This window comes from Melanerpes formicivorus, unplaced genomic scaffold (genome assembly GCF_026170545.1).
Source record: "Melanerpes formicivorus ecotype bairdi unplaced genomic scaffold, bMelFor1.0.p_v2 SCAF_4, whole genome shotgun sequence".
Taxonomy (NCBI): domain Eukaryota; kingdom Metazoa; phylum Chordata; class Aves; order Piciformes; family Picidae; genus Melanerpes; species Melanerpes formicivorus.
Genome location: NW_027142356.1, coordinates 15,866,207 through 15,938,295, shown reverse-complemented (window position 1 = coordinate 15,938,295; position 72,089 = coordinate 15,866,207). Strand labels below are relative to the sequence as shown.

General features: G+C 37.1%; 2 protein-coding genes and 1 long non-coding RNA gene across 12 annotated transcripts; 2 read left to right on the top strand and 1 right to left on the bottom strand.

The window, feature by feature from the left end:
* The first annotated feature begins 17,587 nt into the window (after window positions 1–17,587).
* On the top strand, window positions 17,588–36,156 carry LOC137440672 (uncharacterized). Its single transcript, XR_010987217.1, has 3 exons — window positions 17,588–17,716; window positions 21,551–21,627; window positions 35,757–36,156. It is a non-coding gene; the product is annotated as an uncharacterized lncRNA (long non-coding RNA).
* FBXO8 (F-box protein 8) lies at window positions 26,369–47,861 on the bottom strand. Of its 4 annotated transcripts, none has more exons than XM_068137070.1 (7): window positions 47,654–47,861; window positions 43,759–43,843; window positions 40,866–41,205; window positions 40,336–40,462; window positions 33,135–33,253; window positions 31,339–31,535; window positions 26,369–30,586 (listed from the first exon to the last, which is right to left on the bottom strand). In XM_068137070.1, exons 3-7 carry the CDS (start codon window positions 41,192–41,194, stop codon window positions 30,399–30,401), a joined length of 960 nt encoding a protein of 319 aa, XP_067993171.1. In that variant the 5' UTR covers window positions 41,195–41,205; window positions 43,759–43,843; window positions 47,654–47,861; the 3' UTR covers window positions 26,369–30,398. The 4 variants fall into 4 exon arrangements, with proteins under 4 accessions (XP_067993171.1, XP_067993172.1, XP_067993167.1 ...); XM_068137071.1 differs by having other exon boundaries at window positions 40,866–41,202; XM_068137066.1 differs by lacking the exon at window positions 43,759–43,843.
* Window positions 47,830–65,840, top strand: CEP44 (centrosomal protein 44). Of its 7 annotated transcripts, none has more exons than XM_068137062.1 (12): window positions 47,830–48,163; window positions 52,145–52,312; window positions 52,851–52,998; window positions 53,971–54,117; window positions 55,713–55,820; window positions 57,020–57,151; window positions 57,511–57,723; window positions 60,665–60,731; window positions 61,643–61,770; window positions 62,025–62,062; window positions 62,815–62,880; window positions 65,442–65,840. In XM_068137062.1, the coding sequence occupies exons 2-11, from the start codon at window positions 52,224–52,226 to the stop codon at window positions 62,870–62,872; spliced, it is 1,128 nt and encodes a 375-aa protein (XP_067993163.1). In that variant the 5' UTR covers window positions 47,830–48,163; window positions 52,145–52,223; the 3' UTR covers window positions 62,873–62,880; window positions 65,442–65,840. The 7 variants fall into 7 exon arrangements, with proteins under 7 accessions (XP_067993163.1, XP_067993164.1, XP_067993161.1 ...); XM_068137063.1 differs by lacking the exon at window positions 65,442–65,840 and adding an exon at window positions 63,182–63,808; XM_068137060.1 differs by lacking the exon at window positions 65,442–65,840 and having other exon boundaries at window positions 47,830–48,022; window positions 62,815–62,985.
* The last annotated feature ends 6,249 nt before the right edge of the window (window positions 65,841–72,089 follow it).

Below are 72,089 nucleotides of genomic sequence, written 5' to 3'. Positions count from 1 at the left end.
TCTTTACAGTATTGTGAAGAGTTAGCTTTTCTTTGAAGTGTAGTAGTTTGAATATTTAGATTCAGGAGAGTAAGGGTGCTTTCAAGGTGAAGCTGGATAAGAACCCCATCATTCCTGACATCCTTTCTGGTGATAATGAACACTTTTGCAGTTCTGTCACAGATTCTCTAACACTTAAACGCACAAAATCTTTGTCCATGTTAAAACATATGATACTATTATCAGTACTTGTAAAACAAATCTATAAACCCGTGAAATATTTAACTCTCTCTGTATTGCAGTATGCCAAAAATTCAAAATATGCTGTCCAGATTCCATAGATTCCAGTTTTGCAGAGTAGACGCTGAATCTCAGAGATTTGCTACTAATATTAAGGCATTAACAGCAAAGTTTAAATCAAGAAAATTTCTGATTTTCTCTGAAAGTAGACTCCAAACACATCCTAGCTCCATTTGAATGACAGATCCTCCCAGTCCCTCCTCTTTCCATGTCCTTTTTCCTATAGAGAGAAAACACACACGGAATCTAGATGAGAGCTGCATCCTCTTCCTTTTAGGATGAATAGGGGATGAATACTGCCCTCACTCATGCACTAGTCTAGACATAGCACTAGTCTAGTCTGGCTAATATGGATATATCTGGTGTGGGTCTTGTGAAGGAAATTAGAGAAATTGATTGTTTGGAATTTTTTTCCTCATTTGCCCCAAATGAATGACATATTCAGTGTGGACAGAGGAGATGCATTGTTCTTTATTTGTATTCCTGTAGTGCCTTTAAATTCTAAATATCAGCCATGAGCTAAAGGTGTTTGTTGGACTACAGATACCATGAAAAAAGATACTGTGCAAAGCTAGAGCATTTAAGCAATATATATACTATATCTTGGAAATTATGTGGGTTCTTTGTGGTTTGACATTTGAGGGTGTCACATAAGTTCTTCACTATAGGAATAGTGGTAATTTTTTGTTGTTGTTTTAGAAATACTGTAGATAGAGAGAGAAAAGACTGAAATGTGCATGGCATGCTTTCCTGGCTGTGGTTTTGGCACATGATATGGGAAGTAAGTAAAATGCTACAGTTCTCTTGATCCTGTGTCCTAGTTAAGACAATATAAAGCTTTTATTGATTCCAGTGCCTCAGGATCTAGATCAGGGTTTTTAAGATTTGGCTTCAAAAAATTAAAAACATACTCTTACAAATAAAGCTTAGAAGACTATGGATATCTGTGTAAATCCAGATCATGTTTAGCCTCTTTCAGTTTCATTTCCACGCATAATGTATGCAACATATTCCATCATAACTAAATACAAAATGCATTTTAAGTTTTCTGATATCATTTCAAGGTCTCATAAACATGTTTCTTTGTGAAAGCAACTAACAAAAGTGAGATTACATTGCAGAATCCTAGCTGGTGAAGAGGTAAGGAGAAATCTGTGAAACAGATATGTTACTGTTATTCCCAAAGCAGAATGAAAATCTCAACTTCAACAATGTCAACAAAAAACATGTTTCTTTTCAGATTTAATTTCCATGAGAAACTATGTTAAATTAAAACCTTTCAGTGCAATGTCCTTCCATTTTTTGCATTTTTACTACCTAGAGATCAAACAGTTTGACACAGCAAAAATTCTAGTGAGTTAGGAAGAAATGCTGATTGGTGTGTTGGCTGGTGGCCGGGGGAATGTTATGACCGAGTAATTATGTGTTCTGGACAGATGTATTAACCAGGCTTCGAGCTGGAGCCACTGGATATTATTTTAGTCATAAGACTAGAGGAACTGAATAGTTTTCAAAGAGCTGGCTGGCTGACACTGCTTTAGTGATGCCTGTTCCAGTGATTCTTTGGCAACAACTTCCAACACTGCACTTATGACACAGTAAACAAAAACTACATTAAAGGTTTGGGTTTTAATCATAAAGAAGTTGAACATTTCCACTGAGCTTTTTTGCTATTTATCAAGAAGCACTGAAGGGTATTGTAAAGCTTCCATCCTTGTTCCCCTTACGAAAGAATGGGAACTGTTTAACAAACCCATTTTAGATCTTGTGATAGTAATACTTCAGAATTCAAGTTTTTTATCATTTTGTTGGCTTCTTATCACTAAAACTGCTATGTCGTATTTGTTTATTCACTCACTTTTTGAGGTGAGTGAGCATGAGGGTTTTTTGGGTTTGGTTTTGGGGTTTTTTTGACTAACAAGTATAATGAGGGAGGTTTTCACTCTCACCTTGAAGTTAAGAAAGGATAAGTTTTCTCCTGTTCTGGTAAGTAATAACATTATTTTGCAAGGTCCTGGAATGTTGTAATGATAGATTGAGAAAGAATTTGGAAGGGAATAGTAATCTCTACTAACTTCAGTCTCCAATGAAAAAGAATTTAACTTTTATATGTAAAAGAGCATAATATGTGCCTTAGATTAATATGTAATTGGTTCTAAATTGATCATGCTTGAGAGAGTTCACCAGGCTTCTGATACCCAGACATTAAAAAGGTCTTTGAGATTTGAAGAAATTTTGGGTTAATTTCTTTCTTAAGCCACTTGATTCTTGCAACTAATTTGCAAATGTACATTGCCAAGGTTGTGGGTTTTTTGAGGAGGTATTTTGTCTTTTTTGTAGTTCTAATCTGACTTCATCATTGGTTCTTTCCAGAGGACAGAATATTAGAACAAGAGCAGCCCTTCAGAATGAAGCAGGAAAAAGTTTGTTGTTTTGATTTCCCCCTACAGTGATGGATTATGAATGTTAACTGTTATGTAAGGTCATTTTGAACATTGCCCTGAAAGCATTGTGTTAAGTGAAGCACAGCAAACAAGTCGAAGTTTCTCTTTCTTGGAATCAAAATGGATTAAATGAAGAGGGATTTTTTCTGCCCTCAGATTCTTAGGACACAGTATGTGACTGGAAATATATAGCTATGTACCTTGTGCCCCATAGGAGAAGTGTTATTTTTAGGTCTCCTACTTGTTCATTTGACCGTGGTAAATGACAGGCTCTCTGTGCTCCAGGTTCACTTTTTGTGAGACATAGACAATAGAGTGCTGGGGCTGACAACAGCTACAATAGCACTAAATGTCTGAGGCTTGTGCTTTGGTTTGGGGGGTGGTATGAATAAATGAATAGTAAAAAACAGTGAAAGAGCATGTTATGGCAAAATGAAAAAGGAGATTAAAAGTTTGCTTTCAGGATGGTTCAGAGGTAAATTATCCAGTCCCCTGGAGATCCATGGTGTCTTTTGGTAGTTCCATGAATATTGGAGTGCATTGTAATTTGTAGATCCCAAACAATTAGAAAGGAGCAGTTTGACTTGCATGTTTATCTTCTACCCAGATCCTATAGACAAAAGAAGGGTTTGTCTGCAAGATTCCTCCACGCATACCTCAGCTGCCAAAACTCCAGTCATCTTGCTAAAACAGTGAACAAAGGAAAAGTAAGACCCTGATTATGTATTATTTCTCCATCGGGTCGTCCAATGTTTCAGGAAAGTATAATGTTTCTCTCTGAAAGAGGAAAAGACAGAGAAAGATATAATAATTTGGCTTCTGTCCAAATACATATTTTATAATCACTCTCTTGTCTTAATATTTTTATTAAACTGGAACTTGTTGCCAGTACACCACTAAATATTGCAAACTTCTATGTATTTCCTGACTTGATGAAAACCTGGCAAACAGCAAACAGATGCTTCTATATAGCAGGGAACCACTGAAGGAAGAATCAAGGGATACCTATGCACTTTGTTTGAATAATGAACTCGATCACTGCTCTGGTTTAATTCTTTCAAGAATTTTTCTTGCCCCAAGAAGACTTGAAAATAAGTAAATTTTTTTTCTTTTGCAGAATCATGGAAGGGAAATAACAAAATGCATAGACTTTGTTTCCTAAATCAGACTTCGTGTTCTTCATCTTTGCGTGCATTCATGTATTTAAGTCTGCCTGGGTGCATAAATTCAGACTATAATCTAAGAGCCATTCAGTGGAAAACTAATAGACAAAAATTAAAACTCTAAGTGGCACTTTAAAATTTGTTCTGAATTCTTGATGTGTCTGGGAGTGTGGCCAAGTCAAGGTCTGAAAATGTCTTCAAGAACTGCTCTCCCCAGTGGGCCTAATCCAAAGAACTCCAAGTCAATAGGAGCTTCTCCTTTTGCATTTGTTTGATTTGGAATAAACTCAATGGATCCAACAGGCTGATGTGATGAGAAGCTAAGTAATTGCGTATATATAAATTAAATCCTGCTGTTGTACATGTCTAAATTATGCTCATTTAAAGTCCCAGAACACATACGAGTGCTCAACAGCCATTAATTTCTTATCCACCATAATGAGCTTAAATTGTGAGCTGGGGTCTCTAGAAGATTTATGTAAGTTTCTTTTCCTTAGTTGGAAAAATATTTTTGTTGTTGTTGCTTGTTTGGTTGGAGTTTTTTGTTGGTTTTGTTGCATTAGTTTTTTGGTGTTTTTAGGTTTCTTTGGTTGTATTTTTAGTTGGGTTTTGTGTGGTTTTTGGTTGTTGGTTTAGTTTGGTTTGGTTCTCTGTTATTTTGTTTGTTTGGTGTGGGGTTTTTTGGATGGTTTGTTGGTTTTTTTTCTTTTGAAAGAGTAATAACAAAAATTAATCCTTCTTGTTTAGTCATGATTTATTTTCTTGTACTTAGATCTGAGATGTTAATGCTAAAATATATAACCCACACACTGAAGTCTCATGAGGCAGATATGTTAATGGTTTATAGATTACAATACCTATTATCCCATTTATTCTGGGAACAAGCTACAAGATATAAAAAATGAATGGTATAAAGAATAAATTCACTGCAACCTAGACCTAAAGTTGTTTTCTAAGATTGAAAAGTGGAAGATCATGGGACTGCAGGCTGACATTATTTTAATAAAGTGTGCTGACAATTGTGTCAGGCAACTATAACCATTAGACTACAATTATACATTATCCTACAAATTGCTGTAAATGGAAATAAACAACAGCACTCAGGGGGACTGACTAACGCAGAGCAAAATAACCCACTGAGAGTACAAATGAAGACTGTAACTTTTCTCCTCCCACTAATTTCTTAGAAGTGTATATATACCTCTAAATCTATGAAATCAAAATTAGAAATATATTTTCTTGGATATAAGTGTAAAGAAATGGGATAGATAAATGCACTCAAGCACTGGAACCAGCAATCAACAATTTGTGATTCTGAATGGTAAATGATTCATTTGTATAATCCTAGATGCTGGCAACCAACAGCACGTTTAGAGAGCAATCACTGAGAAGTGACAGTCTGTTGCTCCTTTGGTATTTGAAAATTAATGGGAGGCAACAACTGCTACCTTGAAAAAAATTAAATCCTGCCTATTTGTAGGTTGATGTCATCTTTCTTCCGTCAGTCACAGCAGCTCTTGGATCCTGACTGTCATATAATTTGTCTGAAAAACCTAAATAAATACAACACTCAGTTCCATCCTTACAAGCCAGAGCATTTTCATTTTGCACACAGTATGTGGCTGAAACAAAGTGCCACCTCTGCTTGCCATGCTGCATGTGCCAGTTGTAGCACACAGGTTAGTCTGGCCCTGGGTTGCTTTTGAGTGATTAGATAGACATGTGACTGAGAGACTGATTTACTTTGCCCAGTTGTTTTGATATTTAGTGGGTTTTATTTATGCTCTGCATATTTAATGTTTTTTAATTACTGTGGTTTTTTTTTTTTAATCACAGGACCAACTAGGAAGATGATGCCACTTTTAAATATGTACACAACAGAAGTAAAGTCTGATTTACAATTTTGGGGAGTATATACTAAGGATAAATAGATAGATTATCAATATGGACCCTATATTTATATTTTGAAGGCAATCATGCATTCATTTCTGTTTTCTTACAAACTAGCTGACTATGAGTTTTGGTCTGTTTTCAAAATGAAGGGGAAAATGCAAATCCTGGTGCTATTGGGCTAGAGATGAAGATGTTTACAGGATATTTTGAGTGGGGACTAAAACAAAAGGAACATTTTCATCCGTCATGATTAATAGATGTTTGTAAAGCACCATGAGAATGAGAGGTATCTTAAGTGTTATTAATTACTCTTCTTTAAAGATACATATAATATTTATGTATTTATGACAACAAAAATGTTTCAATATAAAAGCAAATTATTACAGAAAAATGCTACACTTTTGATCTGCTTATACATCACATGATTGCAAACTTTTTCCTTTCAACCTAGAGTTACATTCAAAAGCAGAAAGATATACAGCTGACGTTTCAAACTGAACGACACTACGATAAACTAGGGTTTCTCTAGAAGATAAAATACATCATAAATCGGTGTAACACTTACCTCATTTTAAATATTACTGTCTCCTTTTATCAGCTAACACTATATAACCTCCCTTTACCTCCTTTCTTCCCATATTTTATTTGGTATATTAATTCTGAGCAATGATCACAACCAGAATTTTTTTTTTTTAATTAAAATCAAATATCTGGACTTAGAGGCTTAGGTTATCTGATAAAAATATTTTCATTAAAAAGATACCAAGTCTTTTGATTCCTTGATGAGTTGATAATAATTGAAATGTACAGTGATAATTTTAATCTGCAGCCAGTTGTTTAAAGAAATTATTCTTCCTTTTCTTCAAAATCACAAATAAGCAAAAAGAAATCCCTTTAGGAGAAGAGGAATCTCTTGACCCAATGGGCTTTTTTATTGCAGATTGTTGAAAACCAAAACAACATAACATAAACAAAACCAAGGCCAACAAACAAACAAACCCAACAAAAAGCAACCCAGCTTATTACATTTACTTATAAAATTGTTTTATTTTATTTTATTATTTTTATTTTATTTTTCCAAGGATAAGGAAATACCTCTCTGACTAGAGCAGATGAGTTTTTTCTACTTCCATAGCACTCTACCTCTACAGGAACATTGTATCTCTTACAAGTGTACTTTACAAAATACTGGCTCCAACATGATCAACTGGGAAACACATTTTACTGAAGTAAGAATTCCCCCTGGGCCTTGCCCCGAAGAATATGTATATAACAAGGACAAATTTCAAACTGAGACAACTTTATGTTGGGAACAATGCTGTTATGTAGCAGCTCTGGAATGGAGAGAATAGGAAATAACAAGTCTAACACTTCAAGAACAAATCAAACAAAGGAAAGAGAAAGTAAACATTGTGGGGTTTAAAATTATTCACAAAAATCATTAATACTATAAAAAGCACTGTCAAGACAACTTCTTAAGGTATTTTGGAAAAGTTCTGAGTCAAACCTCTATTTGAAAATTGATTTTAGTACAAACTTTTTAAGGTGAATCAGAAGTTTTGATGTCATTAATTATTATTTTAAATGGATATCCAATGCAACATCAATTGGAAAACCGGGGCTGAAACAAAAGTATGAATCTTGGGAGGCAGCTACTTTACTATATATTTCTTATATAGAAATGTATAACTTTTTAATGTTATAAAAGTTTCTATATAGATTTCTATGATTTCTGTATATATATATATATATATATATAAAAGTTGGAAATGCAAGATATATGTACCTAAGTTACTGAAGAAGCTATTTTTTCCCTTTTGAGACCATTGTACTTAATTGGATATTAATTCCAGGTGGGATGTCACCTGGAATTCTTTCATTTAAAATGATTGATTTTTAAGATCTAATCTGTTCTTATAAATCTCTGTATGAGTTATGACTGTTCAGAACAGTGATTTAATTCTACAGTGACTATTCTGACCTTAAATATTAAGCAAGCATGGGATACTCAGCAAAAATTACTATGGAATACTCTTCTGGTTAAAAAAAAAAAAACAAAATCTTTTAAACTGAAATTTGAGATACCTTGATTTTCTAAACCTTTAATCTAACACAAATAAACTATTATGTTTTGTTTTAGTTTTTTTATACAACAATTTAGGTTAATCTATACATGCACTGTCTTTAAGACATTGAGAAAATAAAAAGCTTGGAAATGGTGAGTATCTATGTGTGCCATTAAATACGGTATAAAACCAAGAGTTTTAATAGCATAAAAACTGTTAGTGTGCTACATAGCACTAATTATGCATGGTAGCAGATGGTGTGCACTGTGTGTGTACATATCAGAATAGGGAGGGTTATTCTCTGACTTTAATATGCCTTCTGCTTAACCATATGTCTTATTTAGGCAGTTTAATTTTTTGGAAATGCAGGACACTTCCCACTAGTGTCAGTGGGACTTGTTGGCCAGCACTCATTAGGGGATTAGATAAGGTCCTGAGAGTAGACCTGTAGGCATATACCTCAAATGCTTTTGTTCAGCATCCTTAACCTGTAAAATTCCTTAATCTGCACATCGTTGATTACTCTCACTCTCGCAGACCTTGAAAAAAAAATCCCTGAGTTAAGCTTATTCTTGAGAGTTCTGTAATTTGGGCCTAAATACTTTCCTGTGTATTAGTTTCCACTTTGTGCACATTGTTTTACCTTAATCCTGTTGTAGGGGAAAGGGTAGGATTTATCTATGCATACTATTTATTATTTCATATGCTCTTTCTGCAAAAGTTTCATAAATTCCAATGAGATTTGCCATTGGGAATATTTCCTGAACATGTAAGTGTGGTTAGGGTAGGAGACAGGATGAAACTTGAGTTGGTAAATTGATGAAAGCAAAACCCCAAATTTTAGAAATGGGTAGGCAACTGATTGTAAAGATTTGATGTTGCATTTGTAAATATTGGTGTCTTACGTGATGTCACTATTTTCTCATCATTTAATGTTATAACCTGACACTTTTGCCTTCCTTACATCTAATACTGTCAGGTAATGTTAAGAACAGAATTAAGGATGCATTCTGGATAGATGTTTTAAGTCAACACTAATCCTTGCTAAGTAGTATTCTGTCTTTATGGTAAAACACATTTGTTTCCAGCTCCCCAAAAACATATTCAGTAGGTGGGTTTTTTTCAGCTGTATAGTAGGGGGAAAAAAAGTTCATCACACAAAATCTGCCTCCACTAGGTCATCAGCATGGTTTAGAAACAGGTTTGTGACAACCAGGCATCCAACAGCTTTTATTTGTCATTCACCTCATTTCTGCATTATTTATTCCATAAGACAACAGGAAAATGAAGAAATCTGGGAAACTTAAAAGTTATATCAGCCTATGCTTTTCTTGAGTATAGCTTAAATCAGCATATTTCTTCTCTCCTTTTTCCCTTTTTAATTAATCAATCTTTAATTATCTCCCTTCACAGAAGGGCAACATTTGTTTATTTCTTTTGTATATGATGTTATTACAACAGGTAACAGGATATTGCAGTCTACATGATGATTTAGAATCAGGCGATGTTTCTTTTTTGTTGTTGGTTTGGTTTGTGTTTTTGTTTGTGTGTGTATGTTTGTTTGGTTTTTGTTTTGTTTTACATGTTGTTTCTTTACCTCCTTTGCTTTTGGTTTTGCTCACGTTGGATTGACCTGCACATATGCTGTAGACAGTCTTCTGGCTTGCATACATACTCGCACATGTGGTGCATATACCAACAGGATTCACCATGAGAGTCTGCACGCATTCCTGCAAATAAAACTGCTCTCCCTTTTGAAAATGTGGCTTATTGGCATTTCTCACTAAAAAACAAAACAAAAAAACCAAACCAGTGAACCTCAAATTTAGCATATCCTGAGAGGAATGCTCAAAAGCAATGCTAATATATGGGTCTGTGTTCGTGACTGCTTTTGGCTTCCCATTTCCCTACAGGAGAAATTCTAGTACTGTGTGGGGTAGTCTTTCAGCTTTGAAAAAACACACACACTCATTGCAGAGACAGCACCCTGAATACGTGCTTAGTGCATACTTTTATGATGAACCAATCCATGTTGTTAGGAGCATTTTTAATCTTTTGATGATATAGAAGCAGAAATAATCATATAGATCAAAGAAAATATTTCTAAAAGCTGACATTCATCAGCTAAACATCAAATAGTCTGTTAAATGAGTACATTAAAATGTTTACTCTTCATTTTTGGGAAAAAATCTTCACAAAATTTCAAAGGAAAATCACACAAATTCCTTTGAGATAACATTTATTATTCTGATTTTGTATAGAGCAAAACTATAAACTCATGAAGCTATGTGTTTATGTATTTGGTTCAGAAATTAATTGTTAAATTAATGAAGTAGTCTTCTTATAAGCAGAAATAAAGGAAATCATGTTTAAACATCACAAACATTTCCTCCAACCTTTGCACTTTATAAGTCTCTTTATCATTCTTTAAATAACTTTATCCCCTCATCAGGGAAGAAAGATGCAGCTTTTAACTGTGCTTTGCTGCTAAAGGTATGAAAATTTGTTAAAAAGGAAGTATAGGATCAATTTACTGTTAAATGTATTGCAGAAGTGAAATGTTAAAACACTGCTATGGTATGTTGGAAGCATTTAATTTTGATAGGCATGATGTATAGCTAGGGAAGTAAGTGTACTCAAATAATTATGCTGTCTTTGAAAGACTAGGCAATTTAAAAGTAGATTATCCAATGAGACCGAAGTAGTAGTTGTCAAATATTCAGGAAGTAATTAAACAAGCAGAAGGTCTCTCTTTTTTACTGGCTGTTTCTGGGTTACATAGGGATTATGAAGAGAGACAAGAAAAATGACAGAGCAGGCTAAACAGCACATCAAACTCCCCTTGAAGAAAGCTTTTTTTCATCCTCTTCTTCTTTTTAGAGGCTTCGTGACATATGAATAAACTAGGTAACTTTTTGCAGTACTTTTGGTACAGGTATCTGAGAAAATGTGCCCTTTGGAAAAGCAATAGACATCACAGAAATTTATTGTTGTTTCTTAAATACCTCTTAATGCAATCTGTGTTGCTCCAAAAGACAGTTCCCTGTTTAGGGTTTGGGCTTCTTTTTTTCTCGCTTTCTTTTCTTTCTTTCTTTCTTTCTTTTTCTCTGATTTTTTTTTTTTTTTTTTTTTACAGCTTGTGTTTAGACCTTGGTTCTTCTGGTCAGCTGCCATCTGGCACTCTGCCTTTTCGTTTCAAAAGTAGAGCTCTGATTGTTTCTCCAGCTGCCATTGGCGCTGCCTGAGCCTTCACATAGCTCTGGGCTGCTCACAGGATACCTCCATCCTCCTCTGGTGTATGCAGCCCAGCTTCGTATTGCTCTGATATTTTCAGTTCTCATGCTGCAACTCATAATCTCTGCCTCAGCAAGATTATGTCAGGTAATGAGCAGCTATTGGCTCGAGTCTTGGCTCAGCTAAGAAATTTCAGTGCCTGTAGCACTGAAATGTAGCAGAGAGAGAGGATCCAGCAAGGGCATGCAGTTAGGTGATCAACAAATACCTGTTGGCCAGCAGAAACATCGATAGTTGGACTGTGTCTTTAAGCCCACCTATTTCCACTTGCCTCACTTAGGAATAGACAAAATTGCTCCATTTGTAAGGATTTGTAAGCCAAAATACTCCACGGAGAGGCAATGTAACTCCACACATCCTTTGACTTCTCCTTTTTTTAAATTTCCTTTAAATACAGAAAACTGGGTTTAAAAAAAAAATAAAATTAAAATTTCTAGTCCTTTCAGGTTTTAAAAGGCATGGAGTCTCTATCACCCATTTCCCATGTCTGACTAAGTTGAGCAACAATAACACAACTGTGTGCAGATCTTTTTTATTTAAATATAATTGCAGTTGATGAGGAACATGATCTAGCAATTACCAGAAGGTATTATAAGAAGAAGTCTTTCGGGTGAGACAGCTCAGGGAATTTCTGTACAGAAATGTATACTTTCTGTGTCCTAGCTAGGCTCAGTTTAGTTGTGATAATTCAGAGTTGAATTCAAAGTACACAAGAAAGTTTTGAATTATAAAATACACAGTTATGAAATTTAAGTAATATGGACACAAATTGAAAGCAGAATTAAAATGAATGGCTTTTGAATTTTGTCCCCATAGGTAGATTTCAGAGTCATAAAAGAATAATGCATAATTTAGAGATCTTGTAAATTCTTATGTTACCATCCTAGGAATCAACCCTTGAGTATTTACATAGTAAAATCTGTGTAAAATCAAGAGGTCTTCTGACTTCAGAAAGATGAGAAAAGGTAATTTATCTATATTATGTGTTCTGGAGCAACTTTATTAATACATTGCGGGAAAAGAGAAGTTCTGTAGATCACTCTTGTCCTCACCTTCCATGCTAGCTGGTATCCCCTGGTAGTTAGGATAAAATGGCAAGGTCAAGCTATCCCCCCACCCCCCCAAAAAAAATTGCCAGCTTCAGAGTAGCTAAAATATTTGAATACTTTTAACTATGGTTGAGTTTTGGATTCTCTAACAGGATAGAGAGCGCTGAACAGTAGGTCTGGTTTAAGGCAGGGCTTTGATACATAGTGACTTCTTTAAGCAAAATAGAGCTGAAACCTGAGACTCCTTAAAATATAAATTAAATTGAATGATGTTTATGAATTTGTAGCAATGAAGTATCTAGGGTTTGGCCGTAAGGCAGTACTCATTCTGTTGTCTCAAAAAGCCCAACACCATACACACAACTATCCAAATGTCATCTCATCATTAAACATATATTCCTGAATTTGTATATGCTGAGCTGATCTTCAAAAAGGGAAAAAAATATAACTCAGCATACAATTGTACAATTTTGTTTGTGTGTTACTCCTTTACTTTCTGTTCTTGTCAGGCACATATTGACTCTCTAAAAGCAGCTTAGCCACAATTTGCATGATAGCAAAACAAATAAACATTTCCTGAATAATAAGGGATACTGCTTCTACCAAGGGGCTCAAAAACTGTTTGGCAGGGTTGTTGGCTCAGGCAAATGAAGACACACTGCTTCTGGATGCTGACTGCATGAAGATGCTCACATTGCTCTGCACCATCTTCCCAGCTCAGTTCTTCTGGAGCCCTGGCTACTTACACACTCCTTTAAACAACAGCTCACTATCCACCTCATGCCATCACCCACAGAACATATTTCCAAAGTCTATAAAAGCAGGTATTTAAGAATCTGATATAGGAGTGTCCATGAAAATGGATATCATGCTTATTCTAAAATTTCCATCCCTCTTTTTTTTTTTGCAGTAGAGCAGATGCAAGAGGAGAAATCACAATGGTACCCTCCTAGAAAGTGAGGAAGCAGATCAGATCACTGCAACAGGTTTCCCTCAGAAATTCCTTAGTAAAGGGTCATAGGCAGTAAAAACATTTCTGTCCTTGCACAAGCCTTTAAGAAACATCTCTCAGTGTCCTGTGCCCAGAATTGCTATTTGTAATGGTTTGGCACCAGGGCTAAACCAACTGCTCCCCCAACACAAAACTGAGGGGAAGAGTAGCACACAAAACTCAGGGCTGAGAGTTAAATGTAACATAAGGTACCATAGACCTTAGCTAATAATCTAATTAATCTAATAACACAATAAATGATTACCTTAGCTTAGCCCATTTGCAGAAGCAGCACAGTGAAATAGACAGGGAAATAATACCAGTATGAAACACAAAACCAAAACCAGCAGCTACCTGACTCCCACTCTTTGCCATCCTTGCAGAAAAGAGACCACAGCCAGAAGCAGCAACTGGAACAGAATAGATAATTAACCAGGTTAGAAAGAGCTTTGAGATCATCAAGACCAGCCTATCACCCAACACCATCTAATCAACTAAACCATGGCACTAGGTGCCTCATCCAGTCTTTTTTTAAACACTTCCCATAATGGTGACTGCACCAACTCCTGGGCAGCCCACTCAAATGGCCAATCACTCTTTCTGTGAAGAATTTCTTCCTAACATCCAGCCTAAACCTTCCCTCATGCAGCTTGAGACTGATGCCTGGGAGAAGAGACTGACCTCCATCTGGCTATGACCACCCTTCAGGTAATTGTAGATGGCAATAAGGTCTCCCCTGAGCCTCCTCGTCTCCAGGCTAAACAGCCCCAGCTCCCTCAGTCTCTCCTCATAGGATTTGTGCTCCAGACCCCTCACCAGCCTTGTTGCCCTTCTCTGGACAAGTTCCAGCAACTCAACATCTTTCCTAAACTGAGGGGCCCAGAACAGGACATAGTACTCAAGGTGTGGCCTAACCAGTGCTGAGTACAGGGGCACAATGACTTCCCTGCTCCTGCTAGCCACACTGTTGCTGATACTGGCCAGGATGCCATTGGCCCTCTTGGCAACCTGGGCACACTGCTGGCTCATGTTCAACCTACTGTCAACCAGTATCCCCAGCTCCCTTTCTGCCTGTCCCCTCTCCAGGAAGCCTCTCATGTTGCAATCTGAACTTCAAGTCATGTAATACTTCACTCCAGTTAGCTCTTTCAATTTTTGAAGCTTGCATGACTGCACCATGGTGTGAATAACAGCAGCAAGTTCAACTCAACCCATGGCACCACTGTACTGCACAAAGCAGTAAACAACATATGAGACCACTTGGGGGAACTCAAGGTCTGTCTGACTGGACTCTCAGAAAATTAGGAAAGGGACCTAAGTATTTTGAATAACCAGACACACTATAATTGCCTGCAAGTAATTGTTTCTCTCTTGACTTGTTCCTGAGGCATGACATTTCTTCTCTGAGACAACTGTTCACCCTGTCATTTTCAGCTGACTAAAGAACCTAAATAATGAAATCTCCCCAACACCAGCCAGTACTTCAGCCACTCTCTCACCTAGTGCAAGGACTAGTATGGAAATTTCCCATACTGATGGGCAAGCTAGAAATGGCTCTCTTCACCTTCTTTCTTATGCTTTCATGCAATAGACTAATGCAGGATTTCTCTCTAAACCATAAAGATTTATAGCTGTTTATGTTACCTGCTCACTGCTTTAAACTGTGGGATGTAGTCTCCTGATTAATGCTGCTAACTACTGAACAACAGCCTCTGTGCTCCATTAGGAGGGCTGGAAGTCATCGATGTGATCTCTTGGAGGAAAACTTCCTTTTAAAAATCCATAGTTGCCTATGCACCAAATAATCCAATAAGATTTCCGTAACTAAACCTTAGACATGAACTTGAAGTGTAGACTTTCATTTTAAAAGTGAAAATTTCTGTAAGATCGTTTTTATGTTTTTGATGAAATCATGTTTTCACCTTCACATCTCATGACCAGTTACATCTTTTTTTTTCCTTTTTGGCTTTGTATTTCTACATTAAAACTGCACTTTCAAAACACTACTTCTCATAGCTGAAAACTGAGCTAGTAGGAAATTATGACAACAGATGAAGGTGGAAGCCCTTTTTCTTAAGACTTTTGCAGTCACAGTTGCAATAACCTGGAATGAGGTGAGAAGCCATTGCTCTTCTGCAGTTGTGCCATCTGATTAGTAGTGTATGCATTACACTAGATAGTGTCAATGACACTAAACAGGCCCTTTTCAACACCTCCATTACTGTTAAATCCAGATATCCACCTGCATATCAAGAATATGATAGACCAGCGGTAAAGACACTTCTGACTACATCCACAATACAAGGGAGAGGTATCAGAAAAGCACTGGTATTTGTTTGAAATATGTATGTATGCACACTAATTCAGTTTTAGAATTAATACTGTCTTAACACTGCCTGGTTTATTAGCTGAAACAGTCACCAGCCTGATGGTTATAATGTAAATGGTGCTGGAGTCTGTGTCCAGGCAGAGACTGACTTGTAAAGAGGTTGAATTGTTGCAAACTGGTTTGGGGAAAGTCTCCCCTTGATACCTGGAAGAGGGGTACCTGGAAGTTGTATTTGAGAAAAATATTTGAGAGTTTTTCTGCATATGATAGTAACACTGAAGTCTGCAAACTGCAAATCACCGGTATATTTTCATGTGGAGAACACTATGAGACATTACATTTAAGCTGTTACTTGCAGTTGTTATTACTATGGGTGTACAAGTGATTACAGAAAGGAGTAATATTGAGCTGCAGTCCAAAAACATGCGTCCAGAGTGTCCTTTGCCATTATGTACCCTCTCAAGCTGAAGTGTAAGAGACTAGTTCTTCAGACAAGTGTGGTGTGAATAACTTGGCAGTTTCAGAGAAAGGGTTTGGTCATATGCATCATCCTGTATGTTTGGGCACAACTATAAATGCAGGGAGCAAAAAGGCACCAAAAACCATTCTCTTGAGATTAATTTTCAATCCTTTAGTACATTAGGTCAGAATTAGAAGGCTTCAGATTCTGGCCCAGGTAAGTTACATGAAGATATAACTGATTTGAGGGACCTTTTGGCTTCTTTGCAGTGAAACATGAGTACACTTGACAAAATACTTAGTTTCAAAAGAAAACCAAAAGAAAGACTGTCAAATCTGTTTGGTTTTTAGTTTTTGTGGTTTTGTTTAACCCAGCTAAAAGGTTTTGTTCTTTCGTTATTCCTGCTGCACTCTTCTAGCAGCACAGGCTATTTGCAATTGGGGGGGGGGGGGAAAGGTGGTATTTCCTTTCATCGGCTTTGAGTTGCACCTTTCCAATCTTATTATGCATTTCCCTCCGGTGCTTCAGACGCGGTCTTGCTCATGTCTGGGCTCTGCCGCAACCTCCCTCTGCCGCCGCTCGAATAAATAACTCTTCGACTCCCCGCTCCTGGGAAGCCCCATGCCCCTCGTCCTTTCTCCCTTATTACTAGACTCCTCCTAATACTCTTTCATTTTCTTTTTCGGGTGGGGGAGGCGGCTGGGCAGGAGCTAAAGGTGAAGGTAAATCTCCCGCCGACGGCACGGGCAAGGGGAGCCTGTGAGCCCCTCGCCGCTCCCCCCGTGTCTCCCGTGCTCTGGCTTTCCTCTCCCTGAAGCCCTGTGTATACAAAGGGCTGGCTTCTGCCTTTCAATTAGGCCAGGGAGATTTATTTACTTTTGCTCTTTCTGCCTTCCATACACGTATTCGGTGTTTGCAGCTTCTGTCAGTTTTGGGACTGGGTTTGCAAGGGTTTTTTGGTGGCTTTTTGGATTCGGGTTTTTTTCGGTGGTGGGGTTGGGTTTTTTTTGTTTGTTTGTTTTGGTTTTTTGTGTGTGGTTTTTTTCCCTTCCCTCCTCCTGAAAAAGTTATTTATTTGTATTTCTGTGGAGGCAGTTTTAAATCAAATGTCCCTGTCAGGGAGGACTCCGTCTATCCTGACTCCTAACGTGAGCCGACGGCTCTCCAGTACTCCGGCCGCAGCATGTGGGTGGCAGGGCGGGTTTTAATGAGCTCTCGGAGCAGGGGAGGGCTCCGGCCGAGCGCATAACCCCTATTTCGCAGAGCTGTGCTCGCGACGGCTCTGTGGGGTACCCGCGGAGCTCCACTTGGGTGGGCGATTTCTTCCCAGTACGTCGGAGTGGGCACGCTGAGCTCGGATTCAGTGCACTCCATCAGAAAAATTAGAACCAAACTACGGGGGTGCTGTGGAAGAAGGAGGATTTACCCGTGTTTAAGCGTGGTGGAGTGACCCGGAGTGAAGGGGACAATGCTTGGCACCGGCGGGTCCCCTGGGACTTTCCAAGAGCGCCTTATATGGCGGGGGGGGGGTGGTGGTGGTGGTGTGGGGGGGAGTTGGCGCGCCTCGTGCACGGCTGAGAGGAGCCGAGCCCCAGCCGTGAGAGAGCGTGTGGGAGTTGCTGCCGTGTTACACGCGAGTGTGTGTCATTCTAGGTGACAGAGTAAACGGCTACCGGCGGAGACGGGATTCCAGAGGAAAGCCTATCCTTCCAGAAGACAAGTAATGGCATCCCTCCTGGCCGCAGCAGGTAATTCTCATTTGGCCACTACGGGATTTCTGTTCTGGTGGTAGTTTGGAGGTTCTTTTGTTTGATTTTGGGGGAAGCAGGCTGTTTGGAGGTTTGGAATTTGTGTTTCTAAAATCTCTTTCCCCTCCTGTCGGCGTTTTTGAGTGGGGCAGACCTGCCGGGGCGGCTTTGGTGGCCCGGGGAGCGCCGCTGCCCTATCATACTGAGAAGTGCGCTTCTCCTCCGAAGCTCCTTGTCTTGGAGAGGCTGGGGCCGGTAAAGCCGAGGGATTGTCTATTTTGCGTTAAAACAGGGAAAAGAAAAATTGCGCGGAGGAGCCACCTGCTGTCCCGCGCCATGCCCAGAGGAGAGCCCGGTGCGGAACCCCGCGGCCGCCCACCGCCCCCAGCCCCGAGCTTTTGTTGTCCATAAACAGAAAACCAGGAGCGGCCAGTAATAAGATCAGGAAAGGAGGCATTAAGCAAAACAACGCTCAGGCACCACACGCGTAAAAGTGTGCTCTCAAAAGACATTTTCTGCCGAGCTGCAGTAAAGGTTTTATTGGTAACTGAGAAGCGACTCGCACCCGCAGGTTTGGCATTAATGACCGCTTTAGTGGGTAGAAATTACACTGGCTGGCTTGTGGACGAGACCCACCAGGGAAAGGGCACTGTGCGGTAATAACAAGTATTTACTAAAGGAGTTACTACCAAATGAATGTCTGGATTTACGCTTCGGTTTGACGGGTAAAGTTTTTAGTAACTATGAAAGCAGGCCAATAACTTTCATAGAGGAAAGAAAAATATTTAAAGTCCGTAACTTGTCTAGTAGCTGAAAATTAACTTCTGACAACAAATGGGCTTTCCCTCCTCGTTGTATCAAAGCAACTAATGTGCTTCAAATTCACCCTGAACGACCTACTATTTTTAAAATAACAGAACCCATCAGGGCAAGTTTTCAGCTTTAGAAGAACATTTTAAACCAAACCGAAACGAAGTGCTGACTGCGTGCAGCCGTGAGATCAGAGCATCCGCACTGGTTTTGTCAGGATTTTCGCGTATGCAGGGGGCACAGAAATTTTATTCTCATCGGCTGATCCTGAAGTTCTTCCTACAAGAATTTCTTTCTGATCTGCTTGTTGTCAAACGAAATAATCGGTGAAAGGAGCTGCCCGCTCTGGCTCTGTGCCTTCAGGTAGCAGAGGCATCACAACTGTAAACATCTTGTTTTCTGAATGTGTCCAGCTCATCCTCGTCCTCCATCAACACCGGACCTTTCAGGGAGTTTAACGTCTGAATTCAGTTCGGTGTTACTCAGTTGTGGAGGGTAATGTCCCCGTCTCAGACATTTTAAAATTAATAGACTGGTTCCACTGCGCTGCTCTGGGCAGAGGAAGAGTGGAGGTTTCGCTGAGAGGCAGCGCTGCCGGCAGCCCTCTTCCCTGTCTTCCCACCACCTCCCTGCCCGTCCCAGTCGCGGGGCTGGGAGTCCCTGGGAGCTGCTGCGAGGGAAGTCGTATGAGGCCTCAAGAAGTGGCAGCTTCCACTGTCTGTACTAAGCTTTCTTCTTTTGTCATTGAAAATCTACCATGTGTATTTTCCCAGGTGGGCCCCTATATATTAGTATCTTTTGAATGTTGGGATTACTCGAAAACGAACAAAACCCAAGTGAAGGTACCTGTGACCAAGCTTTGAATGTTCACCTTTTCTCAGACATGGCTATATGCTCTCAATGTTCTTTGTGCAAAGGAAAACAGTAAAGATTGTGATACAGGTTACAGATTCTTAAAGATATATAAATGGACACATAGAGATTGTGTGAGTTTGTACATATATATGAACCATTATGTCATTTGTTCAGAGAACTTTCCTTGAAAAACAAGGAAACAATTAGCCCTTCATCAGACTAAAATCCATCTCTTATTTTTGAACACTTAAATCTTTTTGTCAGGATTTTCGCTTTATTACAAATAATGAAATATAAGGATTTTGCTTGTTGCAGACAAAACCCAAACGACCCCCTCCTCCCCCCCCCAAAAAAAAACCAACAAAAAAATCAACAAAGAAAAAACCCAACCCGAACAAAAAACCTCAACAACAAACAAATGCCAAAAACATTTTCTTCACATCCGCACCTCCACAGCCATAACAAAACACCAGAATATCCGAGTACTTTGAGAATTTTAAGTTTTTCTTTTGGTTTTATTATTCAATGCTCAGACTCAACAAACGATAATAGATTGGAATACACATTCGAAAACAGTCGCGTTGCGCCACAGGTCTGCCCAGTTGACAGTTGAAGGTTCACACTGCCCTCCCCTCCCTCTTTTTTAATCCTTTCTCCTTTAAAAATAATCACTTTCAAAAATACAGAACAAAGTCTGTCTAGGTTATTCCAGGTAGAATCCCTTCTCGCTTTCCACTTTAAGCGAACACGCAGGGATAAACTGAAATATCATTTAATTATTTTTATTCTAATCGCTTTAATCCGCTTTATACTAGGAGCAAATGATGGTAATGGGATCCACATGGAAAAGACCCCTCGGGAGGGGGAGGTTAGGGCAGGAGGATCCTCCCGGCCCTGTGCCCTGGCAGGTGGAGTTCAGTTCGGCTCGGTGGGGATGGAGGCTTTAAATAAATACAACATTGGAGGAAGGCTCCTTATCTGTGGGCCGCCCTCTCTCTCTCTTTATTTTATTTTTTTTTTTTTGTCAGTTTATTTATTTTATTTTATTGTATTTTATTTTTGCTGTAAGAGACCTGGCTATAGAAGGACTCGGTTGTCACCCTGTGGTGACAGGGGATTCTCCTGAAATTGGAGAGGAACAAACAAGACCCCGGGTTCCCTTCCAGTCTACTCCTCACTCCTCGGAGCCCGAGCAAGGACAATGTGATTAATTTTGTCGGGTCCCCCTCGCAGGCCTCGAGGGCCTCTTCCCTTTGTCGCGACCTGCAGGCGGCGACCTTGCAAATCCCCGTTGTTGCGGGGGCTCCGCGGAAGATCAGAGCAGAGGAGAAAGGGTCGGTGATCGCGGCGTTAGCTATCACCACCCCCAATTGTGGCTGCAGGAACAGAGCCAATGGGGAGATCACCAGGCGCTTGGTTTTCTTTAGGTGTTTCGGGATCTATACAAATACGGGACCCGCCAGTTTCTATAAACATCTTTCTGGACACAGTCAATCAATCATACTGGCAAGCAAGCAGACCAGGAGCCTAGGATATATACAAGGCATAAATATATACATATAAACCCTGTCAACCTTGTAATATTTACACTCTTTTTGTTTGGCGTGTTCCCCCCCCCCCCCCCCCCCCCCTCCCGGCGCCCCGTTCCCCCCCCCCCCGGTAAGCCTTTCTAAGAGAAACTTCATCTAGAAAGATCCTGACAAAGTCAGGAAATCACAGGGAAAACATAAGAGGTATTGCTAGGAAGTTATATTGCGTGCTTTAATACTAACAAGGGAAACGTTAGGAAAGAGAAAGAAAAAGAAGTACATAGGCAAGCTGAAGACTTAAAAAATAATGCTCTTATACTTTTAGTCAGAAACACAGTTTCAAGAATATGTAGCTGAAGAACATGAAACCTGGTAATTTAAAAATATGATGCAATAGGCATATCTGGAAAAGACATGAGTTTACCAGATTTTCTAGTCAGCAATGTATTCTTTCTGTTGCAGTCATTTCTAGTCTTACATTAATTTGAAACACATTTGTATCCAGTGATAGGTCCTTGCAAATGCACTGTATTTTTTTTTTTTTTTTTTTTTTTTTAATTAAGGATCTTTTGCTAATAAGAGTTCTGCATATAATGGAGTTTGTGTCTTGTCTTTCTGACACCAGGTCTTTTGCTTGCAGGAATGTGGACAAGGAATCCATAGCATAAAGAACGCAACACATCTGAATTAATGTAAAGACAGTAGTTGCATGTCAAGGTAAGAGAAAATCCAGTTTCAGGAATTAAAAGTGGCAGATTCTGAGCTGATAAAAATTAGGAGGTTCACTGAAACAGAGCAGTAGCTGGTGCTGCAGAAATGGTGGGTCGTTCTCATGTTGCCATGATCTGAAACTGCGACCTTTTCTTCTGGATAGTGAGCATCAAGGAAAGAAGGACCTGGGATGCATTGTCTTGGTGGGGGAATAATGCTCAGAGAGCAGAAGCTGTGTTTTGGCAGAGTATCAAGGGGAGCCTTCCCCAAGTGGTTAAACTTGCCAAACAACCTTGTAAAATTTGGAACCAGAGTGTTGGTTTTGCTCAGGAAAGACCTTGTGACTGCATTGCCTCTATGGAGCCATCTAACACCCCCTCTTGTGAAAAATTATGTTTAAAACAGATTGGATCACTCACTGCTTAAGGTTTGGTTTCACTTCTATGTAACAGTTCATACTTATCACCATTTAAGCGAGAGATTCATCAGTCAAAGCTTTATATAAAAAATTGATGTGTTATTTCCATAGCAATGTATTATATAATGCTTTCACAAAAAGTAGTCTTGAACTATGGTAGGTAAGACTGACACAATGAGGGGTAAAAGTATTAATTATCAATTTCCAGTTAAAATAGCACATGAAATAAAAACCAATAAAATGTTAGGTGAAGAGTCTGTAAATGCTTGATAACTTTGATTTAAGTGATATTTTTGTAAGCACAATAATATAAATTCCACATTCCAAACTTCTGAGGTGGCAATTGTAAGGTGACTCTCTTCTGCTCTCAGATATTGGTGGATCAGTTTGGGCTCACATAAAGTTCACAGGCTTTATTCACAAAAATTCTTAGCAACCACAGCAATAGTATTTTAATGTTACAGAAAAGATTTGAAAGCTCACACTTCTTTATTTTTTTTACCCCTCAACGACTCACATTTGTCTTTTTTTTTTTTTTTTTTCTCCTCTCCCTTTTTCCTCCTCAAGAGAAATGATTGTCAAGAATGATATAAACAAGCTTTTTTGGAAATAAACAGTACACATACCTGACAGCATAAAAAACCCCACCCGTTCACTCATCCTGGCTTTCATCAGGCCCTCAGCATATTGAAATCTGACAAATTTCTTTCTGGAAGATCTTACTTCTAAAGACAGTGCTACTGTCTCACCAAAGACTGTTTGTGAGACGTGCCAGCCAGAGCATCCAGATTAGTATTCGTTAACCTATGAACACAAAATGATGTACCCTGAGAATGGGCTACAAAGAGGTGGAAAGCAAAAGGGCATTTTAAATGACACCTTGAAAAATTAGATTATCGTTTACCAAAACTGAGATTCTTTTTCTTTTAGATCAATATTCTGCTCTGCCTGTAAAACTGGGACTCAGCTATTTGTTTTACAGGTTTGCTATGCATCACTGGGCATTGAGTTTTACTATTTTCTCTGAGGTTAAATACTTTTTGACTAAAGTATTACTTGTATTAAGTAAAATATTACTTGCACTACTTACAGTAGGAATAAAGCCTCCAGAGATTCCATCTGCTTTTGCTTCTCTTTATCGATAATAGGTTATCTGAAAAGATTTGAGAATACTGCTGTGTTGCAATTGATAACAGTGGTATTTATTGGCTTAAACAGTATGCTGAGATCACAGTCTTGTCAGAAGGTAAGGCATTAAAGACACTGCTAAGTTTTTGCTTCTTCCAAACCATAGTGATATCTTGACTGTACTCCTATGAGGCACTTTTGACAGTGATGGGGAGCAGAATTTTACTAGGGTGTACCTTGTTAGTTGTGTTGTGAGGATGATGCAGATAGACATCTCCAGGTGTTATGTCGTACTCCATGTAAAATTCTGTTCAGGTATGTATCGTGAATAACTTCTAAACCAGATTAAAGATCATTAATCAGCATTCCTGGAATTAATTTGATGGCATAAAGCCATATTTTAAAAAATAATTACGAGCTTGAAGTTGTTGGCATAAAGCTGTATAATTTGCAACATAGGCTTCCTTTTCTGTTTCTTTTGTACAACAGAACAACTGTCTACTTAAAAAATTACCAACACTCACTGAGATTATGTATTACCTTCTAATTTATTTTATTTCTGTTATTTAAAAAGAACAAGATTACACACAGTCCATTTACTGATTTGAGGGGAAGAAAAGAGTCAGCTGCAAAGGAAGACCCTGTTTAGCCTCAGTGCGGACTGTTGTGGAGGAGAGCAGACTGTGTGGATAGGGAACAAAGGCTGTTATGTTACCTCAGGAAAGAGGGAGGATGAGAAATGAGTATGGCTAGGACCAGGTATCCTCTTACAGAAACCACTAATCTCACCTCTTTAAAACATACGCCTTATCTGCATTTAAACTAACATAATTTTAGTGTTAATGAAGTTATTAGAGAGAAGTCTGATTGAAGAAAATTTCTTCCTTTGGATTTCCTTCACTTATACTAATTTGCATCTTTAGTCCCAGAACATAAATCTTGACTTATGTTTAACAATTTAACTTAGTGTTACTCATTTAAAAGAATTCTCAGAATCTTTATGATTTTAAATACATTTTACATTATCTAGGAAGTGAGAACAATATCTGTTTACCATTTAAATCTTCAAATTAGACCTTTAAGCACATAATATGTAGTACAATGTACATTGTGAACACTTGATAACACAAAAGGAAAATAATAATAAATATTCGTATATTTAATTTTTAAAAGTTGAAAAAAAAAGAAAACATTCACATATTTTTTTAATCACATTTTTACTGTGATGAATGTTCATCTGCTGTAAATTTTGGCACTATGATAAAAAAAAAAAACAACAAAATTAGCTTTTTTTAGTACAAGTCAGATCAGAAATGGTACTGTCAGACTTTATAGGAGAGACAGTTAAAAATACATTTATTGATAAAATCATAAGTGCAATATTAGAAATAAAAAGTTACATTTAATGTTAAAAAGTGCATTAAGTAACAGACTGAGAGATGCCTGTGATTTCCTTGCTTGTTTTGTCAGCAGGAGGCAAGTAAGCTTAAGAAGTTCTACAGTTATAAGAATATATTCTCAGTTCAATTGCCTTGCATGTAATTATGACAGCAGCAGGTTTGGAAAGAAATACCTTGAGCGTCATGCCCCATAAGGAGTATTTTCTGGCTAGTGTAGCAGAGCAGTATGAAGTCTTCACAGTCTACATCTCCTTGAAGGTTCACTGGATTTTTTGTCTACAGAGTTGGTGTAGAGAAGTGATGTATGAAGGGGTCCAAAAGAATGAATGAAAGGTTGATAGGGGGTTATGTGACTGCAGAAAGACTTGTGCAGCACAGTCACACATGCTTTATTGGAAGGGGAAGGCAGTTTGTGTATTTTGAGTGTAAGGAGAACAGGATTCTCAAGCTGTATCCCAACAGCATAAATTTTCACGGGGAAGTGAAAAAGATGTCTACCTTAAATTTCAAAAGTATTGCTCATTTTTCTGTGTTATGGTTACATATGAAAAGTATTGTGAATTTGTTAGGTTTTGGCTGTTAGCATGTGTGTGCACACAGATGCATCTGCCTTGAGTCCAGCAGAGAATTCCTTGCCACTTGGCAGGGTTCAGAGGATGAGATATGTCTAATGGACTACAGACAAAAATAGGTTGCATAGATAGGCTTTCTTCAGAAAAACCTAGCTGAACAAGCTTTGATTTTATTTCCCTCCCCCCTCCCCCCCCAGTAGAATTTCTTGTCTGCATGGATTATAGGATTTTTCATGAGGTTAATAACAAAGGCTGTGCCTGCTCTGAAAACTAAAGTTTGTACTGGTACCCACTGTCAAAATCAGACTACTGAAATAATGAATGAGGTTCACTTCCTCAGAATGTGTAAATGTTCCATCTCAGAGTTAAACTTTCAACAGCTGAAAGACAATACTGCTGACATGTACCTGGCACTAGTTACTCAGGTTTATTTTTTCCTGGAAAGCTGTTTTGGGCGACAGAGTGGCGTCCGGGTTTCCCAGGTTGTTGTGCTGACAAACTGCAGTGGTGGTAAAGGCAGGGAGTCTGACAAAATCTCATTAATCATTTAAAATTAAATCCAACGTTCCTTTCCAACACTGCCAGGAAGAAAGCTAACTTTTACAAATGAATACTCTTTCTGAAAAACACTCTGTTATCCTGACCATGTTGCTTTCACAAAGAATATGCTTGATTTCTGTCATACTCAGTAGCTTAAAAAATAGTGAATTTGTTGGATTGCTAGAAATTTGAAAAGTGTTTTTTGCTCATTTTCTGTACTACATGCTATGAATGAACCACATACCAAAAAACTAGAGACTCTTCATTCTTTTAATGAATTGTAGCATTTTTCTTTTTTAAATTATAAAACAAATACAGACATTTCCTTTTTAATATGAGAAAATGTCACCTAGGGAATGGGAGTATTCTGTGTTACTATCTGCTCATCCACTTCTTCTCTAAGCTTGTTTATAAGAAAAGAGAACTGTAAATTTACTATCATCACTGTCAGCAAAAACACAGAAGCTATAAAGGAGCAATGTGAACTCTGGAGATTTTTACATATATGTTGATTTCTATAACTAATCCTAGCTATCTAGCTATTACTCAATCACACATATCATATGGTAAGTCTTAACTTTAAATATCTGATAAATAATAGTAAAAGATCACATAAAATTTTATCTTACTAAAATTACTACTATATGTGCATTATAAAAATAGGTATATGATTTCTCTTTAAGGCAAAATGAAGCCATAATGTGCCTATGGGAGACACAGGAAATCCTTCAAGTCTGTCCTTTGTCCATTTTAATAGTGCTTTTGAGATCAGAGTGGTAGATTTTACAACAGCAGAGAACAATTCATCAGCCTTAATGTTTATTAGTTTTGATACTTACATGAAATATGTGAAAAGAAAAAAAAATCCCAGCCCCATATAAGGCAAGTGAATCTGACTTTTCTAAATACTCAATATTGCTATTTTGACAGTTTAACATGATCGAGTAGTTACATCTCAATTTTGTTTAAGTACCTAAAATAATTTAATGCGTGTTTTCTAAAAACAGAACTATAAAAAATATCAGATTACACAATGACAACCTTACACAGAGACAAAACTATGACCACTTCAAAAAAGAGCAATTCTTGTTGATAAATTTGCTTGTGTAGAGAACTTTAATAAACTGCAGTACACTGAAGAGCAAACAGTAACATTCATCTGGCCAGTTAAGACAGTTTATTTTGTTAAATATGTATTTTAAAACCAGTGTGGGGGTGTGAGGAAAAGGTGGAAGAGAACAAACTGATTATTTTCTGCTCCTGAATGTGAATTTCTTGCCCACTTCAAAACTGACAGACACGTCTCTAACTTACAGTTGTTTGGACTTTTGTATGTTGAAGCAGCTTCAATTTATTTTAAAAAGCCAAAGCTGTACAAATCTGTTTAGAGTATGAAAGGAAGAAATAAGAGTTTTGAGAAAATGGTGAATATCAGACACTGTCTGTAACTAAACCACATGAATATATAATATATGCCATATTCCTTGAATAAATGCAGTGAGAGCCTCAGAATTTAATACAGACAGGCAGTAAATGAGCTGTATCATGTGACAGCTTTTACTTGGACACATTTACACTCATGAACCCTACATGAACAAAGAAGAGTCATCCTCTGTCACATTTGTGTACACTAAAGTTAGTAAAATCTCAGAATTTGCCATTCAGTATAGAATTTCAGTGTCGTTTAGGAACAAAATAACATTTGCAGGGGGATAGGCTGCAGGCTCTTCTAAATTCTGTGTTGCAGTTGGTGTGAAGGCAATGTTACAAGGCCATAATTCAAAAGACATGCAGTAATGGAATCCCAATAGCCTGGAAAGCACTTTGCAGTTATGAGTATGATCATGCTTATGTAAGCAGGCTTGGAATCCACTAAATCTTCTGAAGTGATGGATCAAGTAGTTATCTCCATATCATCTAGTGACACCTGGATTAGTGAAGTATCTATATATGTGGAGATACCAAGTGTATTGAAGAAGACATTGCCCAAAATTGACATTTTTGAGGGCTTTTGGAAGATAAGAGAATTTGAACTTCATCTTTCACACTAAGTAAAAGTAGAGTTACATCTCCTTAAGATTTTTTTTTTGTTTAAGACAGAAAATTATCTAACTTAATGAAAAGTCTAAATCCTTAAAATGCAAAAAATTACTTTTCTGCCATCCTGGGGAAAGACTCAAGGTTCAAAAGAAAAAAGTACAGTAGAAATGTCTGTTGTCATTTTTAGTTTCTTGGTTACCTCAAAGGGAATTTGCACTGAGCATGTTGTGTTTGCTGTTTTCTGTTCCACTCCGAGTTAGTAGTAACGAACAGCACGAGTTGGGTGCTAACCATATAACACTGTTCAAAATCCTGTTGTGAAGTTCAGATGCTGCTATTTGCATGCGATTAGGGTTTTGGTTTCTTTCTTTCCCCCTGGACCTGTATCTTACAGCAACTTAACCATATCATCCTGTTTCTAATTTCTCTTCTTGGCTGTTACACTGGCCTTGAAGTTTTCTAAACCTTGTTAACAGATGTACTCATCTATTCCAGCATGTTATGTCTCTCCACGTTATGTCTGCCTGGAGGCTTTGTTCTCTCTGTTTGATAATGGAATAGACTCTAGCTGGAAATTAGGGGAAATGAAGATTAAAAATTTGTACTCTTGTACAAAATCAAAATGACATCACTAAACCTAACATAAACACCAGTCAGAAAAGAAACACACCTCACTCTGCATTTGTTGTTTTAGAAGAAAACATTTCCTGATCAGATTAGTGAATTTTGAAATTATAACTAAATTCTCCTTTTTAAAGTGTGTATTTTCTGAGGAGTGCTTTCTAGAAAGCCATATTCTGTAGTCTTCACATAAGATCACAGAGACACATCCTTTACTGTGTAATGAAATGACACAGGGCAAAGTGACGAGAAGTTGTTCTGAGACAGAAGTGGTATTTTAAAAGCTGCCTTGCATGACAGCTGCAGTGTTGCTGGCTCCTGGCTTTGGCTATATACACTATACAAATACAAACTGATTTACACTTGATTAAAGCTAACATAATAAACCAAATACAACATTTTATGGGTGTATTTTTTTCATGTGGACCAGAGCTATAAACAACATATTCTAAACCCTTGGAACAGCAGCAGTAGTTATGTTTTGCCCCCCTGTCATTTATGTAGCCCTTATATGGACTGGCGTTGCCATCACTCTTATCATATCTAAGACAAATGTTACACATCCTAGGTGCCAAATGGAAAGCAGAAGCATGGGCAAAGTGTGTGGCTAGGACTATGACCTGCATTCAATTCCAAGGTCTGCCATAGGCTTCCTACATAAAAAAATTAATCTGTAAAACAGAACCAAGAATATCTTTCTGACTCATCTCAAGGTGTTGTAGGGAAAAAGGATACATCTATTTGTTATTATGATAAATCCAGCTGCTAGTGGTAGCTGAGTATTATATAAACAAATATAAGCAGGAACAACTCTGATTTCAACTGCATGTTATGTCAGTTTAAGAAAAACACTGCTCTGTCATCATCAGAAAAAAAAACAAACAACAGACCAACAGGCAAATCCTCATTCAATTCCTGCACACACAGGGTGGTTGCACTAATATTCTACACACTTCATATGCAAGACATAGCCTAATTGGGACCATTTTGGAGGTATTTTCATAAATGCAAAACTATTTAAAACCTAGTTATATGACAGATGTTGAAAGAGTAATTCAGTATGTCTGAAATGGCTCTCCAGTCCTGCACAGTCACTACTCTAATCTTGCACAGTCAGTTTTTAATAGCTTTAGCAATGAGTCATCTGGTATATATTTGCCTGGGCATTTCCATCATTGACACTTCTAGATTGAGGGAAGCAGTTGAAAGCAGCAACACGTTAGCCACCCCTACCACTTTCCCTCTGGAGATGTTTCTTTGCTTTCCACAATGAACACATGATGGCAATTGTTCTATGTCCCCAATAACTGGTAGGTGCAATATAGGTTAGCTCTTTCTATGCACACTGCGTGATTTCCCTCGGCTATCCCTCCATGACATCAGGGTTCATCTAAAATAGAGGTTCTAATCTTTAAACTTCAGTGAAAAGCAGATTGGCAATATGCTAATTCAAGTTGGACAACACAGTATTAAATATCAGTGAAGACGTTTTACAAGCATTCTGTCTTCTCCTAGAGTAAACTTTATTGTAGCATTCAGACCACTGTTTCCCTAAGTTACGTATCTGAGGTAGTCAGCACTGTAAAAAAATGCAAAAGAAAGAAGTACAACACCGTTTTAGGAGATAAAAGGAGAAATTTTAGTTAAAATATTTTACAATAAAATAATTATGATTATAAATCTCTTTAGTTAAATATATACACATTACATGGTATTCTAAAAAGAATGAACTTGCTAAAATTTCAAGCAGATCTAATGCACAGATTCACCATTTTGTCAGTTTAATATTTGTAAATGGCTGTGTCAGACTAATGGCATTGTTTTGTGCAAAACTAAAAAAATTATGAAAAACAAATCTTCAAATCCTTTTGTTCCCACAGTAAATAGATAGAAAAGGTAGTTTTACACATACACACACTTACACACACAAACTTTAATTGCATACAGAGGTTAGAATGACCAGCACTAAAATAACCCCCATCTCTACAAAATAATTAATTTCTTGAGTTGATGTAGGCTTTGAAAATTACAAACTTTAAGTGCTAGCAAATTGTGCTTTTAGGCAGCCACATGGCCAATAAGGTAGATGTTGTCATAAAGGTGCCCTACAAAATCTTCACTAATATTCTGTGCAGCTCGTCGTGTATTTCGGATGAATTCCCTCTTTGACATCTTGTTCTTCACGTGAGGGCTTGTTAGATCGATGGAGAGCAGAATCAATGAGTAACACAGTACATAAACTGCATCTAGATAAGAGAGAATAAATAAAAATTATTTAAAAAGGAAACTGATTATTATTGTTCCCCATCCAAGAACCTTACAGTCTCCATTATCTGGGCTTATACACACAAGTAAAACAACTCAAAAAGTTATCCCAGTGAAGTAAAATTTAATTTAGCCATTTCAACATAACAAAGTTAGCACACTGCCAAATAGGCATTTACACATCTCTTAAATCTACATTATCCAAAGGTCACTAAGGGCTTTATATGCATTCATTTGAACAAGTCTTTAACATTTTGTAAACTAGGGCAAAATCCTGCTAAAAGTGATCTTTAAGTAAGAAAGCAGTTCCACTGCTGAAAACTGGCTCTCCTTGAACCAATGAGAAATGCTTGTTAAGCTGAGTAAGGCCCAAAATTCCTTCTTGTTTCTTTGGGACTCTCCACAAGGTAAAATGTTAAGTGTCTAAGTCTTTGCAAGAAGGAACTTAAAAGATAGTGTGGAGCCTAAGCACTGACAGAAGTGAAGGAAAGATAACTTGAAAATAAACCCCACTTATCAGCTAGGGCTAAGAAAAGAATCTGTATGTGTTTTTGTGATTTTTTTTTTCCTCCAAGCCAAATGGTATGATGCCTGTACACTAAACCCTCCCAAGCCACATTTGTTCTTTCAGAAATACTTGTTTAGATGCCAGTTTTAAACCTATCATGAAGAGTAGCATTATCCAGAAATACAAAGACTGATCCACTGAATCAGAGCTCCTTTTTTTGCTTACCAGGGCTAAGGCCAAGCTCTCTCATCAAATCTGGGTTACAAGCACAGAATCTGTGAGAGAACTTTGTTATGAGAGTCTCAAGGTACTCTCCACGCTCCTCAGGAGCATGAATGTGTCTGAAGAACTCTCTCAGTGCATTTGGCAAGAACTGATTTCTGAAGTTGTGCAGCGTCACAAGGTCATCCAAAACATCTCGCCTGGTAGAATAAAATCCCATATAATTAGAGAAATTTCTTCTAATTGTTTGAATATTAAAATGTAGGTTTTTGAAAATAAAAAAATGTAAGCTTTACAACAGTTCATGAGCTTTGTGTTTTGCTAAAAGACAAAATTATCACCAACAGCACAAAGATAATGAAAACACGTATTTCTCAGATATTTACAATAGCAGCCAAATACTATAAAATATACATGAATCAGAATTCTGATTTTCTTTATATGCAGATACAATCACAGTCTACACAGAGGCTTCACTTTCTGTAAAATGTCTTCACAAATCCATTAAAAAAGGACAGTAAAAGGGAACAGATTCATGTGTGTCACATGTTTTGGTGCCTAAGCAGAAGCTGTTACAGGAGTACGTTGTTAAAACCAGGCTTAAGTTAGATAAAATTTGCTCACTAAAGCTCTTTAAAGTCCAATCCATCAGGATGCAATGCTCCCAAGCATTTCACACTGAGCACAGAAACATCTGAAAGATCTTACATGAACAGATGTGCAAAATATGGAAGCAAATTTGAAGTGAATCAAAGAACATTCTTGTATCTTTATCCTTTCTGTTAAACATTTCAGTACTAACGGGAGATTCAACATATAGAAACCTAGTGTTTTTCTTTTAGTTCTTGATTATATTCTGTTCATGAAGGAAAGATGAATGGCAGTTAGGGTTGCCAATATTAACTTGCAATCTCATCTGCTAAACGGTTTTGTGTTTTTTTTTTCTACTGCCAAAGCCCCCTGATAATATGAAGTTTTGCAGCACAGTACTGCCTGTTATGATAACACTACAGAATGACTCCTTTTGTTCCTTTAGTGGTATGGGCTGAGGAGAATGAGGAGCAGGAGAGCATTCTGGCTAGAAGTGCTTGCTGTCTCTCTGCTCTTCCTGTTTAGGTCCAGTTATCATTCTCCTCCTCTTTCAACTTCTCTTGCACTTGGCTGGTGCTCCTCTTTCCTGATACTGCACTAATCCCAACCTGAATGTATCCTGGAGGGCAAGAGAAAGCATTGTGGAAAAGAGCAGCACGTTACAGTGGAGAAGAGTTTTCCCTACTACAGCTCCTCCTCCAAGGGAATGCTTCATTGCACCTTAGGAGGTGACATTCATTCAGGAAATACGGACAACTAAATAATGGGTAGATGATTCAACATTTGTTAAAAAGCTATCAGCTTTTTTCTCCACTTAGATAACTGCTTTTTCCAATTACCATCCATACTAGACAGGGAAAACCAAAACTTTAAGTCAAAAAAAGCAGCACAGTGTCTATAGAACCTGAGCAATGTACACCACAAAGGTCATCCTGTGCAGCCCAAATGCTCACTGTAACTTCACAAAAATTTATGCCTAGAACTGCAAAAATGCAGAAAAAAACACAGAATTGTGGGTTTTATTAGTTATAGGTAGTAAATAAATACTTGGGACTAAGTTAACTGTTCACACTCAGTTATCAGCATTACTTAGATGAATTTTCTTGATTTTTACATAATTAAAATTATATCAATATAAGTAAAATATTGTTGAATGGTGCTGTACATGGAAAACAAACTGGAAATGTCTCAAGAAAAATTCAAATTACCTTTCATCAAGGTAGATTCTCAGCTTCTTCCAATTTAGTGTTCTTGTACAAAAGATAAACTTAGCTATTTCTTTCGGTGAATCGTCTAGTATGCCCTTGGACATAAAGTAGTTGACTCCCTGAGATAAAATACAGGTATGTATAAGTATGTTTAATATTCATAATGTGTTTAGGACCAAGTATTGTACTTGGCAATATGGGTAGATAATCCTACTAATTGGCTTGTTTTTCAGAATAATTCCATTTCTTCTAAATCATATTTCAACATGCACAATATAGTCTATAAATCAAATGCAAAGAAAGAATTTACTGTTATGGTTGAGATTTTACATATACTTACAGTAGGAAATTTAAAATTATGAACCCCACAATAAGAAGAATGGTTCCTTAATTTCTTTACAGTATAGACTAGTACTTTGTTTTTAATACTTTTATAACTGTATTTAAAATGCTGTGGGGGCCATAACTTTTAATTTCATAACTCTAGTAAATAAGAAAATCTTAGCCATAATGTGTTTAGTCTTTAATATCTTTCATTAAAACATTAATGTTCTCACATGTATATGATGTATCACATTCAAATAGATGCATTAAATGCATTTGTTTAAATGTGCAACAATGCAAATAACACAAGCACACTGATTTTAAAGCATAGGTAAATATCAACATACATAAATACGCATACACAGAAATAAGAACACTGTGCCTAATATAAACGTTTTAAAAGATGAACAACTGTGTATATTTATATTGGTATTATGATATTAAGAATTTTCCACACATTGCTAAGCACACATTTCTTACAGAATACATGACAAATTTAATTGAAAACCCTTTCATCCTGGATATTCTTTCTGTTCATTGAAATATCCCAAAGCATAAAACTATTTTCCTTATGATCTCAGAAATCAAAACCAACCTAGTAGATTTAAAAAAATGTTCATATTTTCCAACAACAAAAATGTAGACTTAAGAATAACTAACCAATTAGTTGCAATTGAAATTGACAGGGGCTGGGAGTGGTTATAAAACATTTTTTTCATGAGTGTTCTGATATCAGACTTCTCAGTATTTTGCAAGTCTGCTCTTTTAGATTATATTACACCTATAAAGATGTAGGGGCAAGCTGTTATTCAGTATATAAACTAACTTCCCAGGTGCTCTTCAGTTTTGCTTGGAAAATAAATAAAGGACTGTGTGCAGATTTGGAAAAATGTTTTGTGTAGTGGATTGGTGACACAAAATTTCAGTTATATCAAGCAGAAAAGAAATTAGAATATAAGCTTAAGATACTGACATCACAAATAATAAGCCAACAAACACCTGTAATATTATCCATCTTTTTTTACCAGTCTGTAAATTTTGCTTTTATATTTACAGAAAAGAGCAGTTAATCATCATACATTTTTGTTGTTAAAAGAATGATTCATAAAATACATAAAAATGTTGAGTTTTTTTATGGGTGAGACAAAAAAAAAAGAAAAAAAAAATCCCTAGCAATTTTAAGCCCTAATTTCAAGAAGAATTTTTCCTTAGGACGGTAATGAAATGTGTGCTGCACTGTAAGCTTGAATTCATATCCAAATTAGATCATATTTAATTTTGTCCTTGATACGGATGGATAACATAATGCGAAGTCCACTCTTGAATCTGAGCTAAATAAGAAACTAAAAATGGGAGATCAAAATAAACATTAACTCAAATATTTTTTGCAATTTGTACAAGACTAGAAGCAGAACACCTCCTGTACTCCGTTACTCCTGACTTAATGACAGTTATGCATTTGCTTCAGAAATAAGTATTTGCTTAAGGTAATACAAACTGAAGCCAGGTGAAGAAGTCTCAGGAGTATTCCTGCTGCAGTTATTTAACAAACACTTCTGCAACATATCCAAAAAGTACCTGGCACATCATAGATGAGGCAGGATGAAAATAACACCTTCTTTAAGACAGATAATGGGCTGGTTTCTCTGTGACAGTAAATGCCGTAAGTAATTTATTTAACGGACAAGATTTCAACTCAGCGTAGGACCCAGTAGGCTACCAAGTCTTAGCATAGCATTTTTATTCCCTCTATTCAATTCCCTTTTCTCTCCCCCATGCCACATAACATTTAAGAATAGCCTTCTCTGTGAATGCACTCTTGGTGTTAATTTTCTTCATATTCTTCACAAATAAACTGAGTATAAATAAAATACACTTCAGCACATGCTATAATTTTTAGTCTCATTTTTCCCACAAATACTTTGAAACAGAAACATGATTTCTCTTTAGTTTTTAAATTTTGGTTCATAGCAAAAAAAAATTATGTACAAGATTTAGGACATGTCATCCAATCTGCTTTTTGTAACATTGTAAACACTGCCTTGAATTCCTCTCAGAACTCACACTTCAAATAAATCATTCCTGGTGGCTAAAATGGTCACTTGTGGCAGGTTCACTAGCTGAAATAAGTAGTTTTACATAGTATTAAAAAAAATCTGTGCTGGTTTGGAGATTCTCTTACGAACCACTGAAAACAGGTAGGTGGATCTGTGTCACCAGCTACCAGGTCTGAAGAAGTCTTTAATACTTTGAAAACACTGCAGGATGAGTACATATTATGTTCTAATTATGATTTAGGTTAGGTGAGCAGTACAACAGTCAAGATTTCCAACAGGTGTCTGTGCCTGACTTGAATGAGGAGCCTTACTTGTCACTAGAATGTTCTGTGCACCAGAGAATTCAGACAGATGCCTTAAGGATGCCTTGCATTTGTACCCTGAATTTCATACAGCTCTGGGTAAGATCTTGATATACAAGTGTCAATTTAAATTACGTATGCAAATAATAATCACAATTCTAGAGTAATGGTAATAACAAAAGTAATTTGTTGTACTTCAATGTTATTTTTCACTTTTTTTTTTCTTATGTCAGCAATTTATTCTACTACAGCACTGAAAACTCTTGCTTGCTTTCTCCTTGTTTCCAAGAGTCTTTCTATTAATTTATATCCATATAGGATATCTAAAATAGAAAAGGTTTTTTTCAGTATTGGTTTCATTTCTGCACTGATGTTTTTTCTCGGCTGAGAGTACTCTGAGAACATTTCACTACAGCAGTCAACATTAAAATCTGGTAGTTGCCTTTGATGCCTCTGTTTAGCTACATATACAAAACAAGCCAGACATACTCTAAGTTAATGACATAGAAAATTTGGAATCAGTATTGTTCTACACTTACACATGATTTCTCTTTTTAATATCTAATTGAATTGTTTGCTTTTCACCTAATGTGCATTTAAAAGTAGTGCACAAAAAGACAAATACATGGTTGTGCATGTACTCTATTTGTTTGGCAGATTTAAAAGGTGATTAAAGAAATCACTAACAGACTGTTAAATCTTATCATTTTTAGGTGACTTATGATTCTGTAATATGCTTTTAGCTTTTGTTAAGATTACATAAATATCAACATAAGATTCTGATTTCTTTCTACTCTGCATTGTATTAAAAAAGACAATTTAATTACCAACCAAATTAAAACTTTTCTGAAATAAAAGCTGAAGAAATACAGAAATTCAAGTATAAATTCTAGCTTAACTATTTAGTTAAATTCTTTGGGGACAGTGACTGTAATTTTCTTCTGTATATACAGTATCTACTGGGGACGGCAATTTCTAATTGGGGCTTTTAAGTCACAGTAACATTATTAGTAAATAAAAATTAGATATGCATGGTGTTATTATTCCTGTTCTTCCAGAGAAATGCAGTATCTCAATATATTTGATGGTGAGTCTTCTGGAACAAAAGGTACAGTATTGATGTTCTATTTTCTAGCAAAATTTGTTAATACTCTTAAGTTATGAATCGAGACATTTGGTGACAAGTGTCTACAATATAGAACACTGTCTCTTTCACTGTATGCTTCTAAAATAGTCTCAGTGATGCACACTTTCAATGGCAGAAAGCACAAGTGGAATGCAGAAATATTTTTCATGTTACACTATCTTTACAAGATTAAAGATCTCTGAATTTAATGCAGAGTTTTCAAAAGAGCTGTCTGGTCCATTCTAACTTTTTAGATAAATCACATGGAACTTCTTCCTTCTTCAGCATTCACATAATTTTAATATTCTTGGGTAGACAAATCAAAGCATCTCAAAACTGGCATGCTTAGTAAATCATTATGAAATAGGGTAAGTTTTTAAAAAAACCTGCTTATAAATACATAACAGTACATATTCCATCATCTACAGGCTAGTTATAGTTATAAAGATAAGGTTGTTTCATGTAAGTGGCTAAAAACTAATTTATAACCAAGCAAAGGTCAGAAAACTTACCTCCCTAGCAAAAGCTAAGGGCAGTTAGTAATGAATGAGACAATTAGGAGAGTGGAAAGCCAGGCTTAGTATAAGCACTGTCTTACTGTATTTTTATTATGCTACATAAGGGAAATCCTAACCTCATTAAAGTCTGAGAACTTTGGTAACAGTCCAGACTCTAGTGGATACATAAAAATAAATGCTATTAAACACAATGAGCACAATGAGTCTGAATAATTTTCATTAAGAAAGCAACAAAAGTGAGATAACCTTTCCTGACCAAAGGATTCTCTTTTCCACCTTTGGTTCCAATTTTACCTACATAGCATAGCTCCATGTAATACACTTGAAAAATATTTTGTAGGGAGTTAGAAACAGCATTCAAAACAGTGGGAAATAACTTCTGGTTGCTTACAAATTCTGAGGCACAAGTGTATGAGATATGAAATGAGCACTATATGAGAAACATTTCACATACACCATACACTCTTTAAAATAAGATACGGCAGGGACCATGTAGGCAGATTAAACACCATAATATTCAAATATTAATAGTAGCACTAAACCATGCCCTCTCCCCAAAGAAACAAAAACCAAGTTCCAAAATCTTGGCTACAATGGTGCTGCCATATGAAAAAAAAAAAAAAGTAAAAAAACCCAAACAAAATAAAATAAAGAAAATGAAACAAAGAGAAACCAAACATGCACTGTTTTTTTTGTTTGTTTTGGTGTTGTTTTTTTCCAGATTATGTGTAATGTGATTAGGCACATTCTCTCGGCAGAATGTGAGCACCTTCTGTGAATTATGCAAGCTCATGCACACAATCAATACATTAAATTACAGCAGATATCACAACACCATGCACACAACAATGGCTAACCAGAGAATCCTACCACAAAGTGTGTAGATGCTCTTCCCTACCCCGTGAGCCACTGCTAGCTCTGGAGCTGTTGCTGTGGAGCCTGGTTACCCATTTTCATGACATGGGCGGTGTCCTTTGGAGAATCTTGCTCCTGTGGCTGTGAGTATTACTATTTTGATAGTAATTTGATCAGGTCTGTTATCAAATGTAAAGCAGAGTTTGGCAGGAAATTCGGAGACGCAATTTGTAATAGTGGAATGCCATATCATATATTCCAGTCACAGTGTCCTTATAATTACAATTGTGATATTGGCAGAATTATTAACAATAAAAGCAATAGTATTTTTGAATTCTCCTGAAACTCAGGCCCTGAATGATTCCTACCAGGCTATGGTGCCCCACAGGGAGAGAGGAACAAAAGCCCTTAGTAGAGACCCTGAGGTTCTTGTCTCTTACTAGGCCTGAAGCAGACTGTTTATGCTACTATTGCACAGCATAACCATAATGAACCCAAAAGAAGTGCAGCAGAATATATTTAATACCTCATTTAGGTATACTACATTTGCAGATTTTCATTGCCTTTAAAAATACTGAATTGTTTAGTCAGTGCCTTTTGTGAAGGCTCCAAATGCTTTAAACCTACCAAGATTACTTTAAATTAGGTTAGAGTGTAACAGCACATTATGAACTAAGATAGTAAATGAAAAGCTGTATTAACACAAATTGAAAGAAACAGAAAAATTTGGGTGGATAAAGCTGTTACCAACCAAAACTGGATAAATTCTTAAAAACACATTTAAGTTACCCAAACACATGGCATTTAATTTTACAAGCTTTATATTTATTATTAAATTCACTAAAATCCTCATGAAAATCAATGCACTGAGATGGCAAGGTGCTGATAAAACCTTTCAGCACTGCTTATCACAGTTCAAGGCAGTGCACTGCCAGAAAAGTTACAAAATAATTTGTGACAAATAAAAGTAGTGGGTTTCTTTATAAAGCAGGATGAGACAAAGCATGGTTTTAAACAAAATCACATTATTGTAATCATTTGCATGGTGGCCACAAGTGACCCCACAGTCACAAGTTCATGTTTTATATATCATAAGCAGAATGAACTACTGGTTCCTAGTAGATCTTATGTCTTTTAATCCTTTTGCTACTTTGGATTTATTCCATGTCCACTTCCTTGTGTATGTATAAATGCATGCAGGAAATTAATACTGCTTTTTGTCCAGTACTGTGAATATTCTTTTCCTAGGAAAGATGAAGCAGGAGTCTGGTTTTCTATACAAAAAGATGGGTGTTAATTTCTTAACTCCCAGGCAAACCTGTTGCTTCTTTGAAAGGTAACAAAGTACAAGCAGAAACCAACTCTTCCAGTTAGTTACTTCATAAATTATTTTAGTTTGACATGGAGTATATTTTTAAAATATATGTTTCTATATACTAGAAAGCAAAATTATGTTTACTCATAACAAACATCGACAGAAATCCAATCAAACTGATCATTAGGAAGGTTCAGTATTACATCTTTTTCATAATTCAAAGTTTGCTCCATGGTAGCGGAAATATTTTAAAATCTCTTAAAAGAAGCCACAACTGTAACAGAAGTAAGAATAAAGTAAGTGTAAGTGCTACTTTATACATCATCTTTTTTTTAACTGAAGTGGAATCAAACTGAAACTGCAGAAGCATTTTAGCAATTTATGTAAGCATATTATTATGCTTTTTGAATTCACCATTTTCTCTTCAGTTATGATCTCTGCCTTGCTCCTAAGTCAACAGGTGGCTGTGAATTTTTGGCACCCATAGGTCAGACCACAGTACAGAGCACTTAAGAGAAAACCCATGTAAATGATATGCACAGGTACCATACACAAAAAAAGATCAGGGTAGGACTGCAACTTGGTATTAATCATTCCTACAGTAAAAGAAGCACCTATTAAAACTTTGCTTTTAATATGGCTATAATTATAAACCAATCATTATTATTTTAATTGTTTATTAGTGTCAGCAACAGTTCTCTTACCTCATCAGGGTTGGCATTAAAGGTGAGACTGCCCTCATCTAGCTGCATATACAATTTTCTAAAAGAAAATCCTAGAGGTGGATTCTTATTGTATATAGAACAGTGACCCCAAGTGGATTTGCACAACCTATGAAAACAGAATTAGTGTATTATCAAAATTCTTTCACGTACTTCACATATTTTACAACTGCAAAATGTAAACAACACTGTAAACCCAACTACTCAAACAATACAAATTAGAAATACGTTGAAGATTAAGGCCTTGTTTTTCCACATCATATATCTAACAACAGGTGTGTAGCTATACATAGGTATAGTTTGTACCAAGCACACTTGTGTATGTAGTGATCTCCAGTAATATATCATAGGAATTAGAAGTCCAAAATACTGCATTTAAAAAGTATATTCATGTTTCCCTATGTCAAACCTCATTTAACTGAGGAAATCTTTGCTGAGGTTAGAATGACCAAAAGCACATATTGAGAAATTTAAAATCTAGTAATTATTAAAAAAAAATTATCTTTGCTTACCCTTGCCAGAGAAGCTCATCATTTGCAAGATCCTGCCAGACACATGAAGCTAGACAGAGATCAGTTGCATTCAGGTATGACAAAATGGTAAAACTAAGCTCCGGTGGCAGCATTTCCAAGTTAATGAATCCTTCTTGTTCTTTAGATTTTCTTGTCTTCAACAGGTGGTAGATATCAATGCCTCCTTGGGTTTGTTTGCGATGGCTTGTATTGGAAAGATTGTTAGTAGCTATTCTTCTACCATGCTCTCTGGTAAGATAACCTTGTTCGCTGTATCCTTGGTGTTGCAGTTGCTGGTTCCTAGCAACTCTCCAGAGTCCCTGACCCATCTGTGAGCCTGCTGGACATAAAATCCAAATTAAATGTTGTCAGCTATTTATAAATATTTGTAAGACAGACTCAGCACACTCTGGAAAAATGAAATTCTAGGACTGATCCAAATGGGGAAAAAAGTGAGTTTTATCAAAGTTCGGCTGATTGTACTCTGTCTCCTGGAGCAATTAAATACTGAAAACAAAAATCATAAAAAAAAACCAAACTAACAACAACGGTTTTTCCCCACCAAAATTTTTATGCTTGAAGAGTTACAAAGTTAACAATAAGCTTCTGCATACAGTATTAAGTATTATCTATGTCCTATGCAAGTTAAGAGACCTTAAAAATCAGAATATTTGGAATTACTATCTTCAGACTTCCTGAAAAATTTTGGAAAATAAAGCTTATTTACAATCATTGAGGTGCTATAAAATGTAAGGATGAACAAAAATGTCTAGAGTACTGGGTAGCACACAAAATTAGGCAGTGATTGACATTAAGACAAAGTAAAAATGGGACTTCAACACAGTTAAAAGTTGGACGCGAACGGAAACTGCTTTACAGAAGCAGAAAGAAACAAGCCATGGATGCGGTAAGTGATTATGGGAGGAAAACTGAGAATATTGAGAAATTACAGGAAAAAAGGCATAACCAAGATCAAGTTGACAGGTTCAACTAACTGGTGAACCATGTATCTGCAAACACATCCATTCAGGGGAAGTTCAAGAATTCTCTTCTAGATAAGGCCACAATTGTGAATAAACTGTAGTCACAGGTATTATGTTCAATTTAGGAATACACAGTATTTTACATAAATTCATCATTATTTGTATTCTAATTTCTTGTACAGTTGCATACTTTGCTTAGTATTTTACCATACTGGGGCAGGTTAAAACATAATCAACTGCTATAAATTATCAGACAAGTTTTAAAAGAAAAAAATAAAAGCTTGCTGACTCACACCATAAACAGGATAGACAACTGCATGCACAAAGAAGGTGGCTACCATTTAAAAGGTGGCAACAAAAGGATGAGTGATTTAATGCAAGTGCAATGCTGGTGTTTGCAATTAATTTATACAACTTGGAACTCTAAATAAAACATGTTTCTTCACAAGACTAAGAACTCTGCCTATTTTTGTCATTGTTCAGCTAGATTAAAATAAGATGCATCAACTTTTTAAAAGGATATCTTTCTTCTGGTTTTGAAGAACTAAATGTCTCCAAGGAGAATGAAGTTACTAACCTTCATTCAAAAGGGGGAACACCAAGCACTGTTACAATAAAATCAAGATCAAATGATTCAGTGGTAGCTCTGCCAGAAATGGCATTTAGGACTACAAGTACAATCCAGCTGCTGCTGCTGCTGCTATTACCCCTGGTCATCAGGCAGAGCAATACAGTTACATGCTGCAAAGAACCAAAGTAAAAAGAAGTTTGTGTGGTTGGGCAGTAACAGCCAAGGGCTGTGAGGAGAGGAGACTTTCCTAAGGAATGAAAAGAGAAAATAAGGAATATTTCTGAACAAATACATTTCAAAAAGGCTACTATCACCAGACTGGAAAGTTTCTGTTTTGCTAGGCACTGTATATAAGCTTGTTAATTACTTAAGTACAGTACGCAGTAAACAGATTATCTCTAAGTATCTTTGGAGTCTTCAACCAATTATTGACCTTAGCCCTATGAGTAAATAGAACACTGCCAACAAGACATTACACTTTCAAATATGCAGATTTAGAGTCTGTTTTTACTCTTGGAAGGCATCAGATGATCTGAATGACTCAGTAATAATGAACTTTCAACTCAATGTAAAAAATTCAGGAGTTTAAAGGTACTTACATACATGTGTAGCTGTACTCAAATATAATCCACCTACTTGATCAGTGTAGCTCTTCATGTGAAAACAAAATAAAAATCACCCTGAATATATTCCGTGATTCCCCATCCCTGGAGGTGTTTAAAAGATACCTAGATGTGGTGCTACGGGACATAGTTTGCATCAGACTTGGTCACATTAGATAGTGGTTGGACCTGATGATCTGAAATGTCTTTTCCAACCAAAATGATTCTATGATTATTGTTATTATTTAAAGTCCTTAACTGCTAAAGCAGAAGAACTCCGAAGGAAAAAAACCACATGATTGCAATATTAAAGCTTACATTTTATGACAGATGAGAGACTGCATTCTATGTAAATTGTCTATGTCAAGTAGAGAGAAAAGTTCTGATAAATGCAGACATGTTTCCTGAGAGAAGCTATTCTAAGACAAATTATGGAATTTACATTTTTCCCATTTTTTCTGACATTAGTTTCTATCATTATAAAAAAGCCACATTTCTCTAAGTATCCATTAACACATAACTGTTAAAATGTTTTTGAAAATACTTTTTTTGGGCATAGTTTATATGAAAAGGAAAAAAAGGCAGTATCTGGAAATTCAAGGCCCTGAAGATCATTAGAAATTTTCATAATCATAGAAAAGTTTCATAATCATAATACATCAGGAAGATGAGAAAGAGCAGCAGCATTATAATAAAGAGTTTGCAGAAAGGGCGTGACCAGTCAATTATCGCATTACCTTTATGCTATTAGGTAAGCATCTGGAGATTTTATTATAATTTCCAAACCTCTTCCAAGTCAGATTATCTTTCTGTTTGCATCACCTGTAAAGAATTTGGTAGTGGTAACAGAGGACCAAGCTCTCCTACCTAGCTCTATATCACATATCCAAAATATAGTCACTAGTTTACATCTTTACTGCAATATTCAGTCATAAGCTCCTGTTCACAAAATACATACTATTGAGTATTATTAAGCTAACAAGAATATTAACAGTTCTTGTTGGCACTCACAGGGCTTTTCTCCCCACACAAAAGCTAGTTGCTGTATATCACCAGCATCATCCCTTGTAAATTATTTAACACAAGAAGTGACTCCAAGACAGAAAAAAAACCCCAGTGTCATTCAAGAAACTTGCCTTCTTATGATGTACACATATATGTATCCAAATTCTATCACTGCGGAAGTGGTATTAAAATTTTTGTAGCGCTAAAAGTGATGTATTTGCTGGCCTAAGTAACAGCTGAAGAAATTTCACAGAACAAAGTGAGACAATTTAAACCATTCTAGAACCAGCTGCTGGATATCCACAAGCTTTAAATATGTGTGTGGCTATTCAGCAGCTTATATGCCATTTTCTTATTTCCTCCTTCAGTTAGTTTCAGCTTTGTACTAATCCATTATGGTGACTTTTAGAATTCACTTGTTAAACAAGAACAGTCATGTCATTGTTATTACAGAGTCTTTTAAGTAACTGTGGCCAGAACTAGATTGTAAAATTATTCTGAATATGTATTTTCCATATTATGATTCAACAGGCCAACCAATGTATGTCTTTATACTTCCAATTATGTAACTTTATCTAATAATTGAAACCTCTTGATAGCTTGGCTGTATTTATAAAATACTGATCTTTTCTGACTCTGGATAATACCATCAGAGCCTGACTTCAATTTTAATCCTGTCTTCTATGGGTTACTTTGTTACCACATCATAAATTCTTTGACAGTATTAAATAGCACAATAGGATACTAAAATCGTAATGTTTATCTAGATCAATGCTGTATAGCTACTGGCTTCTGCTTTCTTAACTATAAAAACGACACATAATGATATATTAATGGGAATGGGTATATTAATGGGAAGAAGACGACTAGGGAAGGTGTGGGCCCCCTCAGAAAGGAAAATGGTGACATGGTCACAAGTGATGAGGAAAAGGCTGAGGTACTTAATAACTTCTTTACCTCAGTCTTCACTGCAAGGGCCTCTAGCCACACTCCTGATGTTATGGAAGTCAAAGCCAGGGACGGGGAGGAAGAACTGCCCATTGTAAGTGCAGATCAGGTTCGTGATCACCTGAAGAACCTGAAAGTGTTCAAGTCCATGGGACCTGACGGGATACACCCACGGGTACTGAGAGAACTGGCAGATGAGGTTGCTAAACCCCTCTCTATTATATTTCAAAAGTCATGGCAATCTGGTGAAGTCCCCACAGACTGGAAAAGGGGAAACATTGCCCCCATCTTCAAAAAGGGTAAGAAGGAGGAACCAGGGAACTACAGGCCAGTCAGTCTCACCTCTGTGCCCGGAAAGATCATGGAGCAGATCCTCCTGGAGTCACTACTCGCTCAAAAGAATAGTGAAGAGGTGATTGGGAACAGTCAGCATGGCTTTGCCAAGGGCAAATCCTGCCTGACCAACCTGGTGGCCTTCTATGAGCAGGTGACAAAATTAATAGATGAGGGGCAAGCAACTGATGTCATTTACCTGGACCTGAGCAAAGCCTTCGACACTGTCCCACACCACATCCTGGTCTCCAAGCTGGTGACACATGGGTTTGATGGGTGGACCACTAGATGGATGAGGAACTGGCTTGATGGCTGCACCCAAAGAGTGGCTGTCAATGGCTCCATGTCCCAGTGGAGGCCAGTGACAAGTGGAGTCCCTCAGGGATCAGTCCTGGGACCTGTCTTGTTCAACATCTTTGTGGGTGACATGGACAGTGGCATTGAGTGCACCCTCAGCAAGTTTGCTGATGACACCAAGCTGTGTGGTGCAGCAGACAGGCTGGAGGGAAGGGAGGCCATCCAGAGGGACCTTGACAGGCTGGAGAGGTGGGCACAAGCCAACCTCATGAAGTTCAATAAGAGCAAGTGCAGGGTCCTGCATCTGGGTCGAGGCAATCCCAGGCACAAATCCAGGCTGGGCAGTGACTGGCTGGAAAGTAGCCCTGAGGAGAGAGACTTGGGGGTGCTGGTGGACAAAAAGCTCAACATGAGCTCTCAATGTGCTCTATGATCAGGTGATCCACCTGGTGGATGTGGGGAAGGCTGTGGATGTGGTCTACCTGGACTTCAGCAAGGCCTTTGACACTGTCCCCCACAGCAAACTCCTGGCCAAGCTGGCTGCCTGTGGCTTGGACAGGAGCACTCTGTGCTGGGTCAGAAACCGGCTGGAGGGCTGAGCCCAGAGAGTTGTGGTGAATGGTGCCACATCCAGCTGGTGGCCAGTCACTAGTGGTGTCCCCTAGGGATCAGTGCTGGGCCCCATCCTGTTCAATACCTTTACTGGCGATCTGGACGAGGGGATTGAGTCCATCACCAGTAAATTTGCAGATGACACCAAGCTGGGGGCAGGTGTTGATCTGTTAGTGGGTAGGAGGGCTCTGCAGAAGGAGCTTGACAGGCTGGACAGATGGGCAGAGTCCAATGGCATGTGATTTAACACATCTAAGTGGCAGGTTTTACACGTTGACCACAACAACCCCATGCAGTGCTACAGGCTGGGGACAGAGTGGCTGGAGAGTTGCTAGGCAGAAAGGGACCTGGGGGTACCGGTTGACAGCTGGCTGAACACGAGCCAGAAGTGTGCCCAGGTGGCCAAGAAGGCCAATGGCATCCTGGCCAGTATCAGCAATAGTGTGGCTAGCAGGAGCAGGGAAGTCATTGTGCCCCTGTACTCAGCACTGGTTAGGCCACACCTTGAGTGCTGTGTCCAGTTCTGGGCCTCTCAGTTTAGGAAAGATCTTGACTTGCTTGAATGTGTCCAGAGAAGGGCAGTAAAGCTGGTGAGGGGTTTGGATCACAAGCCCTATGAGGAGAGGCTGAGGGAGCTGGGATTGCTTAGCCTGGAGAAGAGGAGGCTCAGGGGATATTGCCATCTACAATTACCTGAAGGGAGGCTGTAGCCAGGTGGGGGTTGGTCTCTTCTCCCAGGCAAGCAGCACCAGAACAAGAGTACACAGTCTCAAGCTGTACCAGGGGAGGTTTAGGCTGAATGTTAGGAAGAAATTCTTCACAGAATGATTGGCCATTAGAATGGGCTGCCCAGGGAGGTGGTGGAGTCACCATCCCTGTAAGTGTTTAAGACAAGACTGGATGAGGCACTTAGTGCCATGGTTTATTTGATTAGATGGTGTTGGTTGATAGGTTGGACTTGATGATCTGGAAGGTCTTTTTTAGCCTGGTTAATTCTGTATTCTGAATTCTCATCTCTTTTAACCTGAGAGCCTTTTAACCCCAGCTCCAGGCAATTATGCCGGTGGTTCCAGCGGCACAACCGGTCCCTCACGCCCAACACCGCCCTACTTAACATGACAGCTCCGGGGAGCCCCCATCGTCGACGGTCACAGCTGTTCTCCCGCCGCCCCCAGCGGAGTATTGCAGCCACCCTGCTTGCCGCTCCCTGCCCCCTTCCCTAGCTACACTTCCCCCAACACTGGAGAGCCGAGATCGAGAGAGGTTAAGGAAGGCCGGAATACGGCCGCCGCCTCCTCGGCGGCCCCGTCCCTGTGGGTGCCACCCCCGTGCTCCATTGGGCCACTTCAACGGCCCCAGTTCTCGATTGGACGCGCCGCCCGTCCATCCGCACTCCTCTGCGCCGCTGAGGGACCCCTCCCTCCCCGGTGTGTGTACCTGTGCGAAATCGAGTCCCAACCGCCGCCGCGACGACCTCGGCCCGAATCGGTGCGTTAGCCTCGCCGGGCAGAAAGAGGCTGTGCAGTCCGAAGCAGCGAGGATAGGCAGCGGGAACCAGGAAGGCCCCTCTGGCACGCAGGAAAAGCTGCTGCTACCGCCCCGTCTCTTTGCCTGGCAGGTTTGACGTTTGCTGTTGTTGCTGGAAGTGACGTCACCGCGGAGAGACGCGCGGGAAGCGGAAGCGGCCGTTGGATCTTGCGGCGGCAGATTCAGTCTGCGTTTGCCTTGCACCAGCGGGCTCCTGAGGGGAACAGCGAGAGTCTGGCGGAAAGGGCTTTTCCATAGCGGGGGCGACCCTTGGCGCGGGTGAGCGTCAGGATCTCTCTCTCTTGTTCCCGCTTAGGGGCCGGCGGCGCGGGACGGCTCTGAGCCTAGTGCTCTCCCTCTCATCAGAGACTGCGAGCCTGAGGGGGAGTTGCGGAGGCCCGGTGTGCGGCTGATCTGCGGGTGAGGAAAGGAGAGTGGGGCTCTGGCTACAATCCCGCTCTTGAGTTTTCGCCTCAGGTCGCTGGCGTGGCACTGGGACCACAGGCGGGCTTGCCAATGGCAGGGCCACGTTCCGGTTTTTTGGCTGTTTCATTGGAGCCCAGGGCAACCGTGCAGTTCCTTATGCGGGTCACTCGACAGCAAGTACTCTGTGCTTGAAGCCTGTCTGTTGCAGTTGGCTCTATAATAGCAAAGTGCAGTATCTGCCCTTGACATTTTTGCGTATCTGCATAACGGTGTGATCTCTCGGTGCTCCATGTAACGAATTACTCTCAATATAATTAGAAGAAATAAAAAGTCTTGTTTTGTTGTTAGATATTTCAAGCAAAGTGTTTGCAGTGTCAAGATACTTGTTAACTTGAATGGCTTTTCTTGGTGGTAGTTTTTTTTTTCTTTTATGTCATTGATTAGTCCTTCGAATGCCACATGCAATTTTCTTCAAACCAGTTCTTTAAACCAGTTGCAATTCTATGTTGTTTCTTAAAACTTCATTAGATCTGATTTTATTCTGGTTAGCAAATGTTCTTTAATTGTTCTGTCATGAATTCCTACAGGTAAAAGCCATGTGCCACTGTAGTGTTCACCTTCCCAAGATGTTCAAGTATTTTCTACCAACTTAACTAATTTTTATGATCTCCTGAGCTACTCAGTTTGTAGTTCCTGTTTTTTCAATCTAGAGGTCCAGTGTAGAAAGGATTTTTGATACTTACAGGAAACAGCTTATGTGATTACGTGAATTCCTGTGAGAATGTCTTTAAGTATTTGAATTGCAGGTTGGATCTTCAGTATTATTTCAGGACTCTTTGAGAATTTTCTTGAGATCTGGTTAAATTGGCAAAACTGTAGGGTGGATCACTTTGTAAAGTAATACAGGAAGAATGGCTGTCTCAGTTTCCAAATACTTGAGGTTGAATTATGTCTAGCTTTTAGTGATAATTGTTGTGTACTTACATTTATCATGACTATTAATCCAGAATCTAACAATTAGGAGGAAGAACCTAATAATTAAATAGGAACAAAATACTTGAACAAAACTAGAACATTTGTGAAGGTCTTTTCATGAAGATTGCTAGTTCAAACACCACAGAGGCACAAGAAGGGGAAAAAAACTCACAAACAAATCCTGACCGTTGTGAGTGCAACCTTTAATTGTCTGGGTGTGGGTTTTTTTGTGGATGATTGGTGTTTGTTTTGTTTTGTTTTATTTTGTTGTTTGTGTGTGTTTTGTTACTAAAAGTGAAATGTATGGTCAAGAAGTTCCTTCCAAGAAGACTTGCTTGCATGAGCAGGATCAAATAAAGCTGCAAACTGGAGTATCCATTGGAATAAATTTCTGACAAGGCTTGAAGTAATATCTTTGCAGCGTATGGCCTTTTTGATCTATGTCAGCAAAAGAAAATGGTATATGAAGAGATATTCTCAAGATATAAAGGCTGGCTGGCAGTCTGTCTTTGCTGCTCCCATTGGAAGGCTTCAATGAGTATGTTTCCTCACAAGAAAAGAAGTTCACTGAAGGCAGTGGCAGGCAGTTATCTCCTAGGAGAAAATTGAACAGCTGATTTCTGTTATAAGTCTTGGTAGCTGAGATCAATACTTTTGGTAAGGATTTTGAGCGAAGTACTGTTGAGGATGAAGTCCTTCACAAGCAGGCTCAAGGGTGTGTGGAAGAACTGTTTTTGTGAGGTGTCTGTCAATTTCCTGTATTTTAATTTACTCTTTCCCCACGCTGTGTTTTTTTTCCCCTTCCCTCCTCCCCTTCTCTGTGAAAAAGCATTGAGTTTGCAGTTTGCTAGTAACCTTTCTCAAGTTCTGTCAGTTTGTCCCAACTGCTAAGAAGCAAGTTATTTGTTTTCAATTGTCACTTAAGAGCTGGGCTATCATCCAATCTGTGCTTAAAGTCTTTTGTTGAAAAAGAGCTAATAACTGGTTTCTTATATGCAAACACTTCTAAGTTACAGTACATATTACTCATGGGCTATCTCTAAATATAAATGTACTTTAAAGCAGTGGAGTGAGGGACAAGGTTCTTTAAGACAGGTATCAGCACTGATATTTGAAGGTACTGCTTTGAAGGTGTCTGACAGCCAGGTGGAGTTAACATTATTTTTGGACCTCTCAGGGCAATTTTTTGTTTCTTTGTCTGTTTGTTTAATTATTCTATCCCCTCCCAGTCTCCTCTTTGTCCATTGAGAAGCTACTAATCAGTTTTGTTTGGTAAAACATATTAAAAGCCTGCACTTCCCTTATTTATTTATCCCTTTGGTTGCTCTGAAAACTGATTTGGATGTTGGTGATTTCACACTTTGCTGATTCTCTTTTGTTGTCTTCCCCCTCTTCTCCACCTTTTCTTTTTCTTTTCCTTTTCTTCATTCATCAGTTTCCTTACAACTTTGCAGGGAGAAAGGCACCTTTTTATAGTTTGCACCATGTCTTTAAGTAAATGTCTCTTTGCTATGTAACTAAGCCCACAATTATTTTCAAGTGAGTTCTCAACTTGTGTTTTACAAAGTAAAAGTTAAAAAGGGACCTTTTGGTTATCATCCCAATAAACTTGTGCCTATTTTGATATATCTAGGCAGTCTGTTACTCCCTTTTCCCTGACCAATTTTAAGTGAATTTAAAGGATCAGCTAAATAGAGAAGTATTGTCTGTGTTGAGTTGCTAGTACTGCCTATTGATGTTTGCATATCCAAACATTGCTTTTCTGGCCAGCGAGCTTGGGGCCAGGTGAAGAGAAGAGTAAAAATCATTCTAAATTAAAAATGCAGAAGTATTTCACTCCTTATGCAATTTCTACTCTTTTGGAACCGTGAAGAAACTTGTCTTCACTTAGTTTTAGTTTGTTTAGGCAGCCCTAAATTCTTACTGTGCTTTCAGATATCATTAAAGATCTTTGGTAGTTGCTTAGGTTGAGGACTGCTACTTGATCTTACTTAGAATGAATGAAGATAATGATGGTATTAATTTCATAGTTTCATAGTTTCATTCAGGGTTGGAAGGGACCACAAGGATCATCTAGTTCCAACCCCCCTGCCATGGGCAGGGACACCCCACACTAGATCAGGCTGGCCAGAGCCTCATCCAGCCTGCTCTTAAACACCTCCAGGGATGGGGCCTCGACCACCTCCCTGGACAACCCATTCCAGGGTTTCACCACTCTCATGGTGAAGAACCTCCTCCTCACATCTAGCCTGAATCTCCCCACCTCCAGCTTCATTCCATTCCCCCTAGTCCTGTCACTACCTGAGATCCTGAGAAGTCCTTCCCCAGCCTTCCTGTAGGCCCCCTTCAGATACTGGAAGGCCACAATTAGGTCACCTTGGAGCCTTCTCTTCTGCAGACTGAACAGCCCCAACTCCTTCAGTCTGTCCTCATAGGAGAGGTGCTCCAGCCCTCTGATCATCCTCATGGCCCTTCTCTGGACACGCTCCAGCACCTCCACATCCCTCTTGTAATAGGGGCTCCAGAACTGGACACAGTACTCCAGGTGGGGTCTCACCAGGGCTGAGTAGAGGGGGAGGATCACCTCCCTCGACCTACTAGCCACACTTCTCCTGATGCAGCCCAGGATCTGATTGGCTTTGCGGGCTGCAAGTGCACATCGAGAGCTCATGTTGAGCTTCTTGTCCACCAGCACCCCCAAGTCTCTCTCCTCAGGGCTACTTTCCAGCCAGTCACTGCCCAGCCTGTATTTGTGCCTGGGATTGCCTCGACCCAGATGCAGGACCCTGCATATATATATATATATATATATATATATATATATATATATATATATATATATATATATATATATATATATATATACCCTGATATTGAGCTGTAGCTTGGTGCTGTAATACTTTGGAAATAGTAGCATCTAGAAAAGAGGACCAAAACTTTGAATTTCACTGGTAATTTTGTTGTGTTTTATAATTTTTGTGTAACTTCTTTTTTTTTAAGGAAGGGAATGGACTATACTGGGAATGGACTACACTACAATTGTATTTTGTAATCTGAAAGAAGAATAGCATTTGGAATAATGGCAACAGGAGACCTAAAAGGAAGTTTAAGAAAAATAGAACAAGGACTTCGTTTACTAAATTATCCAAGAGATGTGGATTACACAATGTAAGGGGCAGTGTGAATAAACGTATGCTAATACATGATGACAGCAAAATATGTAAATAAGATATGTATAAGTATTATTGTACTCAGTGATGAATGAGCAGAATCTATGTCTATGGGAAGTTATAACCTTGAAGATAATAGGACGCAGTTTTACTGTTCTGAGAAATCCTTAGCATAATCCTGAGTGTATCACTGCCTTGTTCTGCTGCTATTTTCACTTTTATAATTTCTTTGTAAATGCTAACAAAATTTTCTTGACCCAAAGTTGAATGTTGAGCAGCAAATGCTAGTGGGCTTTAGATTGAAAATGTTAAAATTATGTAAGGGTTATGAAAGGGTTATTTTGAGCATTGTAGAGATAATAGTAAAGACTGCTGAATGAGATACACCTGGGGAAAAAAACTCCTTAAAATGAAGGAGGTATTTGGATATACCATTCTGGGTATATTAAAATATCTTTCAAGTTAAATGTTTGAATTTATGTAATGAAAGGCTGTTGTTATCTTATGCTGTGTTAACCACTTTTGTTTCTCAATAGGTTAGTAAAGGGTGACCCAGCTGCATTTTTACCTATCATCAGCTACTCTTTTACATCCTTTTCAACTCACATAGCAGAACTTTTGGTAAAGTGTGATGTGGAGCTCACAGCAAAGACTGACTTGCGTTTTATTGAAGCTATTTATAAGGTATCTCTTCATGCTCTTTCCAGAAGAGACTCAATTTGTTAGTGTGACCTCATAAAAATTAAACATTTAGAATGAGATTTACTAGAAAGTGAATTTCTGGCAATGAACATGAATTATAATTCCGCTAGGATACAAGATGAGTGGTAAATCACTGTGTGACAACTTTTTACTTAGGTTTCCTGAAAACAAGGATGGTACTTGTTAACCGAATCTCAATTTTGAGGCAATTGCAGAAACAGTAATATTACTGTTTTATGTTAGTTTTGAAGAATACTGAAATATTTATTACACAATTACTTTCATAGAGGTGACCTTAGAAGAAATTATAACCAGCAAAAAGAATCACATCAAATTTGAATAATTGTAATGCAAGCTCAGTTAAGGAATGCAGCTTTTTTAAAACACCATGCTGTATTGATATATAAAGCTCAATACTTAACAGTTTATAAATTGGAATCAAATTCTTAACTGACTGAAGATAATTTTGAACTATTCTTAAAAATATAAGCATATTATTATACATTTGCTTGATTTATTAACTGATACTAGCTTATTCAGACTAGTTTTCCATTTGAGGAAGACAAACTCCTTTACAAGGCAGCTCTGTGGTAGCCTTAGCATTCTGATGCATTTGCTAACATTAATACAACTTTTTATTGTACATTAACTTTTGAAATTTTTTGTTAAACTTTTTTAATGTTAATGTCTACAGTAATTTATCTCATCAGATAAATTCTTAAGACTGAGTTAAATTTTATAAGAGTGATATAAGTGAAATGTTTCTGGAAGAAGTATGTGGAAAGTCTAGTTAGAAGAAATAGCTGAGCATATATAAATAACCAAATGAGGAAAAAGTTTAACTGCTGAAGTGCAGAATGAAGTAAAATATTGTAGAAAAATAAGAACCTGACCATGCCATTTCTACAATGTGGTGAATCTGAAAGTGATAATAAGTACTTTATTTTGTTGCAGCTTCTTCGAGATCAATTTCAATATAAACCAATTTTAACAAAACAGCAGTTTCTTCAATTTGGCTTTGCAGAAAGAAAAATGCAGATTGTTTGTGACATTATCAACTGTGTGGTGAAAAAGCATAAGGAATTAAGTAACTTGAATAAGGTACTGATTACACAATAACTTTATGATAAGTTTCTTTTGACATGCTTGATGCTGCAGGTGGAAATTGAAGATTGAGAAGCTCAACATGAGCTCTCAATGTGCACTTGCAGGCTGGAAAGCCAATCAGATCCTAGGCTGCATCGAGAAGTGTGGCCAGCATGTCAAGGGAGGTGATTCTCCCCCTCTACTCAGCTCTGGTGAGACCCCACCTGGAGTACTGTCTCCAGTTCTGGAGCCCCTGTTACAAGAGGGATATGGACGTGCTGGAGTGTGTCCAGAGAAGGGCCATGAGGATGATCAGAGGGCTGGAGCACCTCTCCTATGAGGACAGACTGAAAGAGTTGGGGCTGTTCAGTCTGGAGAAGAGAAGGCTCCGAGGTGACCTAATTGTGGCCTTCCAGTATCTGAAGGGGGCCTACAAGAAGGCTGGGGAGGAACTTCTCAGGATCTCAGGTAGTGACAGGACTAGGGGGAATGGAATGAAGCTGGAGGTGGGGAGATTCAGGCTGGAGGTGAGGAGGAAGTTCTTCACCATGAGAGTGGTGAAGCCCTGGAATGGGTTGTCCATGGAGGTGGTTGAGGCCCTGTCCCTGGAGGTGTTTAAGATCAGGCTGGATGAGGCTCTGGCCAGCGTGGTTTTAGCTTGGAGTGTCCCTGCCCATGGCAGGGGGGTTGGAACTAGATAATCTTGTGGTCCCTTCCAACCCTGACTGATTCTATGATTCTATAATTCTATCTGTTTATTTGAAGATACAGATTTGTTGATAGTTAAAATTGGGTGAGTAGTGTAAGTTCCAATGTTAGATGCTTAAGTGCTAGATGGTATGCAAAAGACAAAGATGCTTGTGCCTTGTGGTATAAAGAAAAAAATACTTACTGTCTCTTCAATAATTGATTTTTATTTTTTTTAATTTTTTTTTTTGCTTTTACACTTCCTAGTGAATGCTTGTATAACTTGCTGGACTTTGCAGGTAGATTTGAAAACAAAGCAAAACCATCTGATATGCTGAAGTTCTGCCAATATTTAATTGAAACACCTCGATTGTTTTTGGTTTTCAGTGGTATACATCTCAAATCAAATTATTTTCATTTGTCTTACTTTAATGCATTTTTTTCTAAATGTATGCAGTTTATCAATTGGTGCTTTAGTAAAAGTAATTTTCAGTCTTCATATTTTCCAGTTTTTTTTTTCACTTGAGTTTCAGGACTTCTATCTATATACTTCATTTTTTGCTTTTGGGGGCATAACTACTTTTTTATTTTACTTTTTTTTTTTAATTAGCTTCCTTCAACTCTGGTGCAAGTTGATCATTTCTATTTATGACCAGCTTTGATGCATTCTTGCATAGGCCTTAATGAGTGTATGAATATGACATTCACTTTCCAGATATTTCCTCTGTAAATTTTGGTCTTGTTTTTTTTAAATTATTACTGTGCTTCAGAGGTTTAATGTGTTTCTGTGTCATGGAATATTCCTGCCTGTTAATGATGACAGAAAGTGGGGTTTGTCATCCCCTTCACAAGTCATGTTGTTCTCTGCTCCTGAAAATATTCCTCTGTTAGAAGTGTAATGTTTTCTCTTCTTTGCTTGTAAGGTTAAATCCCAAACGAGGAAAAAACTCAGGTCTTTCAAATACGAAGTATGGCCAAATTGTGGTAATGTCCTTACTGATCCTAGTGGGAGTGCTCTGAATTCTAAAGAGGTATGAAAATTGTTTATATGTTGTATATCTAAAGATTAACCTAATTTCTATCAAGTCAGGCTATTTTCTGGAATATGTCCTTTTTTCTGGAATATGTCTATTTAGGTTTTAATGCTTAGTCAGGTTTTTTGGGTGGGGTTGTAGTTGTTTGTTTGTTTTTTCCAGAATGTTCTTGACTGAAATAATGGCTGAAATACAGAGCATATTGCTTCTGTCTTTGTCAGAGTAGTTGATCTTGAAGTCTTGATGATACAGATCTAGAACTGTTGTGTGAATTATATCAAATGAAGGGACTTCAATAAAAATGAAGACACAATTGAAAGAAGAATATACATTTTGTTTGGAGACTGAAGCGTGTTTGGCCTAACATTGTGGAGTTTTCAGCATAGCTTTCAAAACTTTTTTCACTTTTGTCTTAATCTGTTCAGCAAAGACTTAATGTAACATTGCTCTTCTGTTTTACAAGAGTAACACTTCATCTTATACATTGTGCCACTTTTGGCCTGTGAAGTGGATAGCTTTCCTAGTATTTTCTCTGAAAGGCCATGAAGTACATTCACACAAAACTTTTAGAACTGTGACCTCCCATTAAATGTTGGTGATTTCTATATGGAAGCAAACTACTGCTTTTAGCAGTGAGGAAAACTTCGCAAAGAAAATACTTGGAATTATTTGTTTGGCACTTCTGCTTGTTGAATGATAGTACTGAATGAGTGTGTTAAAAATTCCCTTGAATAAGAGAGTTTCAGCTTCACTAAAACATGTAGGAATCTGTAGCTGCTAAAATGCTGCACAAAACTAGTAATTGTGGTTTTTGATGTTTGTACTGTCTATATGTATGCTAGTACACACAGTCCTAGTCATACCTCCCAGTCCACACTGGGAAATCTAACAATCCTTGCAATACAAGAGCCTTCACTACTGTTTATGGAAGGGAATCAAAGTACGCAGTACACTTGGTAAAGTGTGTGCATATTTATTTTAGAGTTCTTTAGTGTCTGTATGATTTTTAAAAAGTTAAGCAGCCTGCTGTTGCTTTCTATGTTTTGCCTCCAGTTGGAATGTGATTATCAGATTTAAATACTAAAATGATAGGTCTTTTGTCACTTATTTGTCTGACAACTGAAATGCTTTTGTAAGGAATAACACTAGTGATTTTTTGTTTTTTGTTTTTTTTTTCTTGTTCATGTACTCAAAAGAAGCCCCACGTAGAACGTCACTCAGGCAGTGAAGTTAGTGGTGACCTTCATGTACTACCCCTTCTAGCACAGGGAGGTAATGAAGAAGAATTGTACCCAGATCACGATGTTGTGGAAGTTAAATGTGAACAGGTAAGAGTATTTATTCAAAGATGCTGTCTGCATGTATTCTTAACTTTTCTTACAGGGCTTTTCTAAAGGGATAAAGGTTTTAGTAAGATAGCTGGATGTTCCTTAGGTGTAACTAATACATATATTGAAAAAGTTGAAATAGTCTTCTAAACTGTACTGTCCTTTCAAGAGCCAGTCCTGCCAACAGTGTCTTTTAAGAGCTGAGTTCTGCAAGTAGGCATATTATGATAATTCTGAAAGAAAAAATGTCTTCTAATGTAGCACAAAGTGGTTAGTGAACTTGAAGATTCCACTTAATTCCCTTGATCAAATGATTAATTATATCTCAAAATTAGAGGATATCTTCTTATCCATATTAGCAGGTCATGGAAGGTAATTCAGAGATTGAATTCCTAAAGATTCAGCTTGCTGATTGCCAGGAAAAGCTTCATAAGCTAGATTGGATGGAAGATAAACTGCATGTTTTAGAAGAGAAACTGGAAGGAAAGGTGATCATAGATGAGAAGGACTGGAATAACTTGTTGAGTCGAGTTTTGCTTCTTGAAACAGAGCTAACATTGCAGTCCGAAAAGGTATGTTCTGTTCTTTTATAACAAAAATTTCCCAGACATAGTGTTGTAAGCCTGTTTCTGCTCTCTCTGGATCCTGGTTTATGTTTTTTTGCTATTTTTTAAAGACATGATATGAATGGAAGTGCTGTTTATGAAGTTGGTGATATATTTTTCTTAACTGTAAAATTCCTTTGGGTTTTTTTTTGGTGCTCTATAAAACAAAGCTCTCCATTGGAAATTGTTTTTCTTGCAGGAGCAGCAGGTATAGCTAAGCCTATCTTCATTAGTCATTACTGTCTGTGTCTTTACTTTCTAGAGATTCACAGTTGTGTTGGGTTGGACGGGACCCTCAAAAGTCATCTTCTCCAAACCCCCTGCACTGAGCAGGGATGCCTTTAATTAGAGCAGTCTGCCAAGGGCCACATCAAGTCTGATCTTTAATGTCTCCAGGGACAGTGCCTCACCCACATCCCTGGGCAACCTATTTTACCCCTCTCATTGTAAAGAATTTCCTCATTATGTCTAAACTAAATCTACCCTGCTCCAATTTAAAACCATTGCCCCCTCATCCTATTGCTACAAGTCATTCCCCAGCTTTCCCATAGCTCCCCTTCAGATGCTGAAATGCAGCTCTAAGGTCTCTCTGGAGCCTTCTCTTCTCCAGGCTGAACAGCCCCAGTTCTTTCAGCCTGTTCATAGGAGAGGTACTCCAGTGATCATGTGGAAAGATATTTTGAAGACTCTTAATTACACTGTCTTCAAAAGTTCAGTGTTTCTGTAGTTGAGAATTTTCGTCCTAGTGGTAGATTTAAGAATTTCCTTATTCTGGCCTGCATTACTCTGAATTTCTTACACTGATCTGCTGGTGATACAATTGAATATATAGATTTCATTCTCCAAACTTGAATCTGATACAGAGATGCCCTTTGGAAGGTTAAGTCTTCCTTTTACATAGCTAATGTTGACAAAAATATATGGCATCCTCAATGGAAAATACACTGTTAATGGAAACGTTAATTTTAATTTTAGTCCTGTTCTTAATCAGCGGCTCTTTGAATTTTTTATCCTGATTTGCTGGTCTTTCTCCTTTTTGTCAGTCCCTTTCTGCCCTTACTATTTCTTGTCCATTATATTAATTGCAATTTTAGGTGTGTGAAAGTGCTGCAGTTGTGGTTAAATCTGTTGTTTTTCATACTGTTGGAAGATACTGATACTCACATTTCTAGAATTTCACTTATGTGGATGTATTTTGCGATGCTGTATTTTGAACACAGTTTCAGGTCAGCAATGACTCAGGTGATTTACCATTAGAAATCAATTTCTTATGGATATTTAATTTATCTGTGGACATATCATTAGAGATATTTGAACATATTTTCTACTGCTATCAGTTTTGAGAGGTCTTCAGCTAAACAACTATAAGATAGCTTTGTTCCCGTTTCAAGTGTATTCTTTTCAAGAGATGTTTGTTCATTCGTGACAGTACCAGTATGGGAAAGCTTGTGTTTCAGACTAGGCTTGTTGTTTTATTTCTGTAAATTTGGTTTATTATTACTTCACTAATATGTTTATCACAGTCATGCTAAGGTATAGAATAGTACTAGACAATGCTTACTGCAAATTTTTGAGTTCTACTAAGATAATTGTATTAAGATCTGAATGTTGCTGAATGAAATCATCTGCCGAAACAAGCTTGAATGTAGTTTGTGAGTGGCATTGTTTCTAATTTCTTTTTCAAAACAAAGTAAGCTGTTTTTGTATTAAAAAAAAAATAAAATCTTCAAAACCCTAACGTTTTTTTGTAATAGACCTTTGAAAACTGCCAAGAAATAATCCTTTGGTCCAGAGAATTGCTGCTTCTTCATTTCATGAAATTACATTCAAGTTGTGCTTCCACAGATACAGAAGCAATTTAGAATTATCCCTTGTTAGTCTTGAGTTTTCCAAAGAACTTCTGATATCTCGCCAACATAGCAGAAACACTTTTAATATCTGTCTTGCACATCTGCAAAAATGGCAGCAGCTGTGCACTTCGCTATGGGAAAGTCTGAAGGGTGCTAAAAGCATTCCAATGAAAAGAACTGAGCAGAACTAGTCAGTGCAGATATGTATGTATTTATTTATTTATGGAAGAAATATTCATTATTATATTTTTTTCTTGGCTTCCCACACAATACCTGTATCTGCCTCATTCATTTATTTGGATATACCTTTCACTTGTTCACAGATACAGTTACTAGAGTTTAAAAAGTAATATACTTTATAAAAGGCTGAGATTTCATATCACTAATGGTAACTCGTGGATGAAAATAAAGTAGATGTTTGAGATTTGTTTTTTGGTAATAATTCAAAAAGTGTACTCAAAAAACTTATTGTGAGTACAAGGTTAACTTTGTTTTGGAACAACTTTTTTTTTTTTTATTTTTTAAGCTAGATTGAGTTAAACTGAGAAGCTCTCTTAAAAGAGCCCTCTCTTTTAGGAGCTTAAAATAGACTTTGAATTTGAAGCAATTAGGTGAAATGAATGTCAGTACATCTATAGGCTAATTTTTTACGATTGAGGAGCTGAATTTCTGAATATCAACTTGTAGCAGAAGGTACTCTTATTTTGTTATGGTAACAGTAGCCAATGTCAAGATGTAGCTGTTAGCACAGACCAAGAACAGTCTGATCGTTCTACTTAAACCTAAGTCATGTAAACTATATTTGAACCTATTTTTGACCTGTTTCTGAACAGCAATGTTGATATTAAAAAAGCTCCCATGAAAGAGACTATTTTTTCAATGCAATGTATGTATGCAAATGTTGTGGTTTTTAGTCTTGTAAAGATGTTTGTGCTCCACCAACATATCTGGATGGTGTAGCAACTGTATACATAATTAGTACTTAAACATACTTTTGTTCAATCCAAAGAAAATTTAAACAGAATATATTGTTATAATACATTAAACTTATGTTTCAGAATATATCAACAGAGCTCAGCAATACAAATCAAGAATGTACTTCTATTAGGTTTCCAGTTTCTCTTGGTGAGTATTAGTGATTTTCTTTTTAGTTAACATTGTATGCTAAACATTTCTTGCTGACCTTGACTAAAACCCTGTTTAAGCAGACAGTTGCAATTGAGTGACTTTTAACTTGAAGCATGCTGAAAAATTCAGAAGTTAACCTTCCGCCAGTCTTAACTGTTCTATTTGAGATTAAATGCTTTGTTCTTTTTGATTGCAGTGCTCTTCAACAATAACAGCTGTGCAGAATATACTTTATTATTTAATTGATGAAAAATAATGTAATATGATTTTACATACAAAGTAGTGTAGCTAAACATGTTCCAAATGGGAGATCCGTAGGCAATGGCCATGGATATGGATAAGAGGACACTTTTTGTCTTTTTCTAAATAAGAAATAGTATTCCAAAATTGTAGAGTATCAGAGCTTTCCCAATGTAAAAGATAGTGTTTCTGCTGAATGTAGAGCTAGAGAAACAGCAAGAACTTGATACAGCTTTTAAGATAATCAAGAAGGTGATGACTTTGTTTGTATTTTTGCTGTTTATAAGACAGGTTGCTTAGCACAAATACATGTTTGAACAGGTAATTTACAATAAAAGTCATGTAAACTATTGGAAATTACTATTAAATGTTTGACCCACTAATTAGACTTTCTTTAGTGTTGATTTTAATGTAATTAGGATAAAGGTAGCATTTCTAGTAATCTGTTTGGATTTTTTAAAATGTTGTATGTAATATACCACACTTACCTTATTCTCAGATAATGAGAAACCTATTTTGGACCTTTACCAGCAGCTTTTCTTTTTCCCTCTCTTAACAATGTGTTCTCTTCTGTTATTACATACTGTAAATCAAGCTATTTGATAGCTGACCTTGCAGTAAAGGACCAAAAAGGCAAAGGTGACACAAAACTGAGTATGTCTCCATAGATACAGAGAGGAAGAAGGAGATGCCAGAGAATCTTCATCAGTCGTCAGGATACAGTTCACCATTATCCACAGACCCATCTCCCAAAGCCATGACCATTAATTCTCATAATCTGACAGACGTTTCAAAGGTAAGTAAAATAGGCAAATGCTTAGTTGATTTCCTTCTGAGGTCCAGAGAACAAGTAAGCAATAGTTTTAGTTGTATACAGTAGTGGTGAAAAACAAGGAAACTGTGCAAAACTACATCTATGTCTGTCTCATCTTTCTAATGTGAATTTAACCGCTGTTTACATATCTTCTCTATGCATTTTTCAAGTTGGAAGTCCATCTGAATAATATTAGCTTTGAAGAGTTCACTAACTTTGTTGTTTTTAAATTGCAGGAGACAACAAGACAAAGAATGGAAAGGCTAAGTAAAATGTAAGTAATAGGAAAGGGCAGCAGGAATTCATTTCCCAGGAGGGGGATGTACTGGACTAAGGCATAAAGAGAATGTACATATGTGTTCCAAACCTCAAAGTTCCCTGTGTCAGGTGTGGCATTTCCTTATGACTCTGTTGGATAATAAATCCACTTACAGTTCTGTATTTGTGGGATGAGTCACTGTTTTGATTCTAAAAAGAAATAAAAGGCATTCTTAATAGTATTAACTAGAAATTAATGTGTTTAGAATGTGGTTGACAAGAAATATGTTATGTTCTGATAGGAATTTCCTGGTACTTGCAACTTTTCTTTCTGAAGAATAACCACAGTATCTATTTTTTATTATTTAAGAAGTAAAGCCAATTTCAACCTGAGCATTGTGATAACTGTATTACGGTATATTTGGTATTAGCCCTGAGATCTGCAATGAATTTTTCTGGGGGGATATTTTTATTGTACTTGAAGAGAAATGTTTCTTTAGTGAGAGAGGTCTATTCTATAAATGCTTGGCCTGAAAAAAAGCTGCCGTCTCTGTAGTGTTTTAATTTTATGGTGTGGCTTACTTCTTTCCTTATGAATACTTAAGATTTATTGATATATGAAAGCCATTTAAAATATAAACCAGTTGCAGAGTAAACTTAAGGTTTCATGTGGCTTGTTAGTAATTTGCATTCATTAGAAAATTAATGGCAAGCTGGGTATTTTTTAATGTGTTTTAATCAGTGCATGTAAACCAAATTTATTTTCAGAATTGAGGAAACCTCAGAATTGTTGAAAACATCGAGCAACACCTCTGAGAAGATCTAAAAGCACAGGTCTCTGACCCATTTTCTGTAGACTTACTGATATCACAACTAATACTGTATTTGTTTGTACAGCATTATATTTTTAATATAATAAATTTATAGTGATCACTAGTACTTTTAGCCATTGAATAAATATTTTTCTAATGCCTCTGTGTATTGATTTCCCTACCTACCCTCGGTCCCAATTTTTTGTTTTAAAAACTTTTCAAATAGCTATCACCCCCTCAGTTTGTGAAGTCCTTAAAGCAGTGTATTTTTGTGTTGACATTTGCAGCTTAGTGTGCTAAGTAATATGTTTTTTGAAGTGCAGGCTTGAGGACTGTGGTTTACATCCTGTTTGGAAACATTCCAGCTGGGACTTGCATATTAAACCCAACAGGCTTTCTTACATACCATCTTACCATCTGTACTGTTGAATAAGTTTTAATGAAAACTTAAATACACAATTTCAAATATATACCTTTTTGCTGTTGTTTTTTTTTTAAATATACATTTTCATGCCGAGCTAGAAAGCACCAATAGATGATGGCTTCCATTAACACTGACAAAGTGAGAGCTAATTTGATCCTAAATGCTAAAATGTGCCAGGACGTCCATGGACTTTGACTGCAAGAGACGTTGACTGTTTTAGTGGTCTTACCCAAGACACTTTATGATGAGTACAGATGAAAATCATTCAATATAGAGATACACAACATTTTAATGATTTGAAGACATATTAAAATTCATCTTTAGAGATGTATGCAAGAGTAAAAGTCTCTAAACCATCAAACCAAAGATGTGTGAGGTATGATATCATCACTTAATTAATTACTCTGTGTAAATTGGTACTTGATCATGTAAAGTTTCTTTTTGCTAAGATTGTTCACTTAAAGATTTTTTTGGAGTTCAATATCACAGAATCAGTGGAATGTTTTTTTTTTATTTTTCAGTGTTTTCAAATAAAGGTGAAAGCAGCTGTTTGGTGGTGTTATAAATGACATTTTAACAGTAATTAAATTGACTTTATGGTATATACAATCAGAAGAACATCCAGTGATTCCTTATGTTATATAAACGTTATTAGAAGGTTTTTTAACTTTTGCAATAAAACTTCCAGTTGTTATAAAGTAAAATGGAAAGTTACATTATATGAATATATTTTGCTTCTCCATTGAAAATAGATATTGCAAATCACTGTTCATTATCCTAAAAATGACATGAGGTTTTCTTCTAAATGTTAGACCCAATTCAAAAGAGCATAGTTATTTTCTCAAATAGGACTACAGCACCATCTTGTGGAATCTTGACTCACAGTAATTACCAAAGGAATTAAAAACTCCATTCATTTGATATTATTGCTTTAAATCAGAAATGATTAACTCTCTTTAATTTTTTCCTCTTGGCCTTGGAGTCAAAAAGGCTTTTACATTAAATAAGATAATTATTGTGTATGATATTTGATTGTGTTTCTGGCAGGAACCAGAACAATGAAATCTATTGTTTGTTCTTGATGCTATGGCAAAGAAGAGAAGTATTAGTACAAATGATTGAAGTTACAGGGATTTATCCTTGAATGCATCTGATTGATGCAACAAGTGTTAGAAAAAGGTCCTTCTGTAAGTGTGCAGTTTAATAGCATCTCCAACTAATATTGCAAAATTGCAAATCTGTCTCTTGCATTTTTTTCCAAAGCTTAAATCCAGTAATCTTTTTCTGTACAATTGGATTCAGCCTTTGTAATGAAAGATTTGACTTCCATTTTCAGAACCAAGCAGGGGCTCACATTGATCAAACTGAAGTCAAACTGACTGGCACATATGTACTATGATAACAAATATCATTTGAAGGACTACTGTTTTTTAAAGTTACTGAATTTAATTGTTAGTTTTAAAAATAAGTATTAGGAATTTTGAGTCAAGAGTTATTTTGCTAACTATATTTCCTCAAATGTAGATTAAATACACCTATAAACAGTATTTATGCATTATGTGGAATAATTAAGCATGATGCATTAAAGCAGCATGCTAAAACTGAAGCTTCTGGAAAAAAAAAAACTTTTTTTTTTTAGTAAGATTCTAAATCTGTGAAAACTTACAGGATTCACAGTGGATACAAGAATGAACAAAGAAAATCTTAATGAAAGTATGCACTTCAATTTGTCTGCTCTAATTAAAACATACTGTAGAAAACATAAGAATCCTCTCACCCCAGATATATAGTACTGAAAGGCAGTCTGATAAACCTCGTCTAGATACAGTTTTGGTTTGTGTATATAATATTACATGTGAAAGTCTAGTGCTAGGAATTATAAATACTAAGAAAACTATGGCAGTTATGGCATTAGAATATATTCTTTATGACATACAGCTGTATGTCATACATACAGCTAAGTGTTGTGCTGAGTGTTTTGCAATTGAATGTTGTGTTAGAAGCTGAGTTTGGCACTTATGCACGGATCATAAATTGACTTCGTATAAAATATCCTCTTACTCCTGCAAAGGTTCTAGTAACTGGGAGGGCATTGAAAGAGATTAGTGCCTTTAATTATTTCATAGCTGATTTCATGATTTTGGCATTTTTTGTTACAGGCATGACTTTGATACACTTCTGGATTTTGATTTTCTAAGCTTTCTGATGGTCTTGCCCCCAGCTTGAAAAATTGGCATAAACATGTACTAATGAATACTGAACTACAAGAAACTTGCAATGATCTGTTCTGTGTTCGGTAAAAGTTTGAGTTTTACTGTACAGGTGCTGTTTTACCTTAGCAACAAATTAGTAAATCATCATGACCCGTGAATCACTTCTTGCTTAAGGAGAAAAGTTGTCTTGAAAGAGTAAAGCACAGCAGGACATTCTCTTGAATGAGATAAAAATAAAATGACAAGGGAAGTAGGAAATAGGTGTCATGAGGATGTTTTATTTAAATGGACTGGGCACAAAGTTAAGGCAACAGCAGGGGGAGAAGATGGGAATAAGGCTTTGGAGTTAACTAGATGGGATGGGAGGGTTTGGGATGGATATTCTCTTTGGCAGTAACAGGCCATGATATTATTACATTATTCTGTTTATTGCACATCACCTTCAGTTTTCTGGAAACTAAAAATCCCTTCTCTCCTAAGGACTTTATTGTTACTAGATTAGTGACATCTCTTATGATTTATGAGGTGAGTAAATACTTTAGTGCTTTGTTTCGTATTATAGTATTTCAGAGAGACTCGTCCCAACCTTCATTAAGTCTATTGTGGTGATTTTTGAGTGCTGTAACATCTTAGGAAATGTATGAGGTCAGGTCTAGTATCACAGATATCACAGTCACCCTGGATACAGTGGAAACTAATGCATTGTTCTGTCATGGTGTTACTGACCAGCCAGAGTTGTGTCTTCTTGTCACCAGATGTCATTCTATTCCAATGTTACCTACCGTGTAAGTGTATTTCTGTATTTTTCTTGCAAGCTTTCAAAGTGTTACAGGATATTTCATGTGTATTGCCTCAGTATGAAGACAGTAATATTACTTTGGCAAATGATCTCATAGACCTTCAGTTAATGTGAGGATGGAATGTGACAGTATGTTGAATCTTGTGCAAGTCACAGACATGTAAGTGAGAGGAAGAGACAATCTGACAGGTTATTTAAAATTATACAGAAGTCAGAAAAAGTTTTCAGGCTTTATGTAACAAACATTTCAGACCTGTGGTGACCCTCAGCAGCACACTTCAGCAGATAATTAACTTTAAAGAAATCCACCTCAGTTAAGTTATCTTGATTATTCATTTAACTTTGTTTTTTTGTTTGGTTTAGTTTTGGTTTGTTTTGTTGTGTGTGCAGTGTCTTCCGCATTGTTTAGTTTCTACAGTGCAAGTCCTATCAGGTATGCTGTTTGTGTTATACTTATGTATTTAATGTTTGGAGGTGGGGTATGGCGATTTTTTGTTGTTGACTACCTGAGCAAGCTTTAATGTGAGTGCTTAAAACCCATGTGTGCTCTGCAGCATATGTTAGGTCTGGTAATCTTTGTTATTTTCACTCTAAGTCCGTTTTAATATAATTGTAACTGTAGCCTGTGTAAGCATACCTAAGTTATCAGTAAATTGAGTAGCACAGGTCCTGACTTGTTACCAGGGCTTGTTATTGAGGTCAACACAGGCTACAAAACTCAGAAAGTCTGTTGGCCAGCAAATGCCAATCTCTGTTGCTGTAACTGCTCTTGCTGATAACCAAGCTGGTTTAATACCTCCAGCAGCATATACATCATTAAATGAATGTGGGATCTGAAGTTAAATGATGTTCTCAGTATTTTGTGTTACACAACTGTGATATCCAGTGTAACCTGTGATGACTGTTGTTACAAGTATTTTTATGTATTTTCCTGTGGGAACTAAAGAGGAAAATGTATTTACAAAAATGAATGAAAAGTTTTGAAACATAACTTATTTACATATTTTAAACAGAAATGATAAATCAAGCAAGGGATGATCTTTGTTTAACTCTGAGTTTTTTTTTCATAACACCTTACAAATAAAGAGTTTTTCCTCAGCTTGAACTTGCCTGAGCTCAAGATTTCTATTTTAAAATGAACTCAAAGTTATATCTGGAGTAGTTTAAGGAATAGTAGCCTTTTTCATATAAAATAAGTTCACTGTTCATGCAAAAATAATGCTTTTAAATCTGAACTTTAAGTCAGATAATTTACTAGATGCTTTTTTGTTTGGGTTTTGTTGCTCCAGTGCTGGGCATCATACAAAATAAAATAACCGTTACTGCAAATAGAACCTATAGCATGTTCGTCTAAACCATATAAATTAAGATACATGTTTTCTATTTTGGTGTAGTTTATTGGCAAAAGTAGACAGATATGTCTAGTATAATATAAACAGTTTAGTCTTAGCTACATTTTTGTAATAGAAGATTGACATTTGCTGTTTTTTCCAGATAACAGTAGCTAGTGTTGTCTTATCAGGAGAAAGGTTAGCTGCAGTTCTGTAAGTCATTGAGAAGATAAGAACAGCTTTGAGTAATGGAGCAATAGTGCAAGTCTGCAGCAAGGCCTTTGTGCTTGGGAAAAAAATGAGACTAAAGAACTTCCCGATAAACTGACAAAATCAGCCATTTTTCCATGTAAGGATTCTGAATAGATTAGAAATAGGAACTTCAGATAAACATGTCAAATTATACAAAGTTCTTTAACTTTAAAATTATAATGGGGCCTTTAATGTAGAAAATATTTCAAAATTGCAGGGTTTACCTTTTAAGAGACATTAAATTCTATGTTTACATTTTTTCTTTCATGTAAGCCCTTATTTGTAACACTGAGTCTTTGTTGCAGATACAGTCCCATTTTAATTTTTTCCTAACTTTTAAGAGAAGGTAGCAAAGTATTTTCTTAAAACCTCTATAGAAATTGCTGGTTTGCATTTCTTCCATCTCTAAATAGGTATCTGTTTCCTTGATAAAGATTTTCCTGATATCGGTGATGAATATGTTAGTGCCCATAGTGGTAGATAGGCCCAGATAGTTCCAGCTCTGTTACTATCAGCAGATATGTCACATAGTCCTTATCGTAAGTTCAGTTAGATCTATTTTTGTAGCTGAAAGGGAATTTTACTCTCATGTCTCCTCCTTTCCTTTCCTTTCTCCATACCCGGTGTGCTAATATTTTCCTGCTTTACAAATTGAAGCTATGCTTTTCTGTTTCAGAAGCTGCTCCTTGCATTTAATATCTGGGAGAAGAGTAAGCTCATTGCTTCTGCTACCAGTAATAAAGCTGATCCTCCTTTCTAGTTTTATCTTCATATTTCCTGTTGTTAAAAAGGAAGAAGATGAATACTGCACATATTTTAAGATAAACATAATTTATACTGTGATTATGTGAAAGAAAAAGAATCCAAAAAGCAAGAGCTTTAAGAAATGCCAGAAATAGTGCTTCCAGCTGTATTATTCTAATGTGGTTGTATCATACCTGATTCTGAGCATGCTGTTAACTTAAACTCTTGCGTTATTGTTTTTGAATAATGTTGCACTTAAGCTTATTTATTTCTCCTTCGGTAAAGAAGAAATTGTTAAAGGTATATATTATTGTATTAAGGATTGTCTATGATCATCATAGCCTTTCAAAATGACAGGCTTGTATATCCATATATTATTTTTTCTTTACTTGTTATCCCTGATTTATCCAGGCAAAATAATTTTATCTTTTCATTTGCCTTTTCACTTTCTCAGGTTAAGCATTCTTTTGTGCATGTTAGCTCTATATGAACAGTAATCTTTAGTGGAGAATATTGGAAGCATAGTATTAAACTAAATGAGGTTGGACCAGATGACCTTTAAAGATCCTTTCCAATCCGAAACATGATTCTGTAAACAGAAATTCTCACCTGAATATTCCTTTTAAACAAAGGTATTGAAGAAGCATCTGCTTCTCCGTTTGAGTCTTTAGATAGCATTGTATAAGTGTTCCTATGACATGAAGAAAATCAGATACTTGTCACAGAAAGTGCAAAAAGACAGTATAGATAAACATGATGGGTGGTAGGAGTGGGTGTACCTCACATAATTGCAGAAACTGCAACTTCAAACTGAATGCAGCACTCTTCAAAGTGAAGTTATTTTTGTACTGTCAGTGGTGTAACATAAGTTATTGCTTACTACTGAATAGTATCTTTAAATATAAAATCATTACATCTAAGTTAAACTCCAAGTGAAAAGACAAACACCTTTAAACTGACCACTCAGCTCACTTAACCATGGTGTCCATGTAGTATGAATGACTTCATGCATTTTTCCCTCGTGGGTTTGTGAGGCCCTGTCTGGTACTAAGCTTTAACAACTGGTCTGCCTAAGACCTTAAGGCTATTCAGAAGTCTCTGATGAAATTGAGGAAGATTCAAAGCTACTTACTTACATAGCTAAAACTGCATCAGATGAACTGTGAGAAACAGGTACCATTGCAAATTCAAGTTACTGTTAAGATTCCTGTCAGCAAAGGCAATAATTTCATCCTTTTCTTGCAAAAGCAACTAAATAAAGTATTACACAAACATCTGTCAGCAGAGACTTTAGGGTCTAACCCTCAGCTAAGCTGGAAGGCTATAATGAAGGACAGCTGGGCCAAACTGCTTCTGCTTACATGAGCCTTCATGTCTTTGATATATAGGTAGGTCACATTTGTGACAATATAATTTTCTAGAAATAATCTGTCCAATATAATTAATGCAGTCTGTAAGTTTTCTTCAGGCTGCTTTTGTTATTTATCTCTGGATTCTTAAAATGCTCTGCATCAAATGTGTTATCTTTAAAACTGCTCAAATTGGCTGTTCTGGTTTTCACTTGTAAAGCAATTGTTTCATAATTTCTGAGATAAGCAGAAGCCTTCCAAGCTCTGTTCCAGGCCCTTGTCCTGTAACACGCCAGCAGAACTTGCCTCCTCTCTCTTCTAAAATCATAAATATTCCACTGCTTATCCATTAGATTTCCTGTGGCTTCTTCCTCTGCTTTAGTATACCTGCTTGCTATTAAAACCTCTCTTTGAAGAGCTGTATTGTTGGGTTTTCTTTTTTTTTAGTTTTTCTTTCTTTTTATTTCTTTATATTCCCCTTCTTTTAAGGTACTTAGATGCTTCCAGAGGTTTTTCAAAGCTCAGGGCGATCTAATGCTTGAGCCTAAAAAGCTCTAAGATTTTGCATTGCGTTTCCAATTGGGGGAGGATGAAGGGGAAGACGTTAACAAAACAGTGGATAACCATTATCACTTCAGCAGCAAGTTTAACTGCTGCTGTTGACTACAGATGGATGATAGCTAATTTACTTGGAAAAAACAAAAAGTCCATTAGCAATTGTTCATAGTGCATGACAACGTCTTGTAGTTGCTACATTGTAACCTGAAGTTTAGTATTGTCTTGGATGGGGAGAGAAGTCCAAATCCCACAGGGAACGGGATCTTTGTCTCCTCCTTTTTCTAGTTTTAAATGGTGTTACTGTTAATAATCTTAAACATAAATACCTAATAGTTAAAGCAATTAACTGTGAAGACCTTTTTTTTTTTTTTTTTTTTAAACAGTTAATTTTAGTGTTCAAATTTCACTTTCGTGGACTACTTATTCTTCAGAAGCCCTGTATTGTCTCTTCTGTAGCCTTCCTGTAAGGATCCCTCATTCTTTGCTTCAAACACTACCTAGAAACTGTTGAAAGCAGTTTAAATTGCTAGCTGCTTATGAAGTGAATCTCTCTCATGGTATCTCAAGGCAAGAATTTATTTTTTTTTACATTAAGACTATACAATCATAGTCCTTAACTTCTCAACCTTTTGGTTAGAAATCCTGCTGATGCTAGAACCAAGGGTAGCTGTCTTATAAAACTGTCATCTTGCTCAGGAAGGTGTAGAAAGTTTTTTTAATAGATGGGTAGTGATTCGTTTATGTGGAGAATCTTGTTATAGCACTGACTAATACCTAACTATTCCAGGGATCTTTTCTTGAATGAGTATCTACACTCAGATGTTCTTTCCATGTTGAAAGGTGAGTTTGCTACAACAGGACCATATTCTTGGTCTGGGTCCCTGATGAAGAAGTAACTTTGCGAATTGTTGCCTGACTGTGTGTGTACATGGTATTTTTTTTCAGTGTCGAACTCTACATTAATTTTTTCCAGAGGGTGTTGTTTTAGGTTACCTTGACCTTTCATAGCATGTATGAATATGAGTAAATGCAACACAGAACCAGTGGCAACTGACAAAAGTGGTCTGGCAGATAAAATGTATACAGTATTTCATATAATTAAGGGGGAAAAGACCCAAATTAGTGTTTAGTTTTAAGCACTTAAGGATAATTAGAAGAGCTATAGGTTTTACTAAAGCAAATGTCATTGATTGCCTGTTGAGACTAAATCACAATGATCAGAAAATATTCTAAAAGTAACTGGGTTATTTTAATTAAAAGAGTTACTCAATGATGGATGTTTTATTGTCTCCAAATCTTAAATTATTAGCGTTTCTAGTAGAAATGTCCCATTACCCATCTGTTGTTTCAAGGTAAATATAAATAGAAATACCTGTTTCTATAAACATATAGAGAAAGCAGTCGTGGTCAAGGAAGATCTTGGCTGGTGCAGACTTTGTATGAGCATTATTCAGGCAGTCTATCCCAGCACTGTGTCTATAGAGCATTTAAGTTCATTTTCCTTCTAGTTAAGTAAACCCGAGGTATATCATTGAGTGTTTACCCTCCTGGAATCGAAACA

Bases quoted from the DNA above. Each gene is read 5' to 3' on its own strand.
- CEP44 (XM_068137062.1), top strand. From the start codon at position 52,224: ATGGCAACAGGAGACCTAAAAGGAAGTTTAAGAAAAATAGAACAAGGA. The intron at 55,821-57,019 runs GTATGAAAATTG...TGTACTCAAAAG, and splicing joins GTGCTCTGAATTCTAAAGAG to AAGCCCCACGTAGAACGTCA. The intron at 61,771-62,024 runs GTAAGTAAAATA...TTTAAATTGCAG, and splicing joins ATCTGACAGACGTTTCAAAG to GAGACAACAAGACAAAGAAT.
- FBXO8 (XM_068137070.1), bottom strand. From the start codon at position 41,194: ATGGGTCAGGGACTCTGGAGAGTTGCTAGGAACCAGCAACTGCAACAC. The intron at 33,254-40,335 runs GTAAGAGAACTG...ATTTTATCTCAG, and splicing joins TTAATGCCAACCCTGATGAG to GGAGTCAACTACTTTATGTC. The intron at 31,536-33,134 runs GTAATTTGAATT...TTATTCTACCAG, and splicing joins AGAATCTACCTTGATGAAAG to GCGAGATGTTTTGGATGACC.